The sequence below is a fragment of the Anolis sagrei genome, chromosome X (assembly GCF_037176765.1).
Source record: "Anolis sagrei isolate rAnoSag1 chromosome X, rAnoSag1.mat, whole genome shotgun sequence".
Lineage (NCBI taxonomy): Eukaryota > Metazoa > Chordata > Lepidosauria > Squamata > Dactyloidae > Anolis > Anolis sagrei.
In genome coordinates, this window is record NC_090034.1 from 84,824,642 (window position 1) to 84,889,294 (window position 64,653).

Here is a 64,653-nt window from a genome sequence, read left to right on the forward strand (position 1 = left end):
ACCTGCTAGATGTTTTTGGAGTGCAGATCCCAGCATCCCATTAGCCTTTTATGGTGAAGCATGGTGGGAATTGTAATCCACCAACTCCTAGAGGAACAACCTTTATTAACCAATAATTCCCCCCTTCTTTATGGACTTTTATGCTATTGTTCAGTGACACTCTATGGCTTGTGTACAGTTAATCCACTCTGGGATTTAGTCAGAACTTGAAACTCTTCATGGTAGTACACCCTATCTCTCCGCCAATAGATTCTGCACCTTTATGTAATAATAATAATAATAATAATAATAGTAATAATAATAATAGTAATAAACAAGATAGAACTGCAAAGACTTTGGAATAAGGCAATAAAGGTGGTCCCAGTGGTGATGAGCACACTGAGTGAAGTGCCTAAAGACCTTGGCCTGCACTTAAAAACAATTGGTGCTGACAAAATTACCATTTGTCAGCTGCAAAAGGCCACCCTACTCAGATCTGCATGCATTATTCCTTAATACATCACACAGTCCTAGACACTTGGGAAGTGTCGGACGTGTGATCCAATACAAAAGCCAGCATAGTGTTGTTGTTTGTTGTGTGCTAAACTTGTTGTGTATCAAATAATAATAATAATAATAATAATAACAATAATTCCCTTCTAGTTGTGGTTCCTTCTCTCTCCTAAATGGAAATTAGAGGGAAATGGTGGATTTGCACCCTGACCCCTACCGACCATGACCACTAACCCAACTTTATGACAAACACTGACCCCACAAACTGGTCCTCACATCTCTGCCTCCCTTCCCTCCTGCCTCAGTTTCCCTCCCTCTTTTCCTCCTAAAGCAAAGTGACATTTTCATTTTCTGGGGAAGAACAACACTCTCATCACGGTCTTTTTAAAATAAAAATAAAAAGAGGGAGAAGCAGATTTTGGAAAGGAAGGATGCTGTTACTATGGCAACCGCCCCTGATCCAAAGCATCCGTGCTTCTTCTATTCTGCTTTGCTCCAATGTCCTTGGTACTCTGCTGCGTTGCAGAGAAGGCTGCCTTCAAGGTTGAGGAAGGAAGGCGGATCCTGGGCCAGAAAAGGGGGCCAGTTGCCCCAGGGGTTGGGGGCCAAGCCCCCCTCACCCCCCCCCCCATTGCATTGGAGGCTCACAACCCTCCGCTTCCTTCTTCTCCACTTCTTCTTTTCCTTCTCCTCCTCATCCTTCTCTTGGCCCTTTTCTGGGAAGGAAAAGAAGAGGAGGAGCAAAGAAGGAGGAGAAAAAAGAGGAGGAGGAAGAGAAGAATGAAAAGAAAAAAAGGAGACTGAGGAGAAGAAGAAGAGAAAAAAAGAAAAATGGGGAAGAAGAAGGGAAAAGGAGGAGGAGGAAGATAAGGAGGAGAAGGAAAAGATGAGGGAGAAGGAAGAGAGAGAAAGAAAAGAAGAATAAAATGGGAAAGGTGAAGAAGGAGCACAAAGAAAAAGAAAATGAAGAAAAGGAGAAGGTGAAGAAGGAAGAAAAGAAGAAGCAGGATGAAAAGAAGGAGAAGGCGAAGAAGGTGGAAAAGAAGAGGGAGAAAGAGAAGGAGAAAGAAAAGAAGAATGAGAAGGTGAAGAAGGAAAAGGAGGAGAAGGAAGAAAAGAAGAAGGTGAAGAAGAAGGAAGAGAAGGAGGAGGAGGAGGTAAATAAGGATGAGGAGGAAAAAAGAATGAGAAAGTGAAGAAGGAAAAGGAGTAGGAGGCGCAGGAGGAAGAAAAGAAGAAGGATGTGAAGGAGGAGAAGGAAAATAAGAGGGAGAAGGAGGAGGAGAAAGAAAAGAAGAATGAAAAGGTGAAGGTGAGGAAGGAGCAAAAGGAAGAAGAGGGGGAAGAAAAGGAGAAGGTGAAGAAGGTGGAAGAGAAGAGAGAGAAAGAGGAGGAGAAAGAAAAGAATGAGAAGGTGAAGAAGGAAAAAGAGCAGGAGGAGCAGGAGGAAGAAAAGAAGCAGGTGAAGAAGAAAGATGTGAAGGAGGAGAAGGAAAATAAGTGGGAGAAGGAGGAGGAGAAAGAAAAGAAGAATGAAAAGGTGAAGGTGAAGAAGGAGCAAAAGGAAGAAGAGGGGGAAGAAAAGAAGAAGGTGAAGAAGGTGGAAAAGAAGAGAGAGAAAGAGGAGAAAAAAAGAATGAGAAGGTGAAGAAGTAGGGGGGAGGGGGAGGAAGAGGAGGAGGAGAAAGAAAAAAAGAAGTTGAAGAAGGAGGAAAAGAAAGGGAGAAAGAGAAGAAGAAGAAAAAAAGAAGGTGAAGGAGGAGGAGGATGAAAAGAAGAAGAAAGTGAAGAAAAAGAAAAGGGAGGAGGAGGTTTTCAGTTGCATTGAGAGTACTGTAGTGATTTCCCTTTTTGATAGGTTGCACTCTCCATTACCATCTTTTGGGAGCCTTTTGGAGAGGAATGTGATTCCCTGGGAACCATGATTTTAGCCCCACCTTTTTTGCATGACATTATTGCAATACAGGACTTTCTTGAATTACACAATTGTGGCAGTGTGGTCCCACATAGCATACATCTACACTGGAGATTCAATGCTGCTTGGCATTACCTTTACTGCCGTGGCTTAGTGCTATAGAATCCTGGGAGTTGTAGTTTTGCAAAGTCTGGAGCCTTCTCTATCAAAGAGCGCTGGTGTGAAATGCCTGTCTTGTCTTCATATTGTTTCTCCCTCCAGCAGAGTGCAATGCGGAAAACGTGGTTTTGAGGAAAGGGTTAAGAGCCTCCGTTCTCCGAGACACCAATCTGAATCCTTCCACCCCCATGGAACTATTTTAGACCCAAGGAAACGCAAAGATGATCTGATCACGAATCTTTAGAATGGATCACGAATCTCTCACATTGAGTTGGCCCTGGGTTCGCTTAGATTCCTCCCTTTGAACAACATTAGAAAATACAACAAATCTATTTGTGTTAGTTTTTGACACAAATATAATGTTGTTGTCCATGTAGCAGTTCAGTTCCACTTTAGCTGCATTTAATTCCATTTTAACATGTATTTGTTATCAGCTTATGTATGCCCGAGTACGCATTTTAATGCTATTTATTAGAAATACTCATTGTTTTGTCGAAGGCTTTCATGGTTGGAATCACTGGGCTGTTGTAGGTTTTTTGGGCTATATGGCCATGTTCTAGAAGCATTCTCTCCTGACATTTCGCCTGCATCTATGGCAAGCATCCTCAGAGGTTGTGAGACTTCTGAAGATGCTTGCCATAGATGCAGGTGAAATGTCAGGAGAGAATGCTTCTAGAACATGGCCATATAGCCCAAAAAACCTACAGCAACCCAGAAATACTCATTGTTTAGCTGGACTCCAACTCCCATCATCCTCTATCAGGCCTGTCCCCTAAACTCCACCAACATTGCAAGTGTGGTCCAGATCCATCAAGCCATATAGGAGCCATCCTGGAACATACATACATATATATATAGTTGTGGGCATCAAATTGTGCCGTTTTGTAAACCACCATGAGTTGCCCTTGGGCTGAGAATGGCGTTATAGAAGCATAGTAAATAATATATATGTGTGTGTGTGTGTGTGGGCGCGCGCACGCAAAAACAAATATATGTGTGTGTGTGTGTGTGTTCACTCTTACAATAGATATATATATTTAAATGCTGAAGGTTTACATTTTATTGTTTTTACTAGCCGTCCCCTGCCACGTGTTGCTGTGGCCCACTCTGGTGGTCATGGGGGTTCTGTGTGGGAGGTTTGGCCCAATTCTATCATTGGTCGGGTTCACAATGTTCTGTGATTGTAGGTGAACTACAAATCCCAGCAACTACAACTCCCAAATGTCAAGATTCTATTTTCCCCAAACTCCACCAGTGTTCACATTTGGGCATACTGAGTATTTGTGTAGAGTTTGGTCCAGATCCATCATTGTTTGAGTCCACAGTACTCTCTGGATGTAGGTGAACTACAACTCCAAAACCAAAGGACACTGCCCACCAAACCCTTCCAGTATTTCCTGTTGGTCATGGGAGAACTGTGTGCCAATTTTGGTTCAAATCCATCGTTGGTGGGGTTCAGAATGCTCTTTGATTGTAGCTGAACTATAAATCCCAGCAACAACAACTCCCAAATGACAAAATCATTTTTTTTTTGAGTGAAGGACATACATTGGGTTGTTAGGTGTCTTGTGTCCAAATCTGGTGTCAATTCGTCCAGTGGTTTTTGAGTTCTGTTAATCCCACAAACGAACATTACATTTTTATTTATATAGATTGTGAGCCACTTGGAGCCTCATTGAAGAGGGGGAAACAGGAAAGAATAAGATGATGATAATGATGATGATGATGATGGTGGTGGTGGTGATGATGGTGGTGGTGGTGATGATGTGATGATGATTGCCACTATTGTGGAACATGTTGTGTATGTGAATGTGTGTGTTTATTATGGCCAAGAAAGTACAACTATGTGCACAAGGCAACATGCATATTCTATCCTTGATGTACCTTGGTTTTCCATAGGCGGAATTCCATAAAAGGAGATCTTGTCCTTTATGATTTCATTTTGCAAATAGTACTACTCAGTCCCATCCCCAAACTGGGTCTTGAACCAGCAGAGGGAGCAAGACGACGCATTTCGCAAGGAAAGCTGTATCCCAACCTGCTGAGATTTTTTAAAATAGCAATTTCTAAGTCCTGACAACCTAAAAGCAAGAGATCCTTATCTGGAAGCTAAGCAGGATCGGAACTGGTTAGAACTTGGATAGGACAGCACCAACAAATCCCATCCACTGCAAGTTGCATTTCAGAGGAAGGAACAGGGAAAACCACACCTCTAAGTCCTCCTTATCCAACTCTACAAAATGAATGGGGTTGTCATAAATTGACAGCCTGAACCAACCTACGACAACACACATACACATCTTCCTAATGAGTAAACAAGAGCCAAAAGACCCAGCTCCAGGCACATCCCAACTATGTGTTGGGAAAGCTTGGGCAGTGTCTTCCATTGAGGACGAATTCAGTGGACTAGATAGCCTTCAAACTCTATGATTTTATGATAAGGGAGACTCATTGAGTAAAGTAAGAGTTTGGATGGTCATCTGTCAGGAGGGCTTTGATTGTGAGTTCCCAACTGGCAAAAGGGTGTCGGATTGGATGGCCCTTGGGGTCGCTTCCAAATATAGTACGTGGAGGTCCAATTGTATCTGTTTCTCTGCAGGTTTTTAAGCAGGGGCTGGGTGGCCATCTGTCAGGAGAGATTGGATGTTGTCTTCCTGCCTGGAAAAAAGAAGGAGGTTGGCCTGGTTGGCCTTTGGGTTCTCTTCCAACTATATTAAAGTAAAGGTAAAGGTTTCCCCTTGACATTAAGTCTAGTCGTGTCCAACTATGGGAGGTGGTCTCATCTCCATTTCTAAACCAAGGAGCTGGAGTTGTCCATAGACACCTCCAAGGTAATGTGGCCAGCATGGCTGCATGGAGCACTGTTATTTTCCCACAGAAGTGATACCTATTGATCTATTCACATTTGCATGTTTTTGAACTGCCAGGTTGGCAGAAGCTGGGGCTAACAGCAGGAATTCACTCTGCTCCTCGGATTCGAACCACTGACCTTTCAGTCAGCAAGTTCAGCAGCTCAGTGTTTAACCTGCTGCGCCACCAAGGCGCCTCCAACTATATTACTTGAGTCTAATGCACTATATTGGATGCCCCCAGTGGTGTGATGGGTTCAACCTTTGTGCCGGCAGGACTGAAGACCAACAGGTCAGAGGTTTGAATCTGGGGAGAGTATGGATGAGCTCCCTCTGTCAGCTCCAGCTCCCCATGTGGGGACATGAGAACAGTCTCCCACAAGCATGGTAAAACATCAAAACATCCGGGCGTCCCCTGGGCAACGTCCTTGCACATGGCCAGTTCTCTCACATCAGAAACAACATGCAGTTTCTCAAGTTACTCCTGACATGGGGAAAAAACAAAAACAAACTACAGATCCAAGCATTGTCTAGCATTGATCCATGGCAATTAAATTAGAGATGACATCCCTCATATAGGAGCTCCAGATGATCTTGAAGTAGCTTCCCATTTTCCTTTGGCTCAAAACTAAGATGTCCATATTACGCTAATCTAAAGTAAAGGTAAAGGTTTTTCCCTGACATTAAGTCCAGTCGTGTCCGACTCTGGTGGTTGCTACTCATCTTCATTCCTAAGCCAAAGAGCTGGCGTTGTCCATAGACACCTCCAAGGTCATGTGGCCGGCATGATTGCATGGAGCACCGTTACCTTTCCGCCGGAGCGGTACCAATTGATCTACTCACATTTGCATGTTTTCGAACTCCTAGGTTGGCAGAAGCTGGGGCTAACAGTGGGAGCTCACTCCACTCCCTGGATTTGAACCGGAGACATTTTGTTCAGCAAGTTAAGCAGCTCAGCAGTTTAACCCACTGCACTACTGGGGGCTCCATGAATTTAAAGCACACCCCAATTTTGACAGAGTAATTTAGCCAAAAAAAGGTGAGCATTAGATATGAGTAAATATGGGTTACGCTATGATTTGGTGATTCCACGAAGGCAACCCAAAGCAAGCGCCTTGCACCCCATGTTTGGGCCTCTCTGGGAAGGTGCTTGGCTGCACATGAAAGAGAGAGAGCTGCAGAGTGACACAGAAAACGGTCTGCCAGGGACGCCCCCTCCCTCTCTCCCCACTTTTCGGATGTGGCTTCTGCTGAGGAAGGCGCATCGCAGCCGTCTCCTCTCCCATATATGGTCATAGCTGAGCCACTGCCGAGAGCCACACACAAAAAGGAGGCTCATCCTCCTCCTCCTCTTCTGAGAGCCAGGAACAGGCAGCCTATCAGGCTCCAAGGAAGCCACGAAACCAGGTCAGGCGCAGCAGGATGAGGGTGGGGGGTGGTCTCCGAGGCCCCTCTTCTCCCCAAAGAAAGGCCATCTCAGGCCCAAAACCTGACCCTTCTTGATGTGAGGGGAACGAGAGATGCGATGGTTGCAAAATCCAAGGGCAGCATCTCCGACGCAGCATTTTTGAGAGGCAAGAAAGAGCACCCACCCACCCATTTCTTGCAGACGTGGCAACTATGGAAATGGGTCAAGTGTAAAAGATATATCCTTAAGCACCAAAAGTCTGGGTCATCCGTGCCATCGTCGTCATTCTGATTTTCTATGCATGGATTGCGAATGCGGAAGAAAGCTGATGGGGAGAACAGGGACTCCTTTGAACGGGGTTTGTGGAAACACTGGGCAGCTGAAAAAGAGAAAATGGAGTGCAAATGGAGTTCCACCTCGAAGCTGAAATGGTTCAATGGAGGCCGTCATACTTTGGACACCTTTGGGCTCTATTTGCAAAGCAAAGAAAGTAGTATTTCATCTGGAAGCAAATGGTTGACCAAACTGCTAAACCAGTGGTTCTCAACCTTCCTAATACAGTGACCCCTTAATACAGTTCCTCATGTTGTGGTGACCCCCAACTATAACATTATTTTCATTGCTACTTCATAGCTGTAGTTTTGCTACTGTTATGATTCATCATGTAAATATCTGATATGCAGGGTGTATTTTCATTCACTGGACCAAATTTGGCACAAATACCTGATATGCCCAAATTTGAATACTGGTAGAGTTTGGAAGGAGAGTTGATTTTGTCATTTGGGAGTTGTATTTGCTGGGATTTATAGTTCACCTACAATCAAAAAGCGTTCTGAACTCCACCCACAATGAAATTGAACCAAACTTGACACACAGACAGGGGCGGCTCAACCCATTACGCAAAGTAAGCATTTGCAGTATAGTTGATTTTGCCCAGGGGCGCTCTTGAGGCACTCTTGGGGAAAAATAGACCTTGACATTTGGGAGTTGTAGTTGCTGGGATTTATAGTTCACCTACAATCAAAGAGCATTCTGAATTCCACCAATGATGGAATTGAACCAAATATGCCACACAGAACTCCCACGATGAACAGAAAATAAATATCAGTGATTGGTTGGAGGGGGGGGGGGCAAAATACTGTTTGCTTACCATTGAAAATTACCTAGGGCCACCTCTGCACACAGAACCCCCACAACCAGCAAGGGTTTGGTGGGCATTGACCTTGAGTTTTGGAGTCGCAGTTCTCCTACATCCAGAGAGCACTGTGGACTCAAACAATGATGGATCTGGACCAAACTTGGCACCAATACTTAATCCACCCAAATGAGAACACTGGTGGCGTATGGGGAAAATAGACCTTGACATTTGGGAGTTGTAGTTGCTGGGATTTATATTTCACCTACAATCAAAGAGCATTCTGAATTCCACCAATGATGGAATTGGACCAAACCTGGCACACAGAACTCCCATGACCAACAGAAAATTGTAGAAGGGTTTCAGGCCCGTAGCCAGGATTTCGTTTGGGGGGGGGGGCAGGGCCGTAGCCAGAAAAAAATTTCGGGGAGGGTTGACAATTTGGGGGGGGGGTTGAACATTTTGGGAGGGTTGAAAATTTGGGGGGGGGGGAGTTGAAACCTGCCTCCTAGCTCATGCTGAAGCAAAGAGCACAGCAGGGGGCAGAGCAACCTTCCATAGCCTGCAGCTCCGCCCCTGTCAACCACCTCCACCAAGTCTGGCCTCCTTAATGAGAGCATTCAACACACACACCCCCAACTTGGTTGCTTCACTACATCGGCTATTGCTGCAAGTAATGACAATGTGAATAAATTGTCAATATTTGCTTGAGATAGTGCTTACAATTCTGGAGGGACTCTTAATTTTTTGCATCTCATAGACTTAGCATGGGGATTTGGTTAACCAGTTAAAATTCATGAGTAAACCAGTTTTTTAAAAAAAATCTGAAACATTTCGGGGGGGGTTTGAACCCCTAAAACCACCCCCTCGCTACAGGCCTGGGGGGGGGGCTGAATTATTTTCAGGGGGGTTTCGGGGGGGCTGAGTTTCGGGGGGGGGGCTCAGTCTGAGTGAAAGAGGGTCTAGCCTAGCAAACCTTTTGTATCATTACCCCAATACCCCCATGCATATGGGTTATATTGAGTATGGTGATCAGATCATGATATGAATAAACATAACAGTTTAAATAATGCACCAGTAAGGCCTTTTCGCAAACCACCATGAGAATTTCGGGGGGGGGGGGGCTGAAGCCCCTCAAGTCCCCCCCCCCCCCCCCCGGCTACATGCCTGAAGGGTTTGGTCGGCATTGACCTTGAGTTTTGGAGTTGTAGTTCACCTACATCCAGAGAGCACGGTAGACTCAAACAATGAGGGATCAGGACCAAACTTGGCATGAATACTCAATATGCCCAAATGTGAACACTGGTAGCATTTGGAGAACATAGACCTTGACATTTGGGAGTTGTAGTTGCTGGGTATTATTATAGTTCGCCTACAATCAAAGAGCCCCACCAATTATAGAACTAGGCCAAACTTCCCACACAGGGCCTGCATCACCAACAGAAAATACTGTGTTTTCTGATGGTATTTGGCAACCCATCTGACACCTCCCTTGCAGCCCGACCCCCAGGTTGAGAAACGTTGTGCTAAACTGCAAAATTTGATAAACCGACTTTTGTCTCCTTAGAAACAAAACAATACAATGTTTTCAAACTAATTGGAATCCTTTTGCAGAATATAAGGTAGAATATTTCAAGGTTGTTCCATAAGAGTGCTGAGTGATTAAAAAACATTGTCAGAAAGAAGAGCCAGATTATGATAAATGTTGTGCAATTAGGTCACCTTTGAATACCTTATGTAAATTTTATACATCTATATACACTGCTTGTTAAGAGCTTTGATAAGAAAAAATATTGTAAGACTTTATACTGGCTTAAGGTCAGGAACTTTTCTTTCAAATGAATATATATATATATATATATATATATATATATATATATATATACACATACACATACACATATACACACACACACACACATACATACACACTAGCTGTCCCCTGCCACGCGTTACTGTGGCTCAGTCTGGTGATCTGGAAAATAAAGTAATGAGAAAGTGTTGGTTTCTAATATATGTAATTTCTTTCTGCTTGTGGGTAAACAGTATTTCTTGTTGTTTATTTGTCAGTGTTGATGTGGAGAGTGTCTGGTTTGCCCACCCTGGAACATGCAACATACAATTGTCCTTCTTTAGGGCCACCTTTCAAATCTAGGACACTATCTCTCTCTCTGTGTGAATCATATCTATCTATCTATATTTATGGCTGGATGGCTCTTTGTCAGGAGGGCTTTGATTACATTTTCTTGCCCTGGTAAAGGGAGTTGGACTGGATAGCCTTAAGTATTTTCCGTAGGTCATGGGGGTTCTGTGTGGGAAGTTTGCCCCAATTCTGTTGTTAGTGGGGTTCAGAAAGGTCTTTGATTGTAGGTGAACTATAAATTCCAGTAACGACAACTCCCAAATGTCAAGGTCTATTTCCCCCACACTCCATCTGTGTTCATATTTGGGCATATGGAGTATTAGTGCCAAGTTTGGTCTAGATCCATCATTGTTTGAGTCCACAGTGCTCTTTGGATGTAGGCGAACTACAACTCCCAAACTCAAGAGCAATACCCACCAAACCCTTCCAGTATTTTCTGTTGGTCATGGGAGTCCTGTGTCCCACGTTTGGTTCAATGCCATAATTGGTGGAGTTCAGAATGGTCTTTGATTGTAGGTGAACTATATATCCCAGTAACTACAACTCCCAAATGTCAAGGTCTATTTCCCTTAAACTCCATCTGTGTTCATATTTGGGCATATGGAATATTCGTGCCAAGTTTGGTCCAGATCCATCATTGTTTGAGTCCACAGTGCTCCCTGGATGTAGGTGAACTACAACTCCCAAACTCAAGGTCAATGCCCACCAAACCATTCCAGTGTGTTCTGTTGGTCATGGAAGTCCTGTATGCCATGTTTGGCCCAATTCCATCATTGGTGGAGTTCAGAATGCTCTTTGATTGTAGGTGAACTATACATCCCAGCAACAACAATTCCCAAAATGACAAAATCAATTTTTTTGAGTGGAGGACATACATTGAGTTGTTAGGTGTTTTGTGTCCAAATTTGGTGCCAATTCCCCCAGTGGCTTTTGAGTTCTGATGGTATCACAAATGAACATTACATTTATATATATATAGAGAGAGAGAGAGAGAGAGAGAGATACATACATAAACTAGTCATTTCCTGCCACAAGTTGCTGTGGCCCAGTCTGTGTATATGTGTTTTTTGTGTGTATATATGTGTATATGTGTATATATGTGGTTTTGTGCATGCGTTGTAATATATTCTTATTTTTTGGTTTTTAAAGTCTCTTCCTCTGTGTTTTTCAGTGTTTTTATGAGTCATGGTCACTTGTTGGCCTGATAGGTGTCTTGTGTCCAAATTTGGTGTCAATTCACCCAGTGGTTTTTGAGTTGTGTTAATCCCACAAACGAACATTACATTTTAATTTATATAGATATATTCCTGTTATTAGAAAGTGTAAGATTGCAACTGTTAATTGGTGGCTTTACCTACCAAAATTTATGTTATAACGTGCACACTTTGGAAATTAAAAAATGGCCACAAAAAGGAAGCATCACACCTCCTGCAATCCCAAAACTTTCCCCATGTTTTGATGTCTTTTTGCTCTGCTTTTGAGATTCAGGGCTAGATGAACCCATCCCAAGACATTCACCCTTTTTGTCCTGAGATAAAACGTCATTATACCCCATTGTAGGGCGATGATTTACCTTCTTCTCTCTTGAAAAACTCATCCAAGGGGAAAGAGCAGCCATGGATTTTGGGGAGAGAAGGAGGGAGGGATGAGGCGCCTGCTTGCGGTTGGCTGTTGCCATGGAGACGCTGGACCAGTGATGCTGATGATGCTGAAAAAGGAAGGCCAGGAGGGCCAGAGGCATTTTGGACAATGATGCAGCCAGGTCTTTGCCTTGGAAGAAGGATGGCCATGACTCAGGTGGAGCTGACAGAGGGAGCTCATCCACACTCTCCCCAGATTCGAACCTGTGACCTGTCAGTCTTCTGTCCTGTTGGCATCTCAAGGACATCTCAACCTTCCTTGGACTCCCATGCTCAGTTAGAGACATAGGCCCCATCTACACTGACCATTTAATGCAGTTTGAAGCTAACTCGATATTGAGGTTACCAGGCAACAAAGGGTGGATTCTATACTGCCATATAACGCAGTTATTATTATTTATTATTGTTGTTGTCAAAGGCTTTCATGGCCAGAATCACTGGGTTGCTGTGAGTTTTCCTGGCTGTATGACCATGTTCCAGAAGCACTCTCTCCTGACGTTTCACCCACATCTATGGCAGGCATACTCAGAGGTTGTGAGGTCTGTTGGAAAGTAGGCAAGTGAGGTTTATATATCTGTGGAATGTCAAGGGTAGAAGAAAGAACTCTTATTTGCTGGAGGCAAGGCAGGAAGCAACCAGGCTTTGAAGCTGCAAAGCCATTCAATGCTTATCAAGGTGGCCAATTGCAACATTCACACTAGTCTCAAACAGACAAGAATTCTTTCTCCCACCCTGGACATTATTCCACAGATATGGTATATAAACCTCACTTGCCTTGTTTCCAAGAGACCTGACAACCTTTGAGGATGTTTGCCATAGATGTGGGTGAAATGTCAGGAGTAAATACTTCTGGAACATGGCCATACAGCCTGGAAAACTCACAGCAACCTATTATTATTATTATTATTATTATTATTATTATTATTATGTTTATTTATACCTTACTTTTTCTTCCTGCAAGGAGACTCAAAATGGCTTACATTAAAAACATTTCAATACAGATTAATATCTAGAAATATACAAACATTAGAACAGAATTATATTAAAATTTGAAAGTACACTATATGGTCAGTATAGGTTTACCTACATTGAACTACATTTTATGGGTCTACATTCACCATACAATTTCCATTTTGATTAGCAATGCAAGTCCAGCAAACTCTTGCAAAAGGATGTGAAAGCAAGCCCTGAATGTGTACCAGTGCTTTCTGGGTTGTGTCATTTCCATCCTGGCTTCAAACTGGTTCCAGGATTTCTCATGGAATCATCTGCATAGTTAAGTTTATCAAGCAGAGGCTGGATGGCCCTCTGCCAGGGTGATTTGATTGTGCTTTTCCTGCATTGCCAAAGGGGGCTAGACTGGATGTCCCTTAGGGTCTCTTCTAACTCTAGGAGTCTATGATGCCATGAAACCACTTTGTCCAATACTGGTTTGAATCAGCATTAAATGGTCAGTGTAGATGGCCCTATAGAAGATGGGAAATGACTGGAAATGTCTCCATCTATAGGGTAAGTAAAAGTAAAGGCTTCCCCTGTCCAGCTCTGGGTGGTGGTGCTCATCTCCATTTCTAAGCTGAAGAGCCAGCATTGTCCATAGACACCTCCAAGGCCATGGGGCCAGCATGACTGCATAGAGCGCTGTTACCTTCCCACCAGAGTGGTACCTATTGATCTACTCACATTTGCATGTTTTCAAACTGCTAGGTTGGCAGAAGCTGGGGCTAACAGCGGGAGCTCACCCCGCCCCCCAGATTCGAACCGCCAACCTTTCAGTCAGCAAGTTCAGCAGCTCAGCAGTTTAACATGCTGTGCCACAAGGGGACCCATTAAAAAAGCTATGGGGTGGGAGTGGGGAAAATCTGCTTTAGCTTTTAGTCTGAACTTGAAAGTAGCCAGTTTTGTAGATTGAGGCTATCTCTCTTTCAAAATGTAGAACCCGATAGCGGTCTATTCCAACTCCATTCTGCCATCCAGTCTCGGTTTAAAGTCTCCAAATAGATGAATGTGCCACCCACCATCCCCAGAGGCAACCCACTGGCAAACAGCTCTTATTGTCAGGAAGCTGATACCTTTCTCTCAATTTGTCTCAAAAATGTTACAAAATCCCTTTCCACATTTTTGACACTTAGCTTGCAACTTTTGAGCCTCAGTTGGAAATTACACCAGGTGCCGGAGGTTATATTCCAAAGGAAGAAAAGGCAAAACCAGAGTAGAGTCTTCCTTGACGAAGGACTCCCTTAAAGATTGGATTGTGCCTTCCTGCCTGACAGAATATGTCTGGACTAGATTATCTTTTTGAGTCCCTTCCAACTCTAGAATTTATGCTTCTATTAGGTTTCTAAGCAGGGGCTTGATGACCATCTGTCTGGAGGACTTGAATGGCTTCTTCCTGCATGGCAGAAGGGGGTTAGCCTGGATAGCCCTGGAAGGGGGTCTCTTCCAAGTCTAAGATTCTATGGTTCTATATTATTATTTGAAACACAACAAGATTAGTACACTTAAAACAAGATCACTCTGCTGGCTGTTGTATTGGATCACATGTTGGACACTTACGAAGTGTCTAAGACTGTGTGATGTATCGGTGAACAATGCGTGCAGATCCCAGTAGGGTGGCCTTTTGCAGCTGACAGATGGTAATTTTGTCAGTGTCGATTGTGCTCAAGTGCAGGCCAAGGTCTTGAGGCACTGCACCCGGTGTAGTGATTACCACTGAGACCACCTTTACTGACTTGCACCAGAGTCTTTGCAGTTCAATCTTTAAATCCTCATATCATGTCGGCTTTTCCAGTTGTTTCTCTTCAATCCTGCTGTCACCTGGGATTGCAACATCGACGATCCAAACTTGGTTTTTTAACACGATCGTGAGGTCAGGAGTATTGTGCTCCAAAACTCTGTCAGTCTGAATTCGGAAGTCCCAGAGCAGCTTGATGTGTTCATTCTCTGTAACCTTTTTCCGGCTTGTGATCCCACCACTTTTTTGTCGCAGGCAGATGGTATTTGTGGCACAAGTTCCAATGAATCATCTGAGCAATGGTGTTATGTCTCTGCTTGTAGTCTGTCTGTACGATCTTCTTGCAGCAGCTGAGGATGTGATCTATTGTTTCATTTGCTTCCTTGCAAAGTCTATACTTGGGATCTGTCGTCGACTTTTCAATTCGGGCTTAAATGGCATTTATTCTAATGACTTGTTCTTGGGCTGCCAGAATCAGGCCCTCCTATGTCTCCTTTTTTCAAAGTTTCATTTGTGAGCCACATCCATGTTTTTTCTTTGTCAATTTGGCTCTCAATGTTTCCCAGGAACTGTCCATAGAGAGCCTTCTTTCGCCAGTTTTCTCTTCTGCTCTGGATTGTGATATTATTATTATTATTATTATTATTATTATTATTATTATTAGCCGTCCCCTACCACGCGTTGCTGTGGCCCACTCTGTGTATATGTGTTTTATATGTGTATATATGTATATGTGTATATGTGGTTTTGCACATGCATTGTAATGTATTTTTTATTTTTTGCCTTTTTATGTTTCTTCTGCTTTTCAGTGTTTTCATGAGTGATGTTCACTCATTGGCCTGATAGGTGTATTGCGTCCAAATTTGGTGTCAATTCATCCAGTGGTTTTTGAGTTCTGTTAATCCCACAAACGAACATTACATTTTTATTTATATAGATTATTATTCTTTGAAACACAACAAGATTAGTACTGGTTGTTGTATTGGATCACATTTCAGACACTTCCCAAGTGTCTAAGACTATGGGATGTATCAGCAAATAATGTGTGCAGATCCCAGTAGGGTGGCCTTTTGCAGCTGACAGATGGTAATGTTGTCAGCGCCGATTGTGTTTAAGTGTGGGTCAAGGTCTTTATGCACTGCACCCAGTGTGCTGATCACCACTGGGACCACCTTGACTGGCTTGTGCCAGAGTCTTTGCAGTTCGATCTTTAAATCCCTATTATTATTATTATTATTATTATTATTATTATTATTATTAGAAACACAAGAAGATGAGTCCACAGCAGACAACATCACTCTGCTGGCTGTTGTATTGGATCACACACTGGACACTTCCCAAGTGTCTAGGACTGTGTGATGTATTGATGAATAATGCGTGCAGATCCTAGTAAGGTGGCCTTCTGCAGCTGGCAGATGGTAATGTTAGTGCCGATTGTGTTTAAGTGCGGGTCAAGGTCGTTAGGCACTGCACCCAGTGTGCTGATCACCACTGGGACCACCTTGACTGGCTTGTGCCAGAGTCTTTGCAGTTCGATTTTGAAATCCTCATATAGTGTTGTCATTATTATTATTATTATTATTATTATTATTATTATTATTGGGTTGTTGTAGGTTTTTCCGGGCTATATGGCCACAGCAAAGCCTAGAGAAGACAATAATGCTGGGGAAAGTGGAAGGTAAAAGGAAGAAGGGGCCGACCAAGGGCAAGATGGATGGATGGCATCCTTGAAGTGACTGGACTGACCTTGAAGGAGTTGGGGGTGGTGACGGCCGACAGGGAGCTCTGGCGTGGGCTGGTCCATGAGGTCACGAAGAGTCGGAGATGACTGAACAAATGAACAACAACAACAATGGCCATGTTCTGGAGGCAATTTTTCTCCTGACGTTTCGCCTGCATCTATGGCAAGCATCCTCAGAGGTAGTGAGGTCACTACCTCACAGACCTCACTACCTCTGAGGATGCTTGCCATAGATGCAGACGAAACGTCAGGAGAAAAATTGCCTCCAGAACATGGCCATATAGCCCAGAAAAACCTACAACAACCCAGTGATTCCGGCCATGAAAGCCTTCGACAATACATTATTATTATTATTATTATTATTATTATTATTATTATTATTATTAGAAACACAACAAGATGAGTCCACAGCAGACAAGATCACTCTGCTAGCTGTTGAATTGAATCACACGTCAGACACTTCCCAAGTGTCTAGGACTGTGTGATGTATCAGCGAATAATGCGTGCAGATCCCAGTAAGGTGGCCTTCTGCAGCTGGCAGATGGTAATTTTGTCAGCGCCGATTGTGTTTAAGTGCGGGTCAAGGTCTTTATGCACTGCACCCAGTGTGCTGATCACCACTGGGACCACCTTGACTGGCTTGTGCAAGAGTCTTTGAAATTCGATCTTTAAATCCCTATTATTATTCTTATTATTATATTTATTATTATTATTATTATTCAGCAGGTGGATGGCCATCTCTCTCAAGGACTTGGATGTTGCCCTCCTGCCTGGCAGAAGAGTGTTGGACTGGATGACCTTTGGAGCTCCCTTCCAAGTCTCTATCTTGCAAGGTTTGAATCCTTCCTGCCTTTCTTTCACTCCTCATGACACACAGGCACACATGCATTCCTTGCCGAAGGGCAATCCTTACATTCAGGCAGAGGCTGGAGAAAAGGGTTGCCTTGTCAGAGCAGATCAGCATCATCTACATCGGCCCGGTTGTTGTTGCTGGGGATGAAAGATCTAGTTCAGGAGGCTAATGCATTCACGGCAGGCCCACCCAGCAGGGTATATCTTGGCCGTTTCCAAGGCAGGATTCTCCACGAGGGAGGGAGGGGAAACCAAGACGAAGGCCTGCTTGGAGAATCCTGCCTTGGAAATGGGGCCAAGATCTATCCTTTCCACGCTGCCCTACATTTTCTCCCCATCAAAGGCTGCCTCCCCAGCTGACATTTGCAGCTCAAAGTGATGAGCCAGCAGTCTATCTCTGGCTTTGCAAACCTGCCTTGTTCGTTCCAGGTGAATACCACAACAAGCTCAGCATTTTAGAAGAGCATCTGGGCATGTGCAAAACCCGAGCTTTGGATGAGTTTTGGGTGCAATGTCGAAGACTGAGACAATATGGGGAGATCAACAAATAGGTTAAAAGATGTATTTATTTATTTAAAACACTTATATTCCGCCCTTCTCACCCCGAAGGGGACTCAGAGCGGAGCACAGCATATACATGGCAGACATTTCAATGCCTGGATACGATACATAAACATTAAAAACATTTATCTAAACATTAAAATACACCATTTAAAATAGCACCATTTAAAACCTTCCTAGCCATCCGCATCAAATCTAATTGGCCCTGTTATCTTTCCCATTGTCACTTCATTGCCCTGTCCTGAAAGCTTGGTCCCACAGCCAAGTTTTTACCATCCTTCTAAAGGACAGGAGGGAGGAGGCTGACCTGATCTCACAAGGAAGGGAGTTCCATAGCCGGGAAGCAATCACCGAGAAGGCCCCGTCTCTCGTCCCCACCAATCACGCCTGTGACAATGGCGGGACGGAAAGCAGGGCCTCCCTGGAGGATCTTAATCTCTGCGATGGTACATAGAGGGAGATGTGTTTGGACAGGTAATTTGGGCCGGGGCCATTTAGGGCTTTATAGGCCAAAGCCAGCACCTTGAATTGTGCCCGGTAGCAAACTGGCAGCCAGTGGAGCTGGCATAACATGGGAGTTGTATGCTCCCTGTATGCCGCCCCAGTTATTAACCTGGCTGCCTCTCTATCTCTCGCTTTGCAAACCTGCCTTGTTCGTTCCAGGTGAATACCACAACAAGCTCAGCCTTTTAGAAGAGCATCTGGGAAAGAGTCCTCTTTCCAAGGGTCATCCAAGATTTTGGATGCAAGTTCACGTTAAGGAGAAAAAAGATGCTTCCAAGATTTTCTGGGATCATCTCCAACACCCTTAGATTTCAAGGGGTGGCGATGATGGAATCCTTGGAGAATATATAGCTATTATTATTATTATTATTATTATTATTATTATTATTTCTGAGCAGAAGCAGTAAACACCAGATTATGCCACATTTTCCAGGCTTCTCCAATCCAATCTCCTCCATATTAGAAGATGTTTCTGATGCTTCCAAGATAGAATCATAGAGTTGGAAAAGACCTCGTGGACCATCCAGTCCAACCTCCTGCCAAGAAGCAGGAAAATTGCATTCAAAGTCACCCCCAACAGATGGCCCTCCAGCCTCTGCTTTAAAGCCTCCAAAGAAAGAGCCTCCACCACACTCCAGGGCAGAGAGTTCCACTGCTGAACAGCTCTCACAGTCAGGAAGTTCTTCCTCATATTCAGGTGGAATCTAGTGTCCTGTAGTTTGAAGCCATTATTCAGTGCCCTAGTCCCCAGGGCAGGAGAAAACAAGCTTGCCCCCTTCTCCCTATGACTTCCCATCAAATATTTCTACATGGCCCTCATCGTGTGTCATATTGTATTTTAACTTTGTATCAACACACTGATATTTAATTGCTTTTCAACCTTTTGCTTTGTTTTTAATTGCCATTAGATGGTGTGGATATTAGGCACCTTGAGTCCCTATGGGGAGAAAGGTGGAGTATAAATAAAGTTAACAACAATAATAATACTGTATATACTCAAGTATAAGCTGAGTTTTCCAGTTTTTTTTTAGGCTGAAAAGGCCCCTTCAGCTTCTACTTGAGTCAAAGTTATTTATTATTTTATTCTGTTATTGTTATTATTGTTTGAAACACAACAAGATGAATCCACAGCAGACACGAGCACTCTGCTGGCTGTTGAATTGCATCACATGTCGGACACTTCCCAAGTGTCTAGGACTGTGTGATGTATCGGCGAATGATGCATGCAGATCCCAGTAAGGTGGCCTTGTGCAGCTGGCAGTTGGTAATCTTGTCAGTGCCGATTGTGTTTAAGTGCAGGTCAAGGTCTTTAGGCACTGCACCCAGTGTGCCGATCACCACTGGGACCACCTTTACTGGCTTGTGCCAGAGTCTTTGCAGTTCGATCTTTAAATCCTCATATCATGTCAGCTTTTCCAGTTGTTTCTCTTCAATCCTGCTGCTGCTGTTGTTATTATTATTAGTATTAGTATATTTATTATTTTACACTATGATTATTATTACATCTATTATTTTACTCTATTATTACATTTATTATTTTACACTATTATTACATTTATTATTTTACTCTATAACAATTATTACATTTATTATTTTACTCTATTATTATTATTATTATTACATTTATTATTTTACTCTATTATTACTGCCATTATTACATTTCCATTATTTTACTCTATTTATTTTTTATTATGTTTCTTATTTTGCTCTCATTATTATTGGAAGGATATGTAAGCACATTTACATTGAAGAAGGTTAGAATAATGGTTTAATCAGAGTTGGGCAGTCTTATCTGAAATTACAGTTGAATGTAAATATTTAAGTAACCTACCGATACCTCAATTAATGTAATTGTATTGATATCTATTTTTATTTTGAAATGTACCAGTAGCTGCTGCATTTTCCACTCTTGGCTTATTCTTGAGTTAATACGTTTTCACAGTTTTTTTGTGGTAAAATTAGATGCCTCGGCTTATATTTGGGTCGGCTTATACTCGAGTATATATGGTAGCAGCAACAACAACAACAACTCTGAAGTCTCTCCTAGATTTCAGCCAGGACTCTTTCCTAGTTCTACGTGAGGGTCCCAGTTTTTCTTTCTTACTAATCTCCTATTAAAAGATGAACCAGGACCAGCACTTTTTAGCTTCCAAAACTGGTCTCGATTAGGTCTAGTTTGGGTTGTAATAATATAGTCTTTCCAGGAATGGTCTGCTGAGTCAGACCATTCATCCACCGAAATAAGCCACGGTTGCCAATTCTTGCTGGCAGCAGGAGCCTTCCAGGGTTTCATGCGAGATCCTTATGCAAGATCTTTGGAGATGTGCCTGAGGATTGACCTTGGGGCTTTCTGCATAGGGATATGTGTGTGTGTGTGTGTCTGTGTGTGTCTGTGTCTGTGTTAGTGTGTGTGTGTGTGTGTGTGTGTGTGTGTGTGTGTGTATATATATATATATATATATATATATATATATATATATACCACTGGTTCTCAACCTTCTTAATGATGCAACCCCTTAATATAGTTCCTCATGTTGTGGTGACCCTTAACCATCAAAATAGTTTTGTTACTAGTTCACAACTGTTATTTAGCAACAGTTATGAATTTATGAATCGTAATGTAAACATCTGATATGCAGGAAGTATTTTCATTCACTGGACCAAAACAGCAGTTAAACGGTTAAACAATTAAAACAACAATATATATCGCAGTCAATAGCCAATCTCAAGCACAGCGTTCGCCAACTCAGAGTCCATACTTCGTTCCACATTGTCTATTCCTATCCATTGTCGCAGTCCTTTGTTTATCTGCCAGATTGCCCAAACGCCTAGTCCCACATCCATGTTTTTAATTTCTTTCTGAAGGAAAGGAGGGATGTCGCTGATCTAATTTCCCCCGGGAGTGAATTCCATAGGTGAGAGGCCACCACTGAGAAGGCCCTGCTCCTCGTCCCCGCCAATCTCACTTGTGACAGAGGCGGGGCCGAGAGCAGGACCTCCCCAGAGGATCTCAAACTCTGAGGTGGGACGTAGAGGGAAATGCGTTCGGACAGATACGCTGGGCCGGAACCGTATAGGGTTTTGTAAGTCAAAACCAGCACTTTGAATTGTGCTCAGAACTGGATCGGCAGCCAGTGGAGCTGACACAACAGGGGGGTGGTATGCTCCCTGTATGACGCTCCGGTGAACAATCTGGCTGCCTCCCGCTGGACTAATTGAAGTTTCCGAACAGTCTTCAAAGGCAACCCCACGTAGAGTGCGTTGCAGTAATCTATCTGGGATGTAACAATCAAAGAGCATTCTGAACTCCACCAATGATGGAATTGAATCAAACTTGACACACAGAACTCCCATGCCCAACAGAAAATACTGGAAGACTTTGATGGACATTAACCTTGAGTTTTCGAGTTGTCATTCACCTACATCCAGAGAGCCCTGTGGACTCAAACAATGATGTATCTCGACCAAACCTGGCATGAATACTCAATATATTCAAATGTGAACACTGGTGGAGTTTGGGGGAAATAGACCTTGACATTTGAGAGTTGTGGTTGCTGAGATTTATAGTTCACCTACAATCAAAGGGCATTCTGCACCCCACCAACGATAGAATTGGGCCACACATCCCCCCCACAGAACCCCATGACCAATAGAAAATATTGTGTTTTCTGGTGGTCTTTGGTGATGCCTCTGACACCCCCTGGCAACCCCTCCCAGGGGCCCTGACCCGCAGGTTGAGAAACGCTGAGCTAGACTGAGTGACATTCGTTACCCATTTGAACTAATGCTGCCCATTCTCATTGGCAGCAGGACCACTCTACACTTTAAGTCAGGATTATCTTCCTAGATCAGGCATGGGGCAAACTGAGCCCTCCAGGTGGTTGGACTAGATGGCCTTTGGGGTTCCCTTCCAGCACTATGGTAGGTCTAGGACAGGCATGGGCCAACTTGGGCCTTCCCTCCAGGTATTTTGGACTTCCCACCATTCCTAACAACCTCCTTTCCTCCCTCAGCCACTATCGTCAAGCCATAACTATATTACTTCCACTGAGTGGGACTCTTTCCTGCAGTCCGAAATTGCATTGGCCTTTTTCGCTGCTGCGTGACACTTTAAGTGGCTGAGGGGGGGAAAGAATGGGGCTGGGGCTGTTAGGAATGGTGGGAGTTGAAGTCCAAAACACATGGAGGGAGGGCTCAAGTTGGACCATGTCTGTCCTAGACCAACCATAGTGCTGGAAGGGAACCTCAAAGGCCATCTAGTCCAACCATCCACCTACCAGGCAAGGATTCTTCCATGGTGTGGCGCAGCTGGCAGGGAGTCAGCTTAGTTAAGATCACTACTGACCGAAAGGTCATGAGTTCGAAGCCAGCCCAGGTCGGAGTGAGCTTCCGACCAATTTGTGTAGCTTGCTGTCAACCTTTGCAGCCCGAAAGACAGTTGCATCTGTCAAGTAGAAAATTTAGGTACCACTTATGTGCGGAGGCTAATTTAACTAATTTACAAGGCCATAAAAATCTCCAGCAAGCATGCAAAGAATGAGGAAGTACTTCATCAGGGTCACAAATGGACGGTGAAGCAACAGCTCCCCTGGTGGCCAGAATACCCTCATGAAAAGCTGGAATGTTAAATAACCTCTGTGTGTTTGTCTATATATGTTGTGTGTCTATGGCATTGAATGTTTGCCATGTATTGCCATTGAATGTTGTGCATTGTAATCCGCCCTGAGTTCCCTTCGGGGTGAGAAGGGCAGAATATAAATACTGCAAATAAATGAATTAATTAATAATTATCCCATCCCTGCTGTAATTTACCAAATCAGTTGAAGGTGGGGTGCAAATGTTGGTTGGCATAGGATAGCCAGGGGCGGCTCGTCCATTACGCGAAATAAGCGGTCACAGAACACTTTTTTTTGCCAGGGGCGCAGAGGCGCCTCTGTAAATGCCCCTCGACTGCCACTTGAGGAGCACCCCCTCAGCTCACAACAGTCCTAGCAGTCCGGGGGGAGCCTCGGCTTTCTTTCCTCGCTGCCGGGCGATCCTCTTCCCAAAGGGACCGGGCCCTTGAGTCTCGCCTAGCCCCTCTCATTCCTGCTCCACCCGGCCATCGGGTACGCAAGCAATCGTTCAATCGTTCTCCGCGCTCAATCGTTCTCCGCGTTCGATCCCTTCCCCATGACCGGCTCCCTTTCCTGATCCCCCGGCGCTCCACCCACCTCCTTTCCTCTCCCCAATCCGCGGGTGGGCTAAGGGATGGAGCCGCCGCGCCTGGCCCGCTTCGGGTCCGGAGGCGTGTCTGAAGACCCCAGCGTGCACACCAAAAGTCGCCTCTTCTCCTGACTTTCTCTTCGGCCATTGGGACCAAGAGAGAGAGAGAGAGAGAGAGAGAGAGAGACCCTCCGGCTGGAGGTATCTCCCACCTCTGCTCCCTCCTTTGTTTTTGTGCCTACTCAGGAAAGGTGGGCATCTCCACCTCTCTCTCTCTCTCTCTCTCTCTCTCTTGGTCCGAATGGCTGAGGAGAAAGTCAGGAGAAGAGGTGACTTTTGGTGCACACGCCGGGGTCTTCAGGCACGCCTCCGGACCCAAAGCAGGCCAGGCAAGGGAGCAAATGCGGCAAGTGTAGTTACTGGGATGTATACCTCACCTACAATCAAAGAGCATTCTGAACTCCACCAATGATGGAATTGAACCAAATATGGCACACAGAACTCCCACGACAAACAAAAAATATATATCAATGATTGGTTTTTTTTGGGGGGGGGGGCAAAATACTGTGCTTACAGTTGAAAATTACCTAGGGCCGCCTCTGAGGATAGCTGTCCTGTTGGGCATGCTGGTAAGAGGCCTTCCACACTTTCTATCAGGGTTGTGGACAGGGAAGTTTGGGTCCGACGATTTTGCTGCAAATTTCTTGCAGGAGAGCAAGAAAAGTGCAGTCTTTCTCAGCTTTTGTCTTAATTGACCCCATGTGGGACCTCTTCTTTGCATTTCAGAGGACACTGAGGGTTCAGGTCCCATAGCATTGAGCCATAGCAGCTCAAAGTGGGGTCGACCCGCACTCATTCTGCAATGCAGATGCACCCTTGAGCATCTCAGCCATTTGAATGAGGAGAAGAAGAGGAAGAAGGCGCTCTGCACATGCTCAAGGGCATGGCGCTCTTCATGCTTTGGGAAGAAGAGCCAGACTCCCAGCCAGGACCAGGTTGGATGACCTCTGGGTGCCCCTTCATGGCCACTTGGCCCTTGGAAAGAGATGTGGGGTGGGGAGCCAAGGAGGCGACGCTCCAGCGGGGGAGGGGTTAATCTGCCCTTGCTGACGTCACAGGTGTCGGGGAGGGAGGGGGCTCTTTGGGGGTCTTTGTCAGCTGCACCATCCCTGCCTCTGACGCGCGGCCACCTTCCTCCTTTCCTCCCTCCCTTCCTCCCTCCTTCCTTCCTTCCCTCCTTCCTCCTCCTCCTCTCTGGAGGCGTCGGGAGCGCGCCCGGCTCTCCATCCTTCTCTCGCCTTCTCTCTCTCTTCTCTCTCTCTCTCTCGCTCTCTATCTCCGGATCGAGGCCACTCCACCCAGGAACCAGGTGGGTCCCTCTTCCTCTCCATCCATCCCTTCCAGAGTCCGGCTCCATACGGGTCTGGAGCAGATGGAACAGGGTTGCGTGTCTGCAGGGTGGGAGGCGGAGGAGATGGGGGTCGCAGGGCTCTTGGGGGGCTGGAGGGGCTCCTTTCTGGTCCGCATTGCCCCCCTCCCTGCCCATCCCTGCTCCTCCCTGTTTACAGAGAGAGAGAGGGGCGCAGCAGCAGCAGGGAAAAGCGGGCTAAAGGAGGGGTCCCCATGCCCATCTCTCCTTCAGGGACTGAGCACCTCATGGGGAGGAGGATGCCCCTTCCTTTCTTCCTTCCTTCCTTCCTTCCTTCCTTCCTTCCTTCCTTCCTTCCTTCCTTCCTTCCTTCCTTCCTTCCTTCCTTCCCTCCTGTATTTGGCCAACCTATTTCTCTATTTCTCTCTCCTTCCTTCCTCCTGTATTTGACCAACACATTCTCCTATTTCTCTCTCTCCTTTCCTTCTGTTTGTTGCCAACCCTTCCTTCCTTCCCACGTTCCTTTCTTCCCTCCCTCCATCCCTCCTTTCTTCCTTTCCTTCCTTCCTTTCTGCATTCTTTCCTTCCCTTCCTTTTCCTTCCTTCCTTCTTGCATTCTTTCCTTCCCTCCCTCTCTCCTTCCTTCCTTCCCATATTCCTTCCTTCTTCCTTTCCTTCCTGAATTCTTTCCTTCCTTCCTTTTCCTCCCTCCCTCCCACCTTTCTTCCTTCTTTCCTTCCTTCCTGCATTCCTTCCTGCCTGCCTGCCTGAATTCTTCCCTTCCTTTTCCTTCTTTCCTTCCCTCCCTCTCTTCCCTTTCCTTCCTTCTTTCCCTCCCACATTCCTTCCTTCCTGCCCTCCCTCCTTTTTTCCTTTCCCTTCCTTCCTTCCTTCCTTCCTTCCTTCCTTCCTGCATTCTTTCCTTCCTTTCCTCCCTCTCTCCTTTCTTCCTTTCCTTTCCTCCCCTTCCCTTCCCTCCCACATTTCTCCCTCCTTTCCTTCCTTCCTGCATTCCTTCCTGCCTGCCTGCATTCTTTCCTTCCTTTTCCTTCTTTCCTTCCCTCCCTCTCTTCCTCTTCCTTCCTTCCCACATTCCTTCCCTCCCTCCCTCTTTTCTTCCTTTCCTTCCTTCCTTTCTTTCTTTCTTCTTTCCTTCCTTTTCCTTCCTTCCCTCTCTCCTTTCTTCCTTTCCTTTCCTTCTTTCCTGCATTCCTTCCTTTCTTTCTTCTTTCCTTCCTGCATTCTTTCCTTCCTCCCTTCCTTCTCCTTCCTTCCTTCCTTTCTTTTCCCAGGATCTCTGCCTCACTTTCTCCTGTCTGTGAAATGGGTGGAGTCAACTGGGCAGTCTCTTCATCCGCTCTCTCCCCTCCTTCCCCCAGTTATTTTAGATTATTAGATGCCACCAGGTTGCCCTCCCCAAGTCGTCTGGAGGGACAAACAGCCCCTTAGCAGACCTGAGAAGTGTCCCCCTCCCTCTCCTCCAAGGTTTTCTGAGAGAAGTTCTCCTCTCCTTGCAGACCACTGTCTGCCCTGCTTTTGGGAAGGATGTTGATTGCAAGCTTTCATGTGTGCTGTGAAGCCAGGCTGGTTGAAGACCCCTCTGCCCCATGTGGACGCATGCCATTTGCCAGGGGCTCTTTGGGCCAGTATTGAGACCTTCCTCCCCCAGGGCTGCCTCCCTTTGCCGCCTGACCTTGGTCCAAACAAAGGTCAACGTCTCCAGGGACAGGGATCAATCACAGCCTTGGAATCGTATCAGTGACCGCCTTATCATCTTTCAGACTGATTATCTGTACACTTACAACCTGATTATTGATAATAATAGCAGCCTCATTAGCACTAATAGCTTTTCCAATCGCTCCTGTAAGCATAAAGTCCAGCCTGGTCTTCCTCTATGCCACCGGGCCTCCTTTTGAACCTTCCTTCCTTTGCTCACACCACAAAATAACCAATGCAGGTGGGAAGCAATGGGATGGGAAGCTGTTTCCTTTTCCCTGGCTCTCAGAGGGTTCGGGTTGTCCATTCCTGGGCAGAACACCAAAGCGAGGGCCCTGTCCCTTGTGGGCCATGCTCTCCAACCTTGGTAGACCATCTCCTTGGGATGGATCCTTGCTGCTGAACAAGTGGTGGGATTTCTGTTTGGGAGGAGGATAATTATAGACACTGCAGTGGTTGCTCCTCCATTGGACTCCCTGCGGAGTGTGCCTCGGTTGTGTGTGTGCAGACTCATTAAGAAAGGGAAGAAAACAAACCCAGACCTTCGCTGCCGCCGCCGTTGCTTCCTCCTCCAAGCCCCTCCCGGGGTTGATTTAGGTCACTCATTGATGGAATTTGGAACAAGGCATTCCAACAGCTCCCTCTTCTTGCCATCTCTCCGAAATAGGGGCAGAACGGGGGCTTCTTTTATCTGGCACCAAATCCGGACCCCAAGTTGGTTGTTGCAACCTGGAAGTCTTCTTTATAGACCAATAGGACAAGGAAGGAGTATATCTTGCTTTTCCTCGAAGCCTCCAGGTGTGGCGGTCCATTTTTCTAATTGATTTCACGTTGCCTTCAAAATGCATTCCCAAACTAGAAGCGGACTTCTCTTTTCTGTGTGGGGGGCTTTTGGCCTTTTGGAAGCACATTCTACAGATTTTGGAAAGTGCCATGGCAAAAATAGAATTGTCAAAGGCTTTCATGGTTGGAATCACTGGCGTGCGGTGAGTTTTTTGGGCTGTACAACTATGTTCCAGAAGCTTTCTCCCCTGATGTTTCACCCACATCGGTAGTAGGCACCCTCAAAGGTGGAGCCCCCAGTGGCACAATGGGTTAAACCCTTGTGCCGGCAGGACTGAAGACTGACAGGTTGGAGGTTCAAATCTGGGGAGAGCACAGATGAGCTCCCTTTGTCCGCTCCAGCTCCCCATGCGGGGACATGCAAGAAGCCTTCCACAAGGATGGTAAAACATCAAAACATCTGGGCGTCTCCTGGACAATGTCCTTGCAGACGGCCAATTCTCTCACACCAGATGCAACTTGCAGTTTCTCGAGTAATTCCTGACATGGAAAAAAATCCTCAGAGGTTGAGGAAAGCTAGGCTTTGAAGCTGCAAGGCCATTCAATGCTAATCAAGGTGGCCAGCTGCAACATTCACACTTGTTTCAAACAGACAAGAGTACTTTCTCCCACCCTGGATGGGAGACTTCACTTGCCTAGTTTCCAACAGACCTCAAAGCCTCTGAGCATGCTTGCCACAGATGTGGGTGAAACGTCAGGAGAGAATGCTTCTGGAACATGGCCATACAACCTGGAAAACTCGCAGCAACCCAGAAATAAAATTGGCCCCTAGACCTCCATCTTCCCATTGGATGCAGTGTTACAATGAACTGAGAAAGAGAGGCATCCCATCCTTGGAACCAGCTCTACAACCCTTTCGATATGAATAGATTGTGATGGTTTTCATTGCCTTGTCCCTCCCTTCTGGCCTTCTGACTGAGCAGGCCAAGTTTCACAATGCAGGAGGGATGCAGGAGTAGGAATGGATGGAAAAAAGGGCTGCCTTCATCAAAGGAAGGCAGGTAGGAAGCCTTTCACCTTCATGTGGTTTGCCAGTGGCAAAAGGGAGTGCACGAGGAGCTGGAGCTGGAAAGGCACAGCTGGAAGGCAAGGCAGCTTAAGGAGGATTTCGGCAAGCTGGAGCCTGCGTTCAAAGCGCCTGGGAGCCAAGCCTTTGAAGAACTAAGGAGGGCACCGGGCAGCTTTACCCTGGAGAAGACATATGATGGCAAAGTGCTATGATAGACATCATGGGATCTTTAAATAAACATCTCTGCACATCTGAAGGGCTGTCATCACATCCAAGATGGAGCAGCTTTTTTTGCAAAAAAGATGGAGAGGTGGTATGATAGCTCCAGTCTCCAAAAATCCAAAGTCCTGCTTTGTCTATAACGGATTTCATAGCCATGGATTTGAGAAAATATGTTTTGCAGAAATAGAAGCAAACTCCTCAGAAGATGAGGGACCACAGGGCTGTGGGAAACATGGAATCTGGCCCAATTACTGGCTCATTGAGTTACATTGAGTCCGGTCTTCTCACTGTGGCCCTTGAGTAGACTTTGGGTGGTCCATGGTCCACCAGCTCCATAAGCTCCCTTGACCATCTAGATCAGCGTTTCTCAACCTGAAGGGGGAATCGCAAGACAGGGTTTCAGAGCAGTCACCAAAGACCATCAGAAAACATATTTCTTATGGTCTCAGGTGCTCCTTTGGCTGAGAAGGCTGAAGATCTCTACACTTGACCTTCTCTTCACCTTTGGAAACAGACGGCGAATCCTCCCACCAAAAGCCCTCCTCTGTTGCAATTGGCCGGCCTCTCAGCTGGCCTCTCAGCCAAGGGGCGAGCTGTTTCTGAGACAAATTCTATGTCACAGGTTTACTAGCTCCATCACCAGTTTGGTACACAGTGCTCTTGGAGTGTTGGTGAACTATAACTCCCAGAATTCAAAAACAGCTCCCCCCCCACCCCACCAGTATGCAATGTTGGCATTGTGTAGGTAGTGTGCCAAGTTTGGTGCAGATCCATTGTGGGTTGAGTTCAAAATGCTCTTTGATTGTAAGTGAACTATAAATCCCAGCAACAACAACTCCCAGATATCAAGTTCTTATTTTCCCCAAACTCCACCAGTGTTCACATTTGGACATATTGAGGATTCATGCCAAGTTTTGTCCAGATCCATCACTGTTTGAGTTCATGGCGCTCTCTGGATGTAGGTGAACTACAACTCCAAAACTTAAGGTCAAGCCCACCAAACCATTCCAGTATTTTCTGTTGGTCATGAGAGTTTTGTGTGCCAAGTTTGGTTCAATTCCATTGTGGGTGGAATTCAGAATGCTCTTTGATTGTAGGTGAACCATAAATCCCAGCAACTACAACTCCCAAATGTCAAGATCTTATTTTCCCCAAACTCCACCAGTGTTCACATTTGGGCATATTGAGCATTTGTGCCAAGTTTGGTCCTGAGCCATCATTGTCGTTTGTGGGGTTCAGAATGCTCTTTCATTGTAGGTGAACTATACATCCCAGCAACTACAACTCCCAAATGTCAAGATCTTATTTTCCCCAAACTCCACTAGTGTTCACATTTAGGCATACTGAGTATTTGTGCCAGGTTTGGTCCAGATCCATCCTTATTTGGGTCTACAGTGCTCTCTGGATGTAGGTGAACTACAACTCTAAAACTAAAGGTCAATGCCCATCAAACCTTTCAAGTATTTTCTGTTGGTTGTGGGAGTTCTGTGTGCCAAGTTTGGTTCAATTCCATTGTTGGTGGTGTTCAGAATGCTCTTTGATTGTAGGTGAACCATAAATCCCAGCAACTACAACTCCCAAATGTCAAGATCTTATTTTCTCCAAACTCCACCAGTGTTCACATTTGGGCGTATTGAGTGCTTGTGCCAAGTTTGGTCCAGATACATCATTGTTTGAGTCCACAGTGCTCTCTGGTTGTAGGTGAACTAGAACTCCCAAACTCAAGGTCAATGCCCACCAAACCCTTCCGGTATTTTCTGTTGGTTGTGGGAGTTCTGTGTGCCAAGTTTGGTTCAATTCCATTGTTGGTGGAATTCAGAATGCTCTTTGATTGTAGGTGAACCATAAATCCCAGCAACGACAACTCCCAAATGTCAAGATCTTATTTTCCCCAAACTCCACCAGTGTTCACATTTGGACATATTGAGCATTTGTGCCAAGTTTGGTCCTGAGTCCACAGTGCTCTCTGGTTGTAGGTGAACTACAATTCCCAAACTCAAGGTCAAATGCCCACCAAACCCTTCCGATATTTTCTGTTGGTTGTGGGAGTTCTGTGTGCCAAGTTTGGTTCAATTCCATCGTTGGTGGAATTCACAATGCTCTTTGATTGTAGGTAAACTATAAATCCCAGCAACTACAACTCCCAATGACAAAATCAACCGCACCAGTATTCCAATTTGGGCATATCGGGTGTTTGTGCCAAATTTGGTCCAGTGAATGAAAATATATCCTGCATATCATATATTTACATTACGATTCATAACAGTAGCAAAATTATAGTTGTGATGTAGTAATGAAAATAATGTTATGGTTGGGGGTCACCACAACATGAGGAACTGTATTAAGGGGTTGCGGCATTAGGAAGGTTGAGAGACACTGATCTAGAGGACACCTGTCTCCTCATTCCATGCAGCTTTCCCCTCTATTCCTTCTGAGGCCATGCACACGTTTTCCTTCTTGCATTATTCCACACCCTCCTCTCCTTTCTCTTCCAGAAGTTGCACTTTCTATTAACATTCAGCAGCTGGCAGCTTCTTCCTCAGAGGCCAAATGGGGCTAATGGATGCTTCATGGCGAGGGGCTGAAGTGGAAGTGAGGAGGTCGCAAGCCACAGACTGGGGAAAGGCAGGACTTTTGCCTGCTGTGGTTTTTTTAAAATGCAGAATCAGCATAAAGAGAGAATGATCATTCTGAATGGCGTATTCCAGAGCGAAAGAGGCACCGGAGAAGCATCTCCGGGGAATGCATTTTGCAAACATGATGCATGCAGGCGTAACAAAGCCTGGAGTATTTCAGTCCTGAATCATAGAATCCTAGAGTTGGAGGAGACCTCAGGGGCCATCCACTCTAGCCCTCTTCATTCTGCCAGGCGGGAAGACATCATCAGAGCACTCCTGACAGATTACCTTCCAGCCTCTGCTTAAAACAGTGTTTTTCAACCTTCCTAATGCTGCGACCCCTTAATATTATTATTATTATTATTATTAACTTTATTTGTACCCCGCTAGCATCTCCCGAAGGACTCGATGCGGCTTACAAAGGCCTCAAAACACAACATAACAATACAACACCTAAAGCAAAATTAAAAACAGTTAAAGCAATATTAAACAACAAGCAATAAACAATACATCAAGACACTATAAAACTGGGCCGGGCCAGAGTAATGGGTACAGGATTAAAAGTGCTCATGTGACAGGTGATATGTAAGGATTATAGGGTAAGTGCAGTGTGCGGTGTGCAGCAATCTTAGTTCTACTGAAGTGCTTCTGGGACTTGTTGTTGGAGATTTCCTATTCTGGAAAGGCACATCGGAACAGCCAGGTCTTCAAGTTCTTTCTAAAGATTGCCAATGTAGGGGCCTGTCTAAGATCTTTTGGGAGGGTGTTCCAGAGTCGGGGGGGCACCACAGAAAAGGCCCTGTCTCGCGTCCCCACCAAACACGCCTGCGATGCAGGCGGAATCACGAGCAGGGCCTCTCCGGATGAACGAAGTGAGCGCATGGGTTCATAAACGGAGATGCGGTCACGCAGGTACCCAACTACCTCATGTTGTGGTTTTTTGTTGGGGTTTTTTTGTCATGTCAGGAGCAACCTGAGAAACTGCAAGTCGCTCCTGGTGTGAGAGAATTGGCCGTCTGCAAGGACGTTGCCCAGGGGACACCCGGATGATTTGATGTTTTATCATTCTTGTGAGAGGCTTCCTTGTGTCCCCGCATGAGGAGCTGGAGCTGATAGAGGGAGCTCATCCGCCTCTCCCCAGATTTGAACCTGCGACCTGTCGGTCTTCAGTCCTGCCAGCACAGGGGTTTAACCCACTGCACCACTGGGGGCTCCACCGGGGGCACCACGTGTTGTGGTGACCCCCAACCATGAAATTATTTTTGTTGCTACTTCACAATTGTAATTTTGCCACTGTTGTGAATTGTAATGTAAATATCTGATAGGCAGGATGTCTTTTAATTCACTGGACTAAATTTGGCACATATACTTGATGTGCCCAAATTTGAGTACTGATGGGGTTGGGGCTTGATATTGTCATTTGGGAGTTGTAGTTGCTAGGATCCAGAGAGCACTGTGGACTCAAACAATGATGAATCTGGACCAAACTTGGCATCAATACTCAATATGCCCAAATGTGAACACTGGTAGAGTTTGAGGAAAATAGACCTTGACATTTGGGAGTTGTATTTGCTGGGATTTATAGTTCACCTACAATCAAAGAGCATTCTGAACCCCACCAACAATAGAATTGGGCCAAACTTCCAACACAGAACCCCCGTGACCATCAGAAAATACTGTGTATAGTTAACCTACAACCAAAAAGCATTCTGTACTCCACCAATGATGGAATAAAACCAAACCTGGCACACTGAACTTCCATGACCAACAGAAAATCCTGGAAGGGTTTGGTGGGCGTTGACCTTGAGTTTTGGAGTTGTAGATTAACTGAATCCAGAAAGCACTGTGGACTCAAACAATGATGAATCTGGACCAAACTTGGCATCAATACTCAATATGCCCAAATGTGAACACTGGTGGAGTTTGAGGAAAATAGACCTTGACATTTGAGAGTTGTATTTGCTGGGATTTATAGTTCACCTACAATCAAAGAGCATTCTGAACCCCACCAACAATAGAATTGGGCCAAACTTCCCACACAGAACCCCCGTGACCATCAGAAAATACTGTGTTTTCTGATGGTCTCTGACACTCCATCGGACCCCCCCCCCCTCCCACATCAGGGGTTCCGACCCACAGGTTGAGAAACGCTGCTATAGAGCATTCATACTGTGGGATTAATGCAGTTTTGGCTCCATGTGATGGGATCCTGGGAGCTATAGTTGGGCACTCTTTGACAGAGACAGTGAAATATTTTTGTGAAACTATAACTTCCAGAACTCCACAGCATCCTGGCATTAAAAACTTCTGGAGAAAAAAGGTACCCAGTACAATCTTCTGCAAGCCCACCTCCCCATTCTTCAAGCCTTTTCCTTGGCTACTAATGGGATGCAGATGTGGACATGGGCCTTTTTCTGACTATTCCCAAATACAAAGGGGAGACTGAGCAGAATCCCATTGTGAGCAGCATCCATTCATTCTTCCCTCCAGCAGCTAGTATATGCCAGGTTTTGCCCCTGAAGCTGAAGAGAGACCAAGGAAATTGAGCTGAACCAATGGTGGCAACAGAGAATGTGCCCCAAGTTAATGGGATGGTGAATCCGATCCTGGTTTTAGATTTGACTTTGAAGGGAGCTCTCCAAGATAGTGACCCGGGATAGACTCAGCACTTTGGAGAGCTCCTGGAAAGCTATCCAAAATCTGGAATGGATCCCTGGGACCCATGAGCTACCACTTGTGCTAGCCAAGGGGAGCAACCCAGCCTTCTCAGTCTTATTTTCAGCAGCTAGATGCAGATCTGGGGTAGTATACTCCAACCAAGAAATGCAGAAGGATGCCCTCTGCTAAATATGTCTCTTCACCAACTCACTCCTTCTGAGATCTATCCAGCCCAGATCTGCTTACTTGAAGGACGGCAATGCCCTATCTACCCCGTCTATCTCTCCTTCCCCTTCTTTTGCTGCTCATCTCAATGTCCAGGATTGACTCGGCAGAAGTTGTCTTGTCTGGTGGATTTGGTGCCAGAGGATGCTTAAGCTAATCTCCCTTGAAATGCGCCACTTGATTAGCATTCGGGGATTCGTTCTTCCTTCGCAAAGAGCGAGGCAAGCCGATCTGGGCCAGGAGCTTGGGAACAAAGGGCCTAATCCATAGGAAGCCACAAAAGCTTTCCCTTATTTTCGTCTAAAAATAGACAAGGCCGGGCAGGCGAGAGTGGACCTCTCCCTTCATTGCTTCCTTCTAGCCTGATGTCTCATTGCGCTCCCCGGTGGCGCAGTGGGTTAAACCCATGTGCCGGCAGGACTGAAGACTGACAGGTCATAGGTTTGAATCCGGGGAGAGTGTGGATGAGCTCCCTCTATCAGCTCCAGCTGAAATAGGGGCATAACGGGGGCTCCTTTTATCTGGCACCAAATCCGGACCCCAAGTTGGTTGTTGCAACCTGGAAGTCTTCTTTATAGACCAATAGGACAAGGAAGGAGTATATCTTGCTTTTCCTCGAAGCCTCCAGGTGTGGTGGTCCATTTTTCTAATTGATTTCACGTTGCCCCCAAAATGCATTCCCAAACTAGAAGCGGACTACTCTTTTCTGTGTGGTGGGCTTTTGGCCTTTTGGAAGCACATTCTACAGATTTTGGAAAGTGCCATGGCAAAAATAGAATTGTCAAAGGCTTTCATGGTTGGAATCACTGGCGTGTGGTGAGTTTTTTGGGCTGTACAGCTATGTTCCAGAAGCATTCTCCCCTGATGTTTCACCCACATCAGTAGTAGGCACCCTCAAAGGTGGAGCCCCCAGTGGCACAATGGGTTAAACCCTTGTGCAGGCAGGACTGAAGACTGACAGGTTGGAGGTTCGAATCTGGGGAGAGCACAGATGAGCTCCCCTTGTCAGCTCCAGTTCCCCATGTGGGGACATGAGAGAAGCCTCCTACAAGGATGATAAAACATCAAAACATCCGGGTGTGCCCTGGGCAACGACCTTGCAGACGGCCAATTCTCTCACACCAGAAGCGACTTGCAGTTGCTCAAGTCGCTCCTGACACGACAAAAAGAATTGCACTCCTATAGATATGGAGATGTCAGTGGTGTGCAACGGGAAACATGCTTAGGAGGGGACTCTAAAGGCCATCTAGTCCAATGCATGCCAGGCCCAAATACAAAACTAAAGCATGCCCAGAAAAGGTCCACCCATCTGCTGGAAGGCCTCCAATCCTCCATCTTATACTATCTATTCAACAACTCTTACAGTCAAGAAGGCATTCCTAATATTGATTGGAATATCTTTCCTTGTCATTTGAAGCCATTCGTTTGTCTTCTAACCTTTGGTGCAGCAGAAACGAAGCTTGTTCCATCTTCTACATTCACAGACAGTTCTCCATGTCTTCTCCAGCTTCCTCAGTGCTTTCTTATAGAGTTTGCTTTCTAGACCTTTGACCATCTTGGTCACTTTGGACATGTTCCAGCTTCTCAAGAGTTTATTCATCAAGCCTGGGAACAGGGGCAAATTCAAATCCAGGGAAAGGGACTTTTTGGGACTATAACTCCCAGAAACCCTGGAGAGCATGGCCAATAGAATCATAGAGTTGGAAGAGACCTCATGGGCCATCCAGTCCAACCCTCTGCCAAGAAGCAGGAATCACATTCAAAGCACCCCTGGCAGATGGCCAGCCAGCATCTGTTTAAAAGCCTCCAAAGAAGGAGCCTCCACCACACTCCGAGGCAGGGAGTTCCACTGCTGAATGGCTCTCACAGTTAGGCAGTTCTTCCTGATGTTCGGGTGGAATCTCCTTCCCTGTAGTTTGAAGACATTGTTCTGCGTTCTAGTCTCCAGGGCAGCAGAAAACAAGCTTGCTCCCTCCTCCCTATGACTTCCCTTCGCATATTTATACACGACCATAATGTCTCCTCTCAGCCTTTTCTTTTTCAGGCTAAAGCTCAGCTCGTTAAGCCGCTCCTCATAGGGCTTGTTCTCCAGACACTTGATCATTTTAGTCGCCCTCCTTTGGACACATTTCAGCCTAGAGTCAACATGTCTCTTAAATTGTGGTGCCCAGAATTGGACACAATGTGATTTCAGGTGTGGTCTGACCAAGGCAGAATAGAGGGGTAGTATGACTTCAGTGGAACTAGACACAAGACTCCTATTTGGAATGTTTTTGGACCTGCATTGAGGGAAACTCAGTAGGGAAAGATCAAGAATCTTAGAGAAGGAGGAAGAGGAAATGAATCCTGCTAGACAGACGAAATAACTCCTGCTGTCGAGGCGACATTATGGTCTACCTAGACCACTAAGTTGAAGGTCAAGACAGGATTGGATCCATGTAAACAGTTCCATGATATCTCCAGATCAATAAATGACCAGATTGGGTCCCTATAGATCTGCCAGCCACAATTAACAATATGAAAATAGATGGACAAATGCACTTGACTGAGTTGTCTTTTGACTGAAAGGTCAGCGGTTCAAATCTGGGGAGCTGGATGAGCTCCCATCTGTCAGTTCCAGCTTCCCATACGAGGACATGAGAATGGTAAAATATCCTAGTGTCCCCTGGGCAACATGAGTGCAGATGGCCAGTTCTCTCACACCAGAAGCAACTGACACACACACACACAAACTGGACACCCCAACTCCATCTGATTCAGTTGTAGCCTCGTGCTCCAACCATGGCACCATGCGTCCTTGCATGACACATATTAATGACTGGATGCTTTTTGGCAATGCGAAAAACTTGGTGCACATGTGCAATGCGCAACATACGATACACAACTTCAATGCACAATGTACAGTGTGCAATGCAGGAGGTTGGGCTGGATGGCCTTAGTGGCCTCTTCCAACTCTGTACGATTCTATGACCAAGCACAGCTTGCAAAGAGGAGACAGAGGAAGGTGCCTCCTGCCTCTGCAGCTCCGCTTCTGCCGCTCTCAGCAGAAAACGGCGTGCTTTTTGGTCCTCTCCTGGGGAGCATCTTTTGTGCAGGCCTCTGACCCTGGGCTGGATGCAAACCACTGCGTGTCAACGGAAGATGGATGGAAAGGGCTGACGCTGAATGTTCAGACTCTCCTTTTGCATGATAAACGCAATGAAGCCCCCATGCCAGGGTCTCAGCTTTCACACTTCTCTTTCCCAGCCAAGGACACAGGATTAAACCAGGCAAAATGCTTAGTTCATGTGAATGAATTGGAAACCTAACGTTGCATTTGGTCTCTCCTCCCTCACCCTTCCATGCTGCAGGATTTTCCCAGTTGATGAAGTGCATTTTGCGAACCCTACAGCAACCCTTATCCGGTTCAAGAGGTTTCTGAAGCATCCCAAACGGAGGTAAACAACAGAAGCAACAGCAAAAAAAAACCTACCTTCTGGTTAAAATGCAGGGATTTTGCCTGATTCTTGCGTAGTTATACTCAAGACCTTGTGAAACTACAACTCCCACAATTCCATAGCACTGAGCCATGGCTGGGGGTGAACATGCATTAATTTGACAATGTAGATGCACCCAAAAGGCGATGTCCTTAAGTCCTTCTTCAGACTATAGGGATGGAGGTAAACATACCCATAGCATCCCAATTGAATGGCTTTTGTGGGGAGCTGCAGCAGCTAAATCAGTGGTTCTCAACCTTCCTAATGCTGCAACCCCTTAATGCAGTTCCTCATGTTGTGGTGACCCCCAACCACAACATTATTTTTGTTGCGACTTCATAATTGTAATTTTGCGAATGTTATGAATCATAATGTAAATATCTGATGTGTAGGATGTATTTTCATTCACTGGACCAAGTTTAGCAGAAATACCCAATACGCCCAAATTTGAATACTGATGGGGTTGGGGGCGGGGATTGATTTTGTCATTTGGGAGTTGTAGTTGCTGGGATTTAAGGTTCATTTAAATTAAAAGAGCATTCTGAACTCCACCAACGATGCAATTGAACAGACTTGGCACACATAACTCTCATGACCAACAGAAAATAGTGGAAGGTTGTTGTAGGTTTTTCCGGGCTATATGGCCATGTTCTGGAGGCAATTTTTGCCTCCAGAACATGGCCATATAGCCCGGAAAAACCTACAACAACCCAGTGATTCCGGCCATGAAAGCCTTCGACAATAGTGGAAGGGTTTGGTGGGCTGTAGTTTGGGAGCTATAGTTCATCTACATCCAGAGAGCACTGTGGACTCAAAAAATGATGGATCTGGACTAAACATGGCATGAATACTCAATATGCCCAAATGTAAACACTGGTGGAGTTTAGGGAAAATAGACCTTGACATTTGGGAGTTGTAGTTGCTGGAATTTATAGTTCACCTGCAATCAAAGAGCATTCTGAAGCCGCCCAATGATACAATTCGGCCAAACTTCCCACACAGAACCCCTATGACCAACAGAATATACTGTGTTTTCTGATAGTCTTTGGGGACCCCTTTGACACCCCCTCGTGACCCCCCAAGGGTCCTGACCCCCAGGTTGAGAAACACTGAGCTAAATGGTGAAGCAAGGGAGGTTGAATGGAGATATATTTCCCCTACACAATAACTTGGCCATTCTATAGTGAGACCTTCTTGTATGCAAAGAAATTAAATGAGGCACTAGCAGACCAGGGAGAAGGCTTGCTCCTTGCGGAGCTAGTTTTCTACTTGCAGGGTGTTTTTGCAAGCTGTCTTTGGTCTCCCGCACACACAGAAGGGATCGACTCCCTTCCAGTAGATCTCTAGGAGACAGGCTCTTCTAAAAAAAAGGGACTGAGATGGAGAAGTTGCGCCATGCGCCCTGGAAAACACATGGGAAAGGTTCTCTTTCTCTCTCACAGGAAGTGGCCGAGACTTCACTGTGTGCTCCGCTTCCCTCTCAGAGTCCAAAATAGACAGAAAATATAGAAGTGGCTTCTTGTGGCGTTTCCACACCAGACGAGCGAGAAAGAGAAAGAAAGACAGAAAGAGAGCACATTGAGAAGGCTGTGCAGCACATCCACACAGGAGAGACACTCCCTTGGAAACAGGTGAGTGCCAAAGGCTTGCCTCACCTGAGACCCTGCAAAGAGGCAGAAAGAAGAGGTGGAGTGGGACGTGGTGGTCCCTCAGGACCAACGGCAATAGAGTTGAAGCATCAGGAAGGGTTATAATTTATGGGGATGTCCAGTTTAGGAGGAAAGGCAAGTAAAAACATAAAAAGTTGGATGCAAATGATGCATGAGATGAAGAAAGCAGATAAGGAGGGAGGACCCTGTGGGACTCACCGTCACTAGATATTGCAATGGCAGTCAATGTGGACAATCTCCATCCAGTTCTGCACATGGTTTAAGGTAGCGTTTCTCAGCCTGGGGGTCTGGACCCCAGAGGGGGTCGCGAGGGTTTTTTTAGAGGGGGTCACCAAAGACCATCAAAAAACACATATTTCTGATGGTCTTAGGAATCTTTTTGGCAGAGAGGGCTGAAGATCTCTCTGCTGTCCTTCTCTTTCTTTTTGTTGTTGGTGAACTACAACTACAGCTCCCCTCCAGTGTTGGCCATGTAGGTTGTGTGCCAAGTTTGGTGCAGATCCATTGTGGGCTGGGTTCATAGTGATTTGAAAGCAGTGTATTTATTTATTTGATTGTAGGTGAACTATAAATCCCAGCAATTACAACTCCTAAATATTAAGGTACCTCATCACACTAGAGAGTGAATCCACTTTAAATCCAGTTTCTACCTCCTGTAAAATTCTGGGGTTTGTAGTTTAGTGAGGCTGTTAAAGGCTCCTCCCTAAACAACAAACTCCAGAATTCTGAAGGAAGTGGAAACCGAATTCAAAGTGGATTCATTCTCTAGTGTAATGAGGTCCAAGGTCTATTTTCCCCAAACTCCACCAGTGTTCACATTTGGGCATACTGAGGATTTTTGTGCCAAGTTTGGTCCAGATACATAACTATTTGAGTCCACAGTGCATTCTGGATGTAGGTGAACTACAACTCCAAAACTCAAGGTCAATGCCCACCAAAACCTTTCAGTATTTTCTGTTGGTCATTTGAGTTCTGTGTGCCAAGTTTGGTTCAGTTCCATTGTTGGTGGAGTTCAGAATCTTCTTTGATTGTAGGTGAACTATAAATCCCAGCAACTACAACTCCCAAATGACAAAATCAATCCCCCTCCAACCACACCAGTATTCAAATTTGGGTATATTGGGTATTTGTGCCAAATTTGGTCCAGTGAATGAAAATACCTCCTGCGTATCAGATATTTACATGACAATTCAGAACAGTAGCAAAATTACAGTTGTGAAGTAGCAACGAAAATAATTCTATGGTTGGGGGTCATCACAACATGAGGAACTATATTAAGAGGTCATGGCATTAGGAAGTTTGAAAAACACTAGTTTAAGGTAAAGGGTGGTGTGTCTTCCATTCTGCTCCCTAAACTTCAAACTGAATGATTGAATTAACTAGAATCTGTCTACCCAGTTAGTTTAGATTCACTGCTCTAGTTGGGAGTAACCAAATGGCAAAGAATGGTATTGGTTGGATCCACACTGCCATATAAAGCAATGTATGTATTTATTTATTTACGACATTTATATGGCGCCCTTCTCGCCCCGAAGAGGACACAGAGTGGCTTACAAGATATATATATATATATATATATATATAGAGAGAGAGAGAGAGAGAGAGAGAGAGAGATACACACACACACACACACACACACACACTATATCTATATATATAAATGCTCTGTGCATGATGAGTACCTTAAAAACAAAAGAACCAATAAACGAAATCACACCAAATTTGGCAACAAAACGTCTCACAACACAAGGAGTGACCATCACTCAAAAAATTATGATTTTGTCATTTGGGAGTTGTAGTTGCTGGGATTTATACTTCACCTACATTCAAAAAGCATTCTGAACTCCATCAACGATGGAATTGAACCAGACTTGGCACACAGAACTCCCATGACCAACAGAAAATACTGGAAGGGTTTGGTGGGCACTGATCTTGAGTTTTAGAGTTGTAGTTCACCTACATCCAGAGAGCACTGTGGACTCAAACAATCATGTATCTGGACCAAACTTGGCACAAGCACTCAATACGCCGAAATATGAACACAGATGGAGTTTGGGAGAAATAGACCTTGACATTTGGGATTTGTAGTTACTGGGATTTATAGTTCACCTACAATCAAAGAGCAATCTGAACCCCACAAACGACAGAATCAGGGCAAACTTCGCACACAGAGCCCCCGTGACCCACAGAAAATACTTAAGGCCATCCAATCCAACTTCCTTCACCAGGGCAAGAAAACATAATCAAAATCCTCCTGAGAGAGAGCCATCCAGCCATAGATAGATAGATAGATAGATAGATAGATATAGATAGATAGATAGATAGATAGATATGATTCACACCCACACAGATATAGTATCATAGGTTTGAAAGAGACACTTAAAGAATGACAATGATATGTTGCATGTTCCAGGGTGGGCAAACCAGACTCTCTCCACATCAACACTGACAAAGAAACAGCAAGAAATACTGTTTACCCACAAGCATCAAGACATTACATTAATTAGAAACCAACACTTTCTCATTACTTTATTTTCCAGATCAACAAACTGGGTCACAGCAACGTGTGGCAGGGGACAGCTAGTATATCATGTTATTAGCATAGTACAATATCAGTATTAAATATTACTATATTGTGCTATACCATTATAGTGTAATATTATTAGTAATATTACATGCAATATAAATATATATAAATATAGAATTATAACATCATATTATTATTAACATTATATTGCATTACATTATAATATTATAATCTCCCAATATTTATTTTTTCTAGAAATTTAAAGAAAAACAAAGGCTGGCTAAAAGAAAGCAAAGTCAGAAAACTAGATCTGAAAATAGATAAAAGAAGAAAAAAATGCTGTTAGTCAAAAATAGTACAATGGTACAATAATATCTGCAAATACACAGAATATATTTATCCATTGTCTTCCCATCAGCTGTAGTGTAGACCCATAGGATGGAGTTCAGTGCAGTTACGCTGCATTATATGAGTCTACACCTGGCACAGGCAAACTTGGGCCATCCGGGTGTTTTGGACTTCAACTCCCACAATTCCTAACAGCCTACCGGCTGTTAGGAATTGTGGGAGTTGAAGTCCAAAACACCTGGACGGCCCAAGTTTGCCCATGCCTGGTCTACACCAACCATCCAATGCAGATTTAAGCTACATTATATGGCAGTAAGGATCCAGACATTGTTAAAGGGCAGACCAAAAGGACAATGGATCCAAAGCTCCCCCTGTAAAGGACGGTTTCAGATTGTGTGGCTTTGCGGAGGTTTTCGTCCATTTGGGGTAGAGAACTGCACAAAATTGCGCCAGGAGGAGCAAGCAGAAGGAGAGACGTCTTCAACGCCTCTCACTCTGCTTCCCTCGCAGGGTCCAAAATAGAAAATATGGAAGTAGTTGCGGCACTTCCGCACCCGACAAAGAGGAACGCAGACAAGCGACAGGGACAGAGCAGGTCTAGACTGGGGTCCCTCTGAGGCTGAGAGAGTGCAACATGCCCAAGGCCACCCAAAGGAGTTTCCATATTGCATTCTAACTTCTGCCTGCTTTTATTGATATGCGTTTTGCTGTATCCGTTCTTCGATTTTTGCAAATCCTCTCCAAGACCGAAGTGCTTCTGCCCCTGTTTGGATGTTTGGCCTCACTCTCTGTCTGTCTCTTTCTCTCCTCTTCTTTTTCCCAGTCCCTCGGTTGCTCTTTTCCCTTCTGTTCTGTTTCTCCCGCTCAGGTCTGCTGGCCATGGGCAACCTGATAAAGGTACTGGGAAAAGATTTAGAAAACTGTCCTCATTTTTTCCTGGATTTCGAAAGTAAGTCCCTTGCACGAATGGGGAGTGTGTTTGCATGTGTAACGGTGGCAACGGTGGTGTAGTTTCTGTGGTTCGGTGGCAGCAGTCACTGTTCGCAGCAGATTTGGGGATGCGATGGTCAACCTTTGGACCCATGAACTATATTGAATGAGAAGGACCAAACTGTGGCAGCTGGACACTGGAAGAGACTGGATACAAACCCATGGCACACTGGCAGTTTTGTTTCTATATTATTATGTTTTGTATATTAGATTTGCCCTATAAGGGCGGCTCAGAGTGGTCAAATTTGGGATGTAGTCCTCTTGGGTCACCTATGTGGACATAGCTCTGTTTTATGTACATACAGTCAGCCTGCCACATTTGCAGGTTTGGCTATTGCGGATTTGATTAAACTGTTTTCTCTAGGAATTTTAGGTCATTCAGTGCAATGTTATGTTTCTGGGGAATCCATAGAGTCTGTCAAAAGCATTGATTCTATAGATTCTGTAGCCTCATTGATTCTATTTGACTATGGATTGCCTTGACCCATTCATTCTATAGACTATGGATTCTATACATCCATTCATTCTATATTATTATTATTATTATTATTAGTTTTCAGTTGTTTTTTTGAAAGTGTATAGATTCCATAGATCAATTGATTCTGCATACTTCCATGGATTCTATAGAGTCATGGATTATAAAAAACTGTGGATTCTGTAGATCCATTTATTTTATAGACTGTGGATTCTATAGATCCATTGATTCAATAGACTGCATGGACTTTACCAATCCATTGATTTTATAGACTCTTGAATTCTATAGATCCATTGATTTTATAGACTCTACAGATTTTATAGACTGTGGATTTTATAGATCCATTGATTCTATAGACTGCATGGACTTTATGGATCCATTTATTTTATAGCCTCTGGGGATTCTATAGATACGTTGATTTTATAGACTATGGATTCAATAGATCTATTGATTCTATAGATCAGTGGTTCTCAACCTGTGTTTTGGCCTACACTCCCAAAAATCCCAGCCAGTTTACAATCAGGGCCAGCTAACACCTCCCAACAAAGGATTCCCCCAAGGAGGAATCAGCCAGGACTTAACTCAGGTTTCTGGATCACCGTATGTGTTCGACTCCAGTATTTCTTAGCATAAGGTTCTTGTGGGTTTTTTCGGGCTATATGGCCATGTTCTAGAGGCATTTCTCCTGACGTTTCACCTGCATCTATGGCAAGCATCCTCAGAGGATGCTTGCCATAGATGCAGGTGAAATGTCAGGAGAAATGCCTCTAGAACATGGCCATATAGCCCGAAAAACCCCACAAGAACCTAGTGATTCCAGCCATGAAAGCCTTCGACAATATATTTCTTGGCATGTTTACATGCCGTCCACCACATATGGTAGAAGGACCCCACTTGCTGTTTACATTTCCAGCAAGTGTTGGAAACCTCTTCAGACATCATAGAAAGCTTTTCAGGAGCTTTCCAGGAACCCCCAGTAGTGCAATGGGTTAAACCCTTCTGCCAGCAGAACTGCTGACCAAAAGGTCGGCAGTTCAAATCCGAGGAGCGAGATGAGCTCCCTCTGTCAGCTCCAGCTTCCCATGTGGGGACATGAGAGAAGCCTCCCACAGGATGGTAAAACATCAAGGCGTTCCCTGGGCAACGTCCTTGCAGACGGCCAATTCTGTCACACCAGAAGCGACTTGCAGTTTCTCAAGGCACTCCTGACATGGAAAAAAAGAGCTTTCCATCAATACACTATCAATACCATCTATACATTATTTTATAAAAATTATCTTTCAAATTATAACATAATGTAGGTTTTAACCCTTCCACATGTTCTCTCATTGGCCCAACATTATATTATGGGAGGGTGACTGCTTTTGGATGGGCTTTGTGTGCAGCTGGCACTGAATTGAATCAAACTGTCTCCAGAAATGAAGGTGTTCCCATCGCCTTCCCAAATCTGCTCAGAGAACGATGTTCCCTCCTCCCTGCTCATTGGTTTCCCTTCCCCACCCTCATGATTCCCTTCCCTCCAGGGGCAGGAAGAGGCCAAATTCAGATCCCCATCAACCCTTCTTAATTGGGTCCTTAACTGGGAATGCAATGTGAAATGATATCTCAAGGCTGCAAAGGAGCTTCACCACCAGAGATGCAAAAACAGGGGCAACTGGTTGGTGACTATGTCCGAACGCTCCGAAAGGCTCTTCCTGCCACTTGACCCCAATGTGCCCCCCCAAAGCCATGAACCCCTCACATACCCATCATGCTTTTCTCCCTCTTGTCTCTTCTCTTGCAGGTGTCACATGGGGAACCTTCTTAAAGTCTTGACTTATAGCGAACTTGACCAAGGGCCTATTTTTTTCCTTGACTTTGAACGTGAGAAGGGATCTTTTAATTTCTTTTTGTTTCTTCTGTTGTAATTCATGCCTCCCTTTTGTTAATTTACTTATTATTTGAACTGATTTGTCCCCTTTTTAATTATATATATATATAAATAATGGGGTGGGATGGATCATTGAGCTTAGGGAACGCCTCCTTATGATGTCACAAGGGTTGGGTTCCCATGAGGTCAAGAATCAAGAGATAGCACCATTCAGAGTTGGATAAACTGTGCCATTGAAATAAAAAACACCCAGGATAACAAAGAAGGAAAACATCCGCCACCCCCATCTACCTCTTTCAAGACTGTTCTCTCACTCTGAGATTCCTTCCCTTTGCCAGGCCTTGAGATCTGGGCTCCCTATGTCCAATAGCAGGAGATATGGGATTCCACCCAAGACAAACCTGAGAAGGATAGAGATCCTTAATGTAATGGTTCTCCACTTTTGGTCCTCCAAGTCTTTTAGGACTTCAGATCCCAGAATTCCCGGTCTTCGGCTCTCTGGATGGGACTTTTGGGGGTTGAAGTCCAAAACATCTCAGGACGATCAACAGTTGGTAACCACTGCTCTTGTGCACGTTCTTGAACTATAATGCCCAAGGTTCTTTGGGAGGAGGAACTGAGCATTACATTTAGGTATCTTTGTAACTATAACTCAAGGAAGTGGACTAGAACTCCCTACCAGTGGACTCTAAGGCTGGATCTACCCTGCTACATATCCCAGGATCTGCTTCCAGATTATAATCTGTTTATTATCTTGCAGTGTAGACTCAGACCCCTTCTACACTGCCATATAACCCAGATTATTAAAGCAGATAATCCATATTAGTTGGTTTGAACTGGATTATTTGATATATAAACCCTTTTGCCTAGTTCCAACAGACCTCACTACCTCTGAGGATGCTTGCCATAGATGCAGGCGAAATGTCAGGAGAGAATGCCTCTAGACCATGGCCATACAGCCCGAAAAAACCTACAACAACCCAGTGGATTATTTGAGTTTGCACTGCCATATAATCCAGCAGATATTCTTGATATTATATAGTTTTTTTTTGTGTCAGGAGTGACTTGAGAAACTTCAAGTTGCTTCTGGTGTGAGAGAATTGGCCATCTGCAAGGAAATTGCCCAGGGGAGGCCCGATGTTTTGATGTTTTATCATCCTTATGGGAGGCTTGGGGAGCTGGAGCTGACCCACGCTCTCTCCAGATTCGAACCTCCAACCTGTTGGTCTTCAGTCCTGCCGGCATAATAGTTTAACCCATTGTGCCACCAGGGACTCCTATTATATAGTAGTGTAAAAAGGGCCTTATATAATCCAGTTCAGATAATCTGGGATCAGATCCTGGGATATAGGGCAGGGTAGAAAGGGCCTAAGGCCATATAAATTCCATCTTATCTGCTTTGAATAGGATTAAATAGTCAGAGTCATATAATCCAGTTCAAAGCAGATAATCTGTTTTATCTGCTTTGATAATCTGGATTATATGACAGTGTAGATCCAGCCTTAGCCCCTCACCAAACTGCAAAACCCAGAACGGAGCCATAGTTAAGACCCTGTGTTCTTGCTCACTTTCCGGAAGATTTAGTATCTTGGTATCTATACTTCAAGGGAGTGGACTCCAACTCCTAGTCGGTCACCAAACTAGAAATCCCAGGGCAGAGTTTTGGCAGTTGAAGTGGGACCGAATGGCTGTGTCAGCCGTTCTGGGTCTCCATGCCTCCCCAGCCAGCTTGTGCAGATGCCTCTTGTCCTGCCCCATGTTGGCTGCTATGTCTTCTCCAAGCCAAGCATCTCCTGAATTCTGGCTTTCTTTGTGGTCAACTTTTGCTGCAGATGCCCAGCCGACCGAAGCCGAAACCGCCGTCTGGAACCAGGTGAACGCCGTCCTGGAAGAGGCCCAGACCATCCTGGCTGAGCTGCAGTCCTACACCGGAGCCGGGCAAGAGATCCGGGAGGTAGGCAGCCAAAGGGCATCTCTTTTCACAGAAGACTCTCTAAAAGGGCTCCTCAAATGGCTGGATCTAGAGTTTCAGTTCATGGCCCTGTACTTACTTACTTACTTACTTACTTACTTACTTAGGTGATCCCTCATTGTCCTCCAAGTGCGGTGTCCTGGCAGTGGGTACGTAGGCGACTGTGGAGCCCTATTCTTGACCCGCATGTTCTTCCACAGTGAGGGCATCAGTTTCCAGGTGGAAGGTGGTCCTGGTCGGGGTTGGCTTGACACGCCTTTCTCTTGGCACGTTTCTCTCTTTCGCCCTCCATTCGTGCCTCTTCAAATTCTACAGCACTGCTGGTCACAGCTGACTTCCAGCTAGAGCACTCAAGAGCCAGGGCTTCCCAGTTCTTGGTGTCTATGCCACAGTTTTTAAGGTTGACTTTGAGCCCATCTTTAAATCTCTTTTCTTGTCTTCCAACATTCCCTTTTCCATTCCTGAGTTCAGAGTAGAGTACTGCTTTGGGAGACGGTGATTGGGCATTCGGACAACGTGGCTGGTCCAGCAGAGTTGGTGGCGGAGGACCATATGGCCCTGTACAGCACCTTTAAAATGGGAATAAAACCCAAACTGGATTCATTGACAGCCATAGTTCCTACTATACCAAGACTCCATTCTCAAACTAACTTTCTGATGATAGTCATAAAGGCTAAAATACTATCTCTGCTTCATAGTTATAGAAGTTTGATACCCTTTAAATAGCAAGATTGACTGTCTTCCCAGCCTTAGGGGGGAAAGTGATTGATCGATCGATTGATTACATTATGTAACACGATTTTTATTCCTGGGTTATAAATGTCATTTTCCAATTGGTTCTATTATCAAAACATGGGGAAAGTTTATTAAATTGCAAAAGCTTTGTTTTTGTAAGAAGGATATCCTGCTATAACACATTTTGCTCTAGTATTTCAATCAATATCAGTTTATTAAACTGCAAAAACATCCTGTAGCACAGTTAATAGAATCATAGAATGATAGAGTTGGAAGAGACCTCATGGGCCATCCAGTCCAACCCCCTGTCAAAAAGCAGGAAAATCACATTCAAAGCACCCCGACAGATGGCCATCCAGCCTCTTTTTAAAAGCTTCCAAAGAAGGAGCCTCCACCACACTCCGGGGCAGAGAGTTCCACTGCTGAACGGCTCTCAGAGTCAGGAAGTTCTTCCTCATGTTCAGATGGAATCTCCTCTCTTGTAGTTTGAAGCCATTGTTCTGCGTCCTAGTCTCCAAGGAAGCAGAAAACAAGCTTGCTCCCTCCTCTCATGTATTTATATGTACATGGCTATCATGTCTCCACTCATCGTTCTCTTCTTTAGGCTAAACATGCCCAGCTCTTTAAGCCACTCCTCATAGGGCTTGTTCTCCAGACCCTTGATCATTTTAGTCGCCCTCCTCTGGACACATTCCAGCTTTTCAATATCTCTCTTGAATTGCGGGGCCCAGAATTGGACACAATATTCCAGGTGTGGTCTAACCAAGGCAGAATAGAGTTTGCTCTAGTATCTCGTCATAGAGTCTCAAGCAATCCAACCTAGTTTTTGTAAGCCACAAACATGAAGCACATGTAGCACATGAAGCTTCTGGAGTAGAACAACTACTTTCAAAGTAAGGACCACATAATTAAACAGGGAATAACACTTTCGAACCAGGAACAGGACATTTTTCATATTGTATTACATAGTGTTATCCAATTTAGTTGTTTTGTTCCAATCTAGTAGTAACGCACCCCGAATGCACCCTTGAACCCTTTGGCATTGCGGAGTTACAGCAGTTTGGATTCATGGTGGCATGGTATAGGATCCTGGGCCTTGCAGTTTCCATCTAGTGTCTAGAACTCTGCCAGGAAATTACAAATCCCAGATGTATTCAGGATGCAGGCCCAGTAGCAATTGCTAGACTGTACACAACTATTGGTGCTTGATGGGGTTACACTCCCCCTGAAGGCGCAGGTTCGCAGCTTGGGAGTGACCCTGGACTCATCGCTGAGCCTGGAACCCCAGGTCTCGGCGGTGGTCAGGGGAGCTTTTGCACAATTAAAACTTGTGCGCCAGCTGTGCCCGTACCTTGGGAAGTCTGACTTGGCCACGGTAGTCCACACTCTGGTTACATCCCGTTTAGACTACTGCAACGCTCTCTACATGGGGTTGCCTCTGAAGACTGCCCGGAAGCTTCAATCAGTCCAACGTGCGGCAGCCAGATTGCTAACAAGAGACCATACGACCCCTCTGTTACGCCAGCTCCACTGGCTGCCGATCAGCTTCCGGGCACAATTCAAAGTGCTGGTTTTGACCTATAAAGCCCTAAACGGCTCTGGCCCAGTTTACCTGTCCGAACGGATTCTCCCCTATGAACCATCAAGGCTATTAAGATCTTCCGGGGGGGGGGGGGCTGCTCTCGGTCCCACCACGGTTGGTGGGGACGAGAGACAGGGCTTTCTCGGTGGTGGCTCCCCGGCTTTGGAACTCCCTCCCACTAGAGGTTAGATCTGCCCCCTCCCTCCTGACGTTCAGGAAATCACTAAAAACCTGACTCTGGAATGCGGCATTCGAAGACTGAACCTAGAACCTTTCCTGTGGTGAATTATGATGAACTGTGACTACGAATATGACTATGACTATGACTGGATTGACGATTTGGCGTAGGAAACTGTAATGATGTAATGATGATGTTTTTATTGTACTGTGTTGTACTATTTTAATATGTAATGATTTGTATCTGTTGTTCTTTCATATGATTGTATTTGATATGTGCTGTAAACCGACCTGAGTCCCTCGTCGAGGTTGAGAAGGCCGGTATAGAAAACCTCTAAATAAATAATAATAAATAAATGGTTTGGGTTTTTCATTTCAATGTGAAGGATTGCAAATACAAACCTTTTGGGCTCCTTTCTTGCAGGCCATCCAAAATCCCAGTGACTTGCAGCTACAGGAGAAGGCATGGAACGCCGTGTGTCCCTTGGTGGCCAAGCTCAAGCGCTTTTACGAGTTCTCCCTCCGACTTGGTAAGCCTTTCCCCATCGTATGCTCATTTCATTTAGTGGGGAAGACCTCCATAGGTAAAGAAGAGAGAAAGTTCTCCCCGGATCAGAGGCAGCCTGTGGCTGTAAGGTCATTGAACTGCTGAATTCGCTCTGGATTTTAGTCTGAACTTGAAAGAAGCTAAAGCTTCTGGAGTAGATTCCCTACCCTGACTCTGAAAATGGAGACTGAGAGCCCTCCATATAATCCAGATTACCAGAGGAGATTATCTGCTTTGAACTGGATTATAGGAGTCTACACTGTCATATAATCCAGTTCAAAGCAGATAATCTGGATTTTATATGGCAGTGTAATAAAACTTGCCAAGACAAATGAAAACAAGAATGGATAATAAATGTTGGAAATGTAAGACAAAAGAAGGGACATTTGAAAGTTGAGCAAACTGCTAAACTTTGCAGAATTTGATAAATTGACTTGTCTTCTTAGAAATAAAACAATACAACGTTTTCAAAATAAATGGAAGCTTTTGGCAGAATACTAAAGACTGGTGCATAATGGCACTGAGTGACTAAAATACATTGACAGAAAGAAGAGCAAGGTCATGATCAATGTTCTACAATTAGGTCACCTTTGTATCAAAAGTACAGGTTTCCCCTGACATTAAGTCTAGTCGTGTCCGACTCTGGGGGGTGGTGCTCATCTCCATTTCTAAGCCAAAGAGCTGGCATTATCCATAGACACCTCCAAGGTCATGTGGCCAGCATGATTGCATGGAGTGCCGTTACCTTCCTGCAGAAGCGATAACTATTCATCTACTCATATTTGTATGTTTTCAAACTGCTAGGTTGGCAGAAGCTGGGCCTAACAGCGGGAGCACACCCCACTCCCCAAATTTGAACTGCCAACCTTTTGGTCAGCAAGTTCAGCAGCTCAGCGGTTCAACCCACTGCGCCACCAGGGGGCCTGATCTTTGTATACTTTACATTAAATATGTGTGTGTGTATACATACATACATACATACATACATACTAGGGCTGGGTAACCACGGAAAAATTTGTTTCTAAGCTCGATTCATTTCCAGGGAGCGCTAGCATTTCCAAATTCTAAATACTTCCGAAATTTTGAGATTTCAAAGTTTTGTTATTTACGAAATTTCGTTAATTTTGAATCGATTCGTTAATGGCGGACGCGATTGTGCAATATGCTAAAAAAACCTCCAAATGGGACAGGGGGAACTTCTGAAGCTTCCCTCTCCCTCTGTTGTTGACTGTTGGTATGATAAAACAAACAACAACTAGAAAACTTGCACCAGACATGTGAAAATAATTACAAAATAATTACGAAATAATTTCGAAATAATAACAAAATAATTACGAAATAAATTGAAAAAATTGTTTCAAATCTAATTTACTCCTCACACTATTCCTGCATGGCTCAATATCGGATCGTAAGCTAATTTAAATACGAATTAATAACGAATTACGAAATTAACGAACGAAACCGCCCAGCCCTAATACATACATACATACACACACACACACTTTTATATATATATCCTGGTGTAGGGTCGAGAAGTTTTACTATTATTAGAAGGTGTAAAATTAACGGCGCTCCATGCAGTCATGCCGGCCACATGACCTTGGAGATGTCTACGAACAATACCGGCTCTTCGGCTTAGAAATGGAGATAAGCACCACACCCCAGAGTTGAACACGACTGGACTTAATGTCAGAGGACAACCTTTACCTTTACCTAAAATTACTACTGTTCATTGGTAGCTTTATATATGTATCAATAGTTATGTTATAATGTGTACACTTTGGAAATAATAATAATAATAATAATAATAATAATAATAATAATAATAATAATAATAGAAAGATATCTCCAAAAAAGTGGGGGGGGAACCAGTCTGTTTCCCTGACTGCCCCTTTCCTGCCTCCTAGAGAACGCCTTGCGGAGCCTTCTGGAAGCCCTGACCAGCCCTCCCTATGCGCCGACGCAGCACTTGGAGCGGGAGCAGGCTCTGGCCAAGCAGTTTGCCGAAATCCTGCACTTCACTCTTAGTTTCGACGAACTCAAGGTGCCTTGGAGTGCCTGGACCAAGAGGTCCTAATGGGACCCTGTTGTCGTAATGGGCTTTTGACAACAACGTGTTTTAATTTATGGGATGCCTTTCCTCTTGTGCCATATCCAAGGCAGCTCACCAGCATTTGCAAAACAGGAGAGCATTTTAAACTTGTTTGTTGTCATTTGTCTCGGAGTCCTTTCTGGCTAAATATTTCCCCATTTCTTTCTCAGATGACCAACCCTGCCATCCAGAATGACTTCAGCTACTACAGAAGGACCATCAGCCGAAACCGAATCAACAATCTACAGGTAAGAAGAATCCCGGTTGACTTCCTATTGTTTTGAAGTGCGATGGCAAGGATGGAACTTGAAGGGAGCAAAGAAACTGGGGAGGTGCAGAGCTCCAGAATTAATAGAAGATTGGCAGAGATGTCTTAGCCAAGCGAGGGGTCTCACTTTGGAGATAGTCAGCATTCATGGGCAGTGTTTGACATTTTGAATTCAAAATTTTACACTTTGGGTCTCATGTTTTGGGGGTGAACTTTTCACATAAAAGTGTCCCAAATTAAGAAAAAAAATCCAAACCATGGTGTTTGGCTGTTTTCTCAGCCAATATGTCAAAATACATTTTCTCTTTGAGGATAACTAAGTCTAGCATCCTGCCCTCCACTGATGGATTCATAACCTAAACTGAAGGATCCGCAGTGGTACCACATTCAGCTTTGATCCACATTTCCAACTGGAGCCTCATCAAACTACAACTCCCATGACTACATAGCATTGAGCCATGGCAGTTTAAGGGGTGTCAACTTACGTTCGTTTTGCAGTGTAGATGCTCCCATAGTGAAACGCCTTGTTCCTGGCTTTGCCCCACAGTTAGATGCCGAGAGTGAGGTGAACAACGAAATGGCCAACAGGATGTCACTCTTCTACGCTGAGGCCACGCCAATGCTGAAAACCCTCAGCAACGCCACCACCAAGTTCGTGTCAGAGGTCAGTTCTCAAAAGCAGAGGAGGCCAGAGGAAAAGATGAGACGTTAGTAGAAAAAAGCTCTAGACAAGGAGAGCAGTTTAGCAGTTCCAGCAATTGATTGGAGAAATTGCGATGTTTCCTTCTCTGGACATCTCCGAAAATAAACTGGGGAGCTCTTAGCTAAGGCTGATTTTGTTGGCAGTCCTTCACTGAGCAGAGGGTTGGGCTAGATGGTCTCCGGGGAACTATTCATCTCTATATTTTCTATGACTTTCTGTGAGCCTCCAGTTGGGCATAATTGAGAGGAATCAACCCTGAAACAAGTGTTGAAGTTGGAGATATGGAGAGAGAGAGAGAGAGAGAGAGAGAGATGTGGTGGAATGAAAATCATGCATAGTTCACATCTTTACCAATCCACACACTGTCTTGTTAGAGAAAAGATATGCCATGCAGATGATCAGTAAAGAATAAGATGTGAATAGTTGCATTGACTCACACAATGTCCTTTGAGAGAAATACATATAGTCCTTAGATGTCCATGTGAAGGATCTTCTTCCAGCAGCCAAACTTGTCTAGGCAAACTCCTGCACAGAAAACCTAAACATGTAACTGTGGCCAAAATGCCCAGGCTCAGCTAGCTTCTTGGCCATAGCCCAACACAGTTTCGTGTGTTGCATTTTTCAGTTAACACACCCACCAACTGATTTTTACATGCTCCAACAAGATACCATTTTCAAATATCTCAGAGGAAGGGTGCTAAAATGTGTGTGTGCACACGCGCGTGTACATGTGTGTGTATTTAATAGCTCACCTTCCCCGAGATGAGGATGATAATATTAGCAAATAAGAATGAGAGTAAGAATAACAGCGATTACGTGGGAGCTCTACAAATGCCCCGAGGGAACATCCACAAAGGGATGAGGGATTTCTAAAGGTGCCCTTTTTCTTTTCAGAATAAAACCCTCCCGATCGAGGATACAACTGACTGCTTAAGCACCATGGCCTGTGTTTGCCGGGTGATGCTGGAAACTCCGTGAGTCACCCCCTTTCATTGGGTCAAAAGAACCATTGTCCTGCTCACAACAATGCCTATTTTTAAAAATAAGGGTGTCCCCCTTCCATTAGATGGCTAAAACTTGCTCACAACTTTTTAGGGCAATTCTATGACAGAGAAGGCAAAAGACCTTGCAAAATTAAAACTCCCATGATTCTGCAGCATTGAGACACGACAGTCAAAGTGGTGTCAAATTAATTCTACAGTGTTAGTTGCACTCTGGATGGATCTGAACTGCCATATAAAATCCAGATTATCTGCTTTGAATTGGATTGTATGGCAGTATAGACTCATACAATCCAGTTCAAAACATATAATATGAATTATCTGCTTTGGCAATCTGCATTATATGTCAATTATTATATTATTTCGCGCATTTCTACCCCACCCTTCTCAACCCCCCAGGGGGGACTCAGGGCGGCTTACAAAGGCACAATTCGATGCCAGCATAAACATAACAATGGATAAAACAACAGCAATTATAACAATTAAGACAGTCAGTTTATACATCAAAATCAATAAAAACAATAAAAACAATCTAATGCTCAGCGTTTGCCATCTCAGAGTCCGTAAATTCATTCCACATTGTCAAGTACTATCGATTCTGGTCATCATTGTCCTTATCTAACCGCCAGATTGCCCGAATGGCAATGTAGAAGGGGACTAAGAATGAAAATATGCTAGGGAGTCTTCTTCTTTCTTCCACTAGCACAGAGGTTCCCAACTTTATTTTTAGTCCAGAGACCACTTGACCAGGGACCACTCTCCAACATTAGTACCAAAAAGGTTACGAATCAGTTTTTGGTCAACTTTAGATTCAGTTTGGTTATTTGGGGTGCTGATTCAGAAAATTGCATTGGATAGACCACATCAGCTCTAGTTTTGGATACAGAAGATATGCCATCCAATAGTCACCATCTGCTCACCCACAGAAGGCCATATTTAATAAACTTCGGTTTTGCGAGAAGGCCATATTTTGTGAGAAGGCCATATTTAATAAACTTCAGTTGCTCTCATTGCAACAGTGTAGTAACGGTGAGGGCACACACCATATTTTAGTTTTTGTAGACCACTTGGTGGTCCACGCACCACAGGCTGGGAACCACTGCACTAGCAGGCGCTATACATTGTGGGCAAATATGGGAGAGCGCTTTCTCTACTATGGCACCCTGATCGTGTAATGCCCCCTTTCGATGGGGTTCTTGCTCTGTATCAGTTCTGCAACATGGTGTGTCTTGAGCTGGGACTGGAGTATCTCAACTGACTACAATGGAGGTCTGAGTCATAATTTCATGATCTCTTTCTCCCGTCTCTTGCAGGGAATACCGGAGCCGGTTCACCAACACGGAGACACTCCTTTTCTGCATGCGGGTGATGGTGGGCGTAATCATCCTCTATGACCACGTCCACCCTGTCGGGGCCTTTGCCAAGACCTCCAAAATCGACGTGAGTGATGTGCATGAGGGCGGGGGTGGGGGTGGGGAAGCATCCATCTTGGAAGCTTCTTAAGAAAAATCCATGAAAGAGCCAAATGGGAAGAGGGAAAGCTATCACTAAAGGGATGCATTATTTGCATGTTGTTCTGTGTCGCAAGCCAACAGAGCCTTCCTGGGTCCTTTCCACACTCCCCTATTACCATGTCATGATCCCACTTTAACTGCCATAGTAACATTCCATGGAATCCTGGGATTTGCAGTCTGGAAAGAAAACACCAGAGTAACTCTCCAGCAGATAATTTTAAAATCTGGTATTTAGTTTATGCCGCACGCATAGGCTTTCCCTCTCATAACACTATGTAACTCAATTTTTGTTCCTGAGTTATAAATGTCATTTCCTAATTGGTTCTGTCATAAAAACATAGAAAAAAGTTTATTAAACTTTGTTTTTGCGGGAGGGACATCCTGCAGTACATTTTGTGATAGTTTTCCAATGAATATTGTGCGCTTCACATTTGACCAGTCCACCCACTGTCTTGCCAAAGAAAGAAAATATGCCACGCAGATGATCATTGTAGAACAAGCAGTTTACTCTTCGTAACTCAGAACAACATATTTACAATCATGTGATCAGTTGCATTGACTCACATAATGTCCTTTTGGACAGATTTAAAATGGTCTCTCTTTGTCCATGTGGGAAATCTTCCTCCAGCAGCTCATGAAGTAAGAGCACACTTCAAACTCTCTCTCTCTGTGCTTCTCTGCAAGAACCTGTATAACTCAAGCCTGAAAAATGTAACAGTATCCAAAAGTCCCAGGCTCAGCCAGCTTCCTAGGTTCGAATCCGGGGAGAGACGGATGAGCTCCCTCTATCAACTCCAGCTCTTCATGCGGGGACATGAGAGAAGCCTCCCACAAGGATGATAAAAACATCAAATCATCCGGGCGTCCCCTGGGCAATGTTCTTGCAGACGTCCAATTCTCTCACACCAGAAGTGACTTGCAGTTTCTCAAGTCGCTCCTGACACGACAAAAAAAAAAAAAAAAGCCAGCTTCCTGGCATTGTCCATGTAATCCGCTTTGTACAACTTATTTTACAGTTGACACACAAACACTAACTGATTTCTTGTGTGCTCCCATAGATATCTCATGGAGTCTCAACCAATTCAACCTAGTTTGTGGTAACCAAAACAATGAAATTTCTGGAATAGAACAATGACTTTCAAAGGAAAGACCAGACAATTAAACAGGAAATAACACTTTCAAAATAGGAACAGAAAATGTTTCAAATATAGTTACATAGTGTCATTTAAGATCCTTTTTGTGTGAAAAATTCCTCCACACAAAAAAGGAAACAACATTGGCACCCCAAAATGCCAAAACGGGGAGTCCATAGGATATTGCAATTAAGATGTAATTATGGTGTTATGATTGTAGAGTGTGAAAGTCCCATGTTTGTGTTTTGGTGGTCAAATTCAGCCTTTGACCTGCCACAGCCTTGCAGGGTTGGTGTTCAAGGGGTCAGAAATATCCCCTTCCTTCTGTCTCTCATGAAAACTTATTGTGGAGAGCTGGCAAGTTCGGCTGAACTTCTCCTGCTCTTCTCCTGTCTGTTTATTCCTGTTTGCAACCTAATAGGCACGTTTTGTCTTTTCTCTTCTTCCCTGCTCCAGATGAAAGGATGTATCAAGGTCTTGAAAGACCAGCCTTCCAACAGCACAGAGGGCCTTCTGAATGCACTGAGGTAGGCACCCTTGGCAACACATGCACCTCGGTACATAAAATGCCCAGCATGGCTCTTGGAATTGGAAAGCAGGCAAGCCTTCTGCACATTCTCTGGAAGCAGGGGAGCACTGAGGTATCTTTGAAAACCTGGCTGGGTCCAAAATGGCTGCAGACCACAGTGCCTTCAGGATTTGTCTTTAGACTCCTGAGCAGCACTGAAGAATGTTCAGGACATGTGCTGATGGCCTTTGTTAGTGAATACAAACATGGCCTTGCTTAGAGAAGCAAACCAGAAGGTAGGCCTCAGTTTGCAGAAGAATTCTGCAAATCTTTGGCTTCATATCCCTTGGAGTGGACAACCTATTCCAACAGTGTCTTTAGAGGTCCAGTCATTCCTAGAAACAGTGGTTGATGAACAGAAAAGACAGACAACATCCCTTGCGGTGCTGTTTGTGTGTGAGAGATAGGGAAAGTACACATACAGTGGTGAAAAAATGTAGTTTGGCACATACATTGCTGAATACTATGGAATCCAAGAAGTTGTAGTTTCACAAGGTCTTGAGGCTCCTCTTCCAAAGAGGTGCCTTACCAAACTACAAATCCCGGAATGCCATATTATTGAGGCATGACAGTTCAAGTGGAGTGAAATGGCATTAATTTGACAATGTAAATCAGTAATTCCCAAACCTTGGTTCTCCAGATGTTTTGAACTTCCAGAAGCCTTAGTCAGTTTGGTCAACAGTGAATGCTAAAGAGAGGGGATCCACTCCTTCCTTCCTCTTTTCTTCTTTCCTTCTCTTTCCTTCCTCCTTACCTCCCTCCCTCCCTTACCTCCCTCTTTCCCCTGCCATCTTTCCTTTCCTTCCTTTCATCTTTCCTTCTTTTTCTCTTTCCTTCCTCCCATTCTTCCCTTCCCATCCCATGGAGAGCTCCCTCAATTTAGAAGGAGCTCTCCATGGTGCTGAATCCCATCTGATCCAAAGTCAGTTCAGCACCTGGAGAGTTTTTTTAGCAAATGCCTTTTTGGAAGCATGAAGCTCGGCATGGGTTGGAAAGCATCCTATTGTCATAGCAGGGCCCTGTGTCCCCCACCAAAGCTGCACCTCCCATCCATACCCTGCCCTTTCCCACAGGTACACCACCCGGCATCTGAACGATGACACCACTTCCAAGCAGATCCGGGCCTTGCTGCAGTGAGCCACACAGGAAAGAAGGAAGGAAGCCCCTCGCCTTCTCTGGAGACCCGGAAAGGAATAATGTACTCCATGGAACCTTCAGCTGAAAGTTTTAATGTTGACATGTTGCTATAAATAACCATTGGCCCATCATATTTCTCATTTTGTAAAAAGAAGAAGAGGAAGATGACGAAATAAAGAGAGAATGGAGGAGGAGGAGGAGGAGGAGGAGGAGGAGGAGGAGGAGGAGGAGGAGGAGGAGGAGAAAACGATAGGTGGGAAACTACCATGAGATCATCCAGGTAGCTGAGTGCCAACCTGTTCTGTCTTCCAAGATCACCCTGCCTTCAGCAATGGCCAAGGTGCGTTGATGTTGTCTTCCTGCCTGCTCCATTTCCAGACCCACTTGTAGCTGTCCAAAAGTCCAGTCCTTGGATGTGGTGACGGAGCTGCGGACAAGTTTCCAAAGAGAAGGAGGTCATCTGTTCCAAAGCACCTTGGAGAGCTCTTTGGGAAAGCATGAAGCTCATCCTGAGCTGAGAAGACAGAGACCGTCCATTTTAAGAAGGAGGGCCAATGGAGACCTTGGGACCCGACGGGAAGTCCTCTTTTAGACTCGCTTCTGGAGTCCAGAGACAGATCATCAGACTCTGGGGAAGACGGGGAGGCGGAAAGGGAGCAGGAAGCAGGGAGAGTGGCTCTCTGGATCTGAGATGTAAATAGTGTGCCTGGGAAGTGACTGCCAATCGGCGACGAGGACAATGGGTGGGAACGGGGATGATGGCGGACATCATCGTTAAAAAAATTATATCTTCCAACACTTGACTCCATTCAAAATGGTTCGGTCACACCTTTTAGATTTTTAATATAAACAATTAAAATCCACTCACCTGTTCTTTTGTACATTTTTTGTGTCAAATAAAAGAGGAAAGAGGAAAACAAATCATAAATCTCTTGTGTGAGAGGTAAGCCTGCATTTGATGTGCAGATGCGTTTGGGCTTTCCAGGTTCTCAAGAGGGTTGGGTCCTCTGTGGGCGACCCATGTTCAAAATGGCACTACGAACTGGCCCAAAGACATGGGTCTTTTATTTCACCCAAAATAAGGGCACAGCACCCAAAAGGAAGGTGGATCTATGTATGCAACCAAAATGTCATATCTCAAATTTAAGAGGGAATGGAATGGGGTAACATATAAGGGGGAAGCAGGGTAGTTGTTGAGTAATGGGCGAAGTGGAGGACTAAGCCAGGAGGTCACTGGGGAGGAGTCAGGAGGTCACTGGGATGAAGCCAAGAGGTCATCAGGGTGGATCCAAGAATTCATGAGCTGTGGAGGCAAGGCACCACAAGGAATGGATCCAAGGTAATTGGGGTGGAACCAATAAATCATTGGGGGGGGGAGTCAAGATGTCCCTGGGGTCAGTCCAAGGGATCACTGGGATGAAGTCAAGAGGTCACTGGGGCCAGGATGCCACTGGGGGTCAAGGAATCACTGGATCTAAGATGGCTGGGGCGAGGCTGAGATTAATGAGAAATTGAGAGGAGTTGCTAGGGATGGAACCAAGGAACAACAAGAGATGGAGCCAATTGAGCTTGAAAGGTAGAGCCAAAAGGTCCATGGGGTGAAATAAAAACTTCACAAATAATGGAGAAAAAGCATTATCCAAGATGGGGTCAAGAGATCTCCCGGTGCAAAGCTAATGGAGATTTCCGGTGGCACAACAAGTACCACCTGGATGGAGCTATGATGTCCTTATGGATGGAGCCACCAAGCACAGTGGCCATTCTCCTACAAGGCCTGGGTCCATTCTTTGACTGGTTGGGAAGGCAAACTGTTGCGGGTTAGATGGCTGGTGTCCATGATCAAAACATTACGTCTGTCCTGAAGAAGCAGAGAAAGGAGCAAAGTGAAGGGCGTCTCCAGTGGCACAAGCAAGTACCACCTGGATGGAACTATTATGTCCTTATGGATGTCACTTTGCACAGTGACCATTTCCCTACAAGACCTAGGTCCATTCCTTGACTGGTTGGGAAGGAAAACTGTTGGGAGTTATATGGTTGGTGTCCATGAACAAAACATTACTTCTGTTCTGAAGAAGCAGGGAAAGGGCTTGGAGAGAGACTGCCTGGAGAAGGCTTGGAAGACGTCTCCCCAAGGCTCCAGAAGGGGAGTACTGCAGGAGGGGTTCAGAAACATCAGAAGTTGTTGTGGGCCTTCAAATTATGTCCAACTTACGGTGGGCTTAATGCTCAAAGGGGTTTCTTGCATTATTTGTTTGCCTTTACCTTCCTCCAAAACCGAGACAGGTTGACTTGCCCACAGTCATCCAATGGTTTTCCATGACTGAACAGGGATTTGAACCCTGGTCTCTAGAATCATAGTCCAACACTCAAACCATTTCACTATGCTGGCTCTCAGGGCCTTCACTGGCAGGTTTCAGTTAGCAAGAAAAGCCAAAAGTAGAGCTAAGATTTAAAAAGTGAATTTTAGAAGAAAGTTTGAGAATGGGTTAAAGAGAGGAGAGGAGAGGAGAGAGGAGGATTGTAACTACCCCTGAGTATTTTCTGCAGATTAAACTATTTTATTTTGCATCTTGTTTCTAGTTTCTGATTGGAAATAGAGGCTAGATATATTTGAACACTGAGCCTCAACAGAAACATTGCACGATTGCACAATTGTTGCACCCATTGCAACGGTGTAGTAACAGTGAGGCCGCAGACTGAATACTTCAATGCTTGTATTGCTTTTCTTTGCTGGCAGGGGGCGCCAAGGCACCACAAAGAACTATGCATCCCTTTCACTCACACACATACATGTACACATTCTGTGTTGATTTGCCCTACCCCAGTGATTCCTAACCTTTTTTGAGAAGGAACCATTTGACTCTCCAACATTAGGACCAAAAGGGTTATGAATCAGTTTTTGGGCAACTTTAGATTCGGATTAGTTATTTGGGGTGCTGATTCAGAAAATTGCATTGGATAGACCACATCAGCTCTAGTTTCTGATATAGAACATATGCCATCCAATAGTCACCATCTGCTCATCCATAGGAGGCCATATTTAATAAACTTCAGTTTTGCGAGACAAGTTGCTCTCTTTGCAACGGTGTAGTAACAGTGAGGCCACAGACCATATTTTACTTCTTGCGGACCACTGGTTGTCCATGGACCACAGGTTGGGAAACACTGCCCTACCCAGATGGCTCACCAACCCTTCCCGATGTGGTCTGAAGATTTTAAAGCAGGTACAGGAGGAACACGCTGCAGTTATGGCCAAAGTATATCCCGCCCTACCTCCGGATTGTTTTTGCAGACTTGGAGCCCCTCCAGACTCCCCAAACTGCCCTTCCTCCATTCTCCAGAAATGAATTGACTCTCCCAGGCAGTTCTTTGCTTTTTTTCAGTTAGAAGCACCCCTTTTCCTTTGCCGCTTCTGACATTCAAAATGCAGAAGTGAATCTTGGGCCACTCCCAGTTTTCTTACCGGAGGCCTTGTTGTGGTTTGCAGTTGCTGAGGATCCCAGGACCATCAGCTTGGGGTTCAGGCAGGATCATTTCCCGCAAACATTGCTGGGGACCAAAACCAGGAAAACATGGGAAGCTGCCTCTGTCCTGTGTCACCTGGGCCAGTATTGCCAGCTCTGAGCGGCAGCAGACATGGCTCTTTTCCAGCATCCTCATTATTGATATTATTATTTGATACATAACAAGATTAGTACACAGCAAACAAGATTACTCTGTTGGCTTTTGTATTCGATCACACGTCGGACACTTCCGAAGTGTCTAGGACTGTGTGGTGTATCGGTGAATAATGCATGCAGATCCAAGTAGGGTGGCCTTTTGCAGCTGATAGATGGCACCGAATGTTTTTAAGTGCAGGCCAAGGTCTTTAGGCACTGCACCCAGTGTGCCGATCACCACTGGGACCACCTTTGCTGGCTTGTGCCAGTCTTTGCAGTTCTATCTCTAAATCCTCATATTGTGTAAGCTTTTCCAGTTGTCTCTCGTCAATTCTGCTGTCTCTGGGATTGCAATATTGATGATCCATACTTTGTTTTTTCCACAATAGTGAAGTCAGGAGTCTTGTGCTCCAAAACTCTGTCAGTCTGAATTTGGAAATCCCAGAGTCATTTTCCGTAACTTTTTCAGGCTTGTGATCCCACCACTTCTTTGTCACAGGCAGATAGTATTTGTGGCACAAGTTCCAATGGATCATCTGAGCAGCAGTATTATGCTTCTGCTTGTAGTCTGTCTGTTCGATCTTCTTGCAACAGTTGAGTTTGTGATCCATCGTTTTGTCTGCTTCCTTGCAGAGTCTACATTTGGAATCTGTTGTCGACTTTTCAATTCTGGCTTGGATGGCATTTGTTCTAACTGCTTGTCCTTGGGCTGCAAGAATCAGGCCCTCCGTCTCCTTTTTCACAGTTCCATTTGTGAGCCACATCCATGTTTTTTCCTTGTCAATTTTGTTCTCAATTTTTCCCAGGAACTGTCCGTGGAGAGCCTTGTTTTGTCGGTTTTCTCTTCTGCTCTGCATTGCATTTTTACGGTATTCATTCTTTGTCTTTTCCACTTGAAGCAGTTTTCTACTATTGACTTCCAACAATGTTGGTTCTTGACTGCCTTTCACATAATTTATTTATTTATTTACTTCATTTATATACCGCTTTTCTCAGCCCTCAGGTGACTCAAAGCGGTTATATTCAAAGCGGTTAATCTGCCAGTGCATGTTACTATTACTATTACTTTATTATTGTTAGTAGTAGTAGTAATAGTAGTATCATCATCATTATGCTTATTTATACCCCACTTTTTCTCTCCACAAGGAGATTCAAAGGAGCTTACATTAAAATTATTTCCATACAATTTAAAATCTGCAAATATATAAATATTAAAACAGGTGGCTGCTGTCCCAACGGCCGGCCAGGCACTTTGCCGGGCCAAAGTCCACATTCTAAGGGGCCTTTCCTGTATCTTTGTGCAAAAAAGCAAACACGGCAGGTGAGCTTTGCCGCCAAACCTTCATAGTTTCCCGCCCGAATTTGCAATCTTGCATGGCAACTGTTTGCCCTCCTCCCTGGCACCACTCCTTCCTTTGGCAGCAGCCTGAAGGAGAAAAGCCACCACTCAGATTCCTCAGCCTCTATGCGAGTCTCTTGATCTCTTTTGACTAGAGTTGGCACAGTACAGCAATCTGAGCAGTGGACTAAGGCTCCCAGAGGCTCGGGTTCAAATCCCTGCTCAGCGAGGCATCCTGGCCAGGTCACACTCTCTCAGCCTCAGAAGGCGACAAAGGGTAGTCCTGCTGAAGAAATCCTGGCAAGAAAACCACCACCACCTACTTCCAAATCTTTAAAAAATGCTCTCTTCCTTGCAATGTTCTGAAGCAGGTATGGGCAAACCCAGGCCTGGGGGCCAGATACGTCCCCTTGGGCTCTTTTCTCAAGCCTTCTCTCTCTCTCACCACCCAATCCTTCCTCTTTCCTTCCTCCTTACCTCCCTCCTTCTCCCTCCCTCATTCCTTCTCTTCCATACTTTCATACTTCCTTCCTCCCCTTTTCTGCCTCCTTCCCTCTCTTTCCCCTTCCTTCCTTCCTTCCTTCCCGAGCTCTGAGGATTATCTGGGAAGGAATCCCACTGAAGAATTGCAGCACACCCAAATACCTGGGAGTCACCCTGGACCGTGCTCTGACCTACAAGAAGCACTGCCTGAATATCAAGCAAAACAGTGGATGTGGCTTTTAATGAGACATGCAGCATTATCACGGGGTGTCTGAGCCCTGCACCACTGGAGAAATTACACTGCTTAGCCAGTATTGCACCACCTGACATCCACTGGGGAGTAGTAACCAACAGTGAAAGGACCAAGGCAGAGACATCTCCAGCTCATTCCC

General features: G+C 44.9%; 1 protein-coding gene across 7 annotated transcripts; it reads left to right on the forward strand.

Moving 5' to 3' along the window:
• The first annotated feature begins 24,472 nt into the window (after window positions 1–24,472).
• Window positions 24,473–59,701, forward strand: LOC132780389 (CYFIP-related Rac1 interactor A-like). 7 transcript variants are annotated; one of them, XM_067460640.1, is made up of 13 exons: window positions 24,473–24,704; window positions 37,346–37,432; window positions 42,840–42,965; window positions 45,265–45,344; window positions 47,184–47,305; window positions 50,242–50,347; window positions 52,272–52,408; window positions 52,627–52,704; window positions 53,272–53,388; window positions 54,322–54,401; window positions 55,742–55,868; window positions 57,532–57,602; window positions 58,717–59,701. In XM_067460640.1, the coding sequence occupies exons 4-13, from the start codon at window positions 45,272–45,274 to the stop codon at window positions 58,778–58,780; spliced, it is 975 nt and encodes a 324-aa protein (XP_067316741.1). In that variant the 5' UTR covers window positions 24,473–24,704; window positions 37,346–37,432; window positions 42,840–42,965; window positions 45,265–45,271; the 3' UTR covers window positions 58,781–59,701. The 7 variants fall into 7 exon arrangements, with proteins under 7 accessions (XP_067316741.1, XP_060640046.1, XP_060640050.1 ...); XM_060784063.2 differs by lacking the exons at window positions 37,346–37,432; window positions 42,840–42,965 and adding an exon at window positions 38,914–39,102 and having other exon boundaries at window positions 24,647–24,704; XM_067460638.1 differs by lacking the exons at window positions 24,473–24,704; window positions 45,265–45,344 and adding an exon at window positions 38,914–39,102 and having other exon boundaries at window positions 37,343–37,432.
• The last annotated feature ends 4,952 nt before the right edge of the window (window positions 59,702–64,653 follow it).

Bases quoted from the DNA above. Each gene is read 5' to 3' on its own strand.
- LOC132780389 (XM_067460640.1), top strand. From the start codon at position 45,272: ATGGGGAACCTTCTTAAAGTCTTGACTTATAGCGAACTTGACCAAGGG. The intron at 52,409-52,626 runs GTGCCTTGGAGT...TTTCTTTCTCAG, and splicing joins TTAGTTTCGACGAACTCAAG to ATGACCAACCCTGCCATCCA. The intron at 52,705-53,271 runs GTAAGAAGAATC...TTTGCCCCACAG, and splicing joins ACCGAATCAACAATCTACAG to TTAGATGCCGAGAGTGAGGT.